The sequence below is a fragment of the Equus asinus genome, chromosome 14 (assembly GCF_041296235.1).
Source record: "Equus asinus isolate D_3611 breed Donkey chromosome 14, EquAss-T2T_v2, whole genome shotgun sequence".
NCBI classification, from domain to species: Eukaryota; Metazoa; Chordata; class Mammalia; order Perissodactyla; family Equidae; genus Equus; species Equus asinus.
In genome coordinates, this window is record NC_091803.1 from 8,571,429 (window position 1) to 8,643,517 (window position 72,089).

Below are 72,089 nucleotides of genomic sequence, written 5' to 3' on the forward strand. Positions count from 1 at the left end.
ATGGTTCAACATCCGCAAATCAATCAACGTGATAAACCACATCAACAAACTGAGGAATAAAAACCACATGATCATATCAATAGATGCAGAGAAGGCATTTGACAAGATCCAACAGCCATTTATGATAAAAACTCTGAACAAAATGGGCATAGAAGGAAACTACCTCAACATAATAAAAGCCATATATGACAAACCCATAGCCAACATCATACTCAATGGGCAAAAACTGAACCCCATCCCCCTGAAAACAGGAACAAGACAAGGGTGCCCTCTATCACCACTCTTATTTAACGTAGTACTGGAGGTCCTGGCCAGAGCAATCAGGCAAGAAAAAGGAATAAAAGGAACCCAAATAGGGAGCGAAGAAGTGAAACTCTCGCTGTTTGCAGACGACGTGATCTTATATATAGAAAACCCCAAAGAATCCATTGGAAAACTGTTAGAAGTAATCAACAACTACAGCAAAGTTGCAGGGTATAAAATCAATTTGCATAAATCAGTAGCATTTCTATACTCCAGTAATGAACCAACAGAAAAAGAACTCAAGAATACAATACCATTCACAATCGCAACAAAAAGAATAAAATACCTTGGGGTAAATTTAACCTAGGAAGTGAAGGACCTATATAATGAAAATTACAAGGCCTTTCCAGGACCAATTCTTTGATTTCAAAAGCCGTTATATTAGAGCTTCATCAGGAAGCATGCTTTTAGCCACACGTAACAAAGAGCTTTGATTCTTTCAGGTTACACAATAAGAACAGTTCGTTACTGCACATAAGGAGAAGTTTGGAAGGTAGGGTGGCACCAAGGTTGGATAATTCAGCAGCTCAATGATGTCACGGGTGATCTGGTTATTCTTGGCTTTCTCCTCTCCTGTTGTGATAGGTCAGTTTTCTGTACAAGCTAGCTTTTCTTCATGGTCGTGAAGTAGATTCAGCAATATTAGGCATCATACCCAGAATCAACACCATCCAAAAGAACAAGGACGTGAAAAACAAGATATGACACCACATTTCTGGTGCCTTTTTTTTTTTTTATCAGAGAGGAAACCTTTCTCAGAAGCCGCCCAGCTGATTTCTGCTCAAGTCTGTTCTCCAGAATTGGGTCACATAGCTCCCCTGCATGAATCACTGGCAAGAGAAATGGGATCATCATAATTGTTTTGGATTAATCAGATGTGTCCTCTAAGGCAGATGGGGAAATGGACACTGGTGCTCAAGCCATCAAAGAAGGAGCCACGAGAACCTGCTGCCACAGGGCAAAGGGGAGAGTAGATGTCGTTATGGGTCACTTAAATGATAAATGACAAACCTTTTTATGTGCATACGTCTGTGGGCTAAGCATTTAGAAAATATCCTGCGACACATGATAGAATCCTTACTCCTAAGTCATTGTCTTCCCTCCTCGTTCAAAGGGCCCCTGTTTATAAATTTCTACTGCCTGAGTCGCAACTATAGACCTTTGGAATATGAAAAAATACCCTTTTTAATTTCAGAAGTAAAATCTGTTTTACCTTTTCAAAAGTGAAAGTCAAACTCTGAGCTGGAGAATATCTGCATGCAGCCATGCCGACGGGGAACTATAGAGAGGTCCATTCTTAAGAGGTAGTGTGGCTTTCATTGGCCGGTAATTGAAACACTGCCTACTGAGTGCTTACTGTTCAGTCTAACAGCCCAGCTTAATATTTCCTCTTCCAAGAAGACTTCCTTAGTTCACCCAGTCTGAGGTCCTGTTTCCAGTTCTCCGTGAACATTGTCTTCTCTGTAGTCTAGTTATTTAGGTCCACATTTACCTCCTCCTTGCTGACTAGTCTGTGAGCTCCTCTGGATCTGGGCCTCAGTCTCATTCTGTTTCTCCAAACTGTGGTGCAGAGCTGGACATAGGACGTATGCAGCAATATTTCTATATGTTGATAAATGAATGAATACGTGACTGAACCAGCAGAGGAGTTAGCTGAGAACAACTTAATAACATTACTGCCAATCACGCCGCTACTAATGGTCAACACCCATGAAGCACGTTACCAATGTGCTGGGCGCTTAAGAGTCGCAACCTTATGAACTGGGCATTCCTTTATTACACGATGAAGAAACTGAGGCTTAGGAGAGGTTTGATACTCGCTCGAGTTGACACATCTGGTACCACGAGGGGCTGGGCCTAAACTCAGTTATGCCCGACTCCAGGGTCTTAAGCACTTTGCACATCTCAGGATGTGGTTGGATTATGTTCCATCACACGGGAAAGAAACGACCTGGATAACAGAGTCTTCTTAATTTTGGTCTAAATGGACTAAATAGGGTAAAAGAGTGAGTGGGTGTGAACTTGGGGTTCTGTTTTTAAACCGCCTTAAAAATTGTGATAATTGAATAGAAAACTCTGATGCCTTGAATGGATGTGTTTGGTTATCAAGGAGAGAAGCTTCTCGATCTGCTTGTTGAGTGCAGCGTGGAGGCCTGGTCCCTGGGATAGCCCAGGGATGAGGTGGCCTCGGCAGCAACAACAGTTTGTTAAGAAGTTCAGGCTACCCGGCGTCTCCACTTGGGTTTCCTCTCTAGGCTTTGGGAAGATGTTCATGGCACTGGATGGTTGTTGACATGTGTTGATTCCATCTCTTGGCAAAGCCTAACTGGTCCAGGCCCTTTTTACAATTCAGGCACAAAACCGTCTGAAGTCGGGATTAGACACAGAAGCCCTGAGCTGTGGGCAGGAGGCACAGTAGCAGACTGTGTAAGAACATGGGCTTTGGCGTCAGAGGATCTCAGCTTTGAGCCCCAGGACTCCACAAATGTTATGCATTAGTTGTCATTTCATTATTATTCTGATCTTGACATGGTTACTAATTCCGAGAACTTGATCAAGTCATTCTTGGCCTTACAGATTTAGTTTCCTCAGCTGGAACTTGGGCGTAACAATACTCAGTTCCCAGAATTGTCATGAAGAAAAAATGAGATAAGGGAGGTGACGTTGTAGCTCAGGGAGACCAGGGGCAGGCCTGGCTTTGTGGGCATGTGGCCTGTGCAGTTGCACAGGGCCCAGTGCTTAGGAGAGCTCCACGCTTGGTTTAATGATCTACTGTCGCCATCTTTAAATTCTTAATGATTTCTGAACAGGGGTCCTCACGTTTTCATTTTGCACTGGGCCCCACGAAGTCTGTAGCTGCTCTGCCTGGAGATCCCCTGGACATGTTACAGCACCAGTCCCAGGAGGAGAAAGATGCTCCCCAGAAGGAGCTGGCCAGGGAGGGGCTCTTCCTGGTTGGGAGAGCACCGTTTCCACATCTGGTGTCAAAAGGAGTGAGTGATCATCTGGCCCATTTTTTGGGGAACCAGGATGTGCTCTTCCTTACCCCTGGACCTTTGCACACCCTGTCCTCTTGCCAGTAACACTTTTCCCCTGCATGCCTGTCAAGACTGGACTCCTAGTCCTCCACATCTTTTGCTCTTTATGAGAAAAGACCTTTCAAACTTGCGAGCAAGTGGCATGATAGTATAGCCCTGGGGACGTTTGGGAATCTAGGCTTCCTTTAATGCAAGATCAATTTGTATCTCATCTTTGAGGAGTGAGTAGACATAGTGGGGAGGAATTGGACCCGGCACCAGCCAGCCTGGGTTCACATCCCAGCTCTGCCCCTTGCTAGCTCCATGACTTTGGGGGAGTTTCATAAACACTCAATCCTTCAGTCTCCTCATCTGTAAGAAGGAAATAATACTAAAATTACCTACATTCACAGGTCAGCTAGGAGGAGCAGATGAACCCATGCAGACACAGCAGCTGGAGCCATGCCTTTGCAGAGTGGGTACTCTTGTCCATAAGCTAGAATTATGATGCTTTTCCACGCTCTGTGACCTGATGAACTGAAAGACCTTTAGAATCAGTAAGAACCAGTTTGCAACTGCCCCTGGGAACTTGCTAGCTGTGCGAACCCAGGCACAAGCTGTTATATCTTGATCTTACCCCTTCAATCATAGGAATTCTGGGAGTAAGACCTGCGATCAGCTGCAAGAGGTAGGATGTGAGGGAAGGAGCATAGGTTCGGGTCTTAGAAGCCAGCGCTTACATTTCATCTCTTCTCTTTACCAGCTGTGTGAAATTCCAAGTTATGAAAACTCCCAGAACCTTATTTTTCTCTTTAAAATTGGGGGTAGCAGTATCATTTAGAGAGGTGCTCCTCCACAAAAGAACACGAGTTCCACAAGGAGAGGGGTTTGCTTGCTTTGTTCTTTGCTGCATCCCTCGGACAGTGCCTAGCACTCAGGAAATGCAAAATAAATATTTGAAGGAAGGGATTGTTGAGAGAATTAAATAGCATGATTTATGTAAAGTACCTAGCATGGAGACAGGCCCCTACATAGCAGACGCTCAGGAAAGCAATGGCTGTGGATATTTTCAAGTCAGGTGGGTGGGAACACTGTGGGTCTAGCCAAGGGCTCCATTCGGAGCAGGACTGCCTGTCCCTGCTCCTGCCCAGGCGTGCTGCTGGGATTGAGAAGAGGGATCTGCCACAGCAAGGATGAGCAGAGTTGCTGAAGTGAAAACCAGGTGCGTGGATCTCTCCAGCAGAACGAGGGGAAGGAGATGGCTGTAGGTCACGTGGCAGTTTCCACTTACGCAGCAGCAGGAAGAATGCCCCCCGACTCCCTCAGGCAGAGATGAGGCTCTCATCTCACTCTTTTCTATCAGAGTAAGCTTAGAATCGTGGTAGAGCTTAGCTTACCTGAGGAAGGTGTTTGTATTCCAGCCAGGGAGGGGCTGGGGAAGGCTGGCACCCACTGCAACACGCTGCACAAAAGCAAGCTCTGATTATCACTCCATTTGTTTTGACTAGGCAAGTGTTAGATCCTAATCAAGCAGAGAGGAGCAAATTGGTTCCAAATTTAAAAAATGAAAGAGAAGAATGATCATTTAGAAAGCGTGTCAACAAGGGGCGCTGGCCTGATTCACCGGCAGCATGGCCAAGCAGAAAGTAAGGTGTGGTTTGAGTTCTGATTTCGACTCTAAGCCAGAGTATCCTCATAATACGTTAGGAGAAAGTGGCTCTAGCTCAGGTGTTCTCTTTACACTCACTGGAGAGTGTGTATGAGGTGAGAGCCCCTCATCAAAACCTTGAAGAGAGGCTGTGAAGTTGAGTGGAATGAACACAGGCTGTGGAATTGGGCTGGTCTCGATTTGATGCATGCTCCACTGCTTGCAGGCTGGACAATCTGAGCCTCTCTGAGCCTCAGTTCCCTAAGCAAAAGTAATAAGAACGCCAGTGTGCAGTGAGAATTAAGTGGACATTACATATAGTCTTGCTTAATAAATGTTCCCTGGGTCCATACCCCCGCAATCCAGAATCCCAGGTTCCACAATCAGATTTCAGCTCTGGCTGATTCTAGGAAAGCCAATGAGAGCTGCAATAAATGATTGAGAGAGTCTCACCCCTGATCGCCTCTTCTCTAGGACCTTCCTGGAGTCTCTGGTGTCTGACTGAATTCTACAGGTTCTTGGGAGGAGGGTAGGGTGAGGGAGGGACGGCGGGAGGCAGGCCCATGGATATCTTGATATCAGGGGCAAGACTCTGCTGGGTTCTAAGTGCAGATGCCCAACCACCGAGGCAGCACTTAAGGGTAATATGTGCCAGGATGTCTGAATGACATCTTCAGCATCCTCAGCCAGGCCTCATCACTGCTCCGTATATTCATCATCTGCAGAGTTATTAACACACATTTATTGAAGCCCGCTTTGTAACAGGCCTGTCCTGGCCCAAGAACACAAGAGGTGTAAGTCATGGATCCTGCCCTTATTCTTGGGACCACATGGAATAAGTCAGATAATATCCCCAAGTTACCTTGCTCCCCATCCTGCATGGCTTCCAGCCTGCTCTCTGTGCTGGACCCTTGTCCACAGGACATAAACTAGTTCATCCATTCCTGTCCTAATGTGTAATCTCCCAAACTGGAGATGCTTCATGAAGTATGGAATAGGAGGTCTGGACGCATAGAGTACAGGGTTTCAGATCCCAGGTGCCTGGTGTCTCCATTTCAAGAACCAATAAAAGACAAAGTAGAATTAGCCTCATCATCTGCCCAGATCTCTTTTGCCATCTCTGTGCAAGGCATTGCTATGATCCTGCCATGAAAAATATTTAACAAAGTCAAAATACCATCTGCAGAAATTAGCAGGGGGGGAATATTGGGTTTAAGTAGGAAGAAGTCATGGGTGCGTGCATTTTGAGAGGTAGAAAAACCAAGAGCATAAATGTAAGATGGAAAGAGAGAGTTGTCGGAGGGAACACAGAGGGGCAGTTAGGTAGGTCTCTGGCTCACTCTTCTCCTCTCACTGATATAATGCACGTCTTTGGCTTTCTATGTGGACTGGCAAGTTAATATCTCCAACTCAGATACATCCTCAGTGTTCCATATTTGTATATCCAATTGCCTCTTAACACTTTCTCTTAGGTGTTTCAAAATACTCCAAACTGAAGCCATGCTCTTCATGACTCCCTTCCTCGACTCTGCTTCTCTTTCTGATTTCCCTCTATCGGTGAAGTCACCGTGGTCCATTCACTTGCACAAAGCGCAAACTTAGGAATCATTTGTGACATCTCTTTCTCCCTCCATCCCCCATATCCAATTCATCACCAGCCTGTTGACTTTAATTCCTAAAAGTCACTCGAGTCGATCTACTTCTCTTCCACCTCCTGCCAATATGCTAGTCCAAACTGCCATTTCTTTCCTCAAAACTGCCCGCAGTCTTCCAGCTGGTCTTCTTGCATGCAAGAAGTTTCTTCCTCACCCTGCACCCAGAGGGATTCTACCCAGATGCATCTCTGATCACATCATCCTGCCATTGACTCTGTCCTCATAGGGACATACTAAAACTCTTCAGTGGTGGCTCCTTGCTCATATGATAAAGATATGCTCTAGAGCTGGAGACAAAGTGAGCTCTCCCCAGCTGAGCACGGAAGTGGGAGTGGAGGAAGGGTACTTTATCAAGGCCAGGTACGAAGCTGTTACAGCACAAGGGGAAGTGGATGCTGGTCATGGAGAGACAGCAGACATCCACCACAAGGACAGGCTCTCAAGGGAGAGTTTTCTCAAGGAAGAACTTTGCAAGGGATTAACAGGATTTCAAGACCCTGTACAGATGGGCTGAGATAATGGTTTCAGCAAGAGACTAAGAGACCTTATAGGCTTAGGGAAAAGATGACTGAGTGGAATCAGGGCACATATGTCAAGTTTAGGGCAGCATTAGTAAGACCACACTAGTGGTGAGGCCAAGGCACCTAATATGCATCTGACTGCTGAAGACTTCCAGTTCATGGAGCTATACAGGAGCAGGCTGGGGCTGACAGGAGTCTGGCATGACTTGGTCATACTGAACCTCCGTTGGCTTCTCCCTGCTCAGAAACCATCTGTTCTATAATGTCTTCTAGAATTGAACTGGGATTTGATGTTGTACTGCCCGATCTCTAATTCCTGGGAGTCGGCCTTGAATCTTTGTTCTTGCCTGAAAATGAGCTCAATTGCTCATCGCCAGTCTCCTGGTGTCTCTCTCACCTACCTACCCTGAAGATTTCTTCTTTCTTTCTTGAAGTTGAACTTATATTTCATAATAGGTGCCTCTGTTTAATCCACCGTTTGAAGTGCTGGAGGAGCAAGGAAGGCCAGACGAGTTTCTTCCCTTTCAGCCCATCTTCTGTGTCTCTCTAGAGACATTAAAAAAAAAAAAGCCAGCTCTCTGTTTAAAAGCCTCCAATTTTCTGCAGACTAAAGTTCAGCCGCTCTAATGTGGCACATGGAATTCTTTGTAACACGGCCTGCATCTTGTAGGGTTTCTTGGTTACAGGCACAGTAACTATCTCTGAATGGTGCAAGCCTTAGAAAGCTCACGGAATGGAAGGCATAGCTGATCAAAGAAGCCTAAGAAAGGACTGGAACCAGGAGACCTCCAATAATCCAGAGAATAGGACTTAAGCGACAATCTCTTCAAGACGCTGTGGCTGGTACAAACCAGCTCCAAGACATTTCCCTCAGCCCCTCCGTTCATGATTTAAATTCCTAAGAACCACCTCCCACCACCATTGTGTGGCTTCTTAGAGGAAATGCCAACCAAGGTGTCCCACGTCCCTTGGGTAAGGAGCAGTGACCTAAGCTCAGCCGGCTTGACTGAGGAGGGCAGCGCCATTCTTAAGCCCATGCAGAAAACATCCCTGCACTGAGTCATCCGCCCTAGAAGTCTCCACTCTAGTCCTTCTCCCATCACGTCTTCCCAGGGGATAAGGAGGCCACAGGCCAAGGGCACTTGCCCACCTCAACCTGCACCCTCCCTTGTGGACCATTCTCTTGGTCACGGAGACCCTGGACTTCCCTCCCCAAGTTGGCTCTTCCCTGGATCTGTCCTCCTGAGGGCACATGGCACATGAAAGCCAGAGGGGATGTAAAGACTGCTGTCCACCCATTTTCACTGTGCAGGTTATGATATACTCACACACGTACAAAAAGCCACTACAGTGATGGGCAGAGCTGGGAGTAGGAAGAGAAGTGGGGAACAGGCTGAGGGTAGGGATCCGGGAGCCGTAAGCCAGGAGCCAGCTCTCCCCATGCTGCTATATTCTGGCAAGAAAATCTGAGAAGTCAGAGGATTCCAAATTTGAACTTGGCCTTCCAGGTCATTATGAAGATAGGAGGATAGTACATATTTTAAATGACACTTTAATAGATTGCTTTATAACTTTCAAATCCCTGGGCATGTGGTATATGGCCCTTCATTTGTACTCTCCCTCTGGGTCCTGCAAGGGTATAGGTAGGTCGGTCAAAGAGCATCAGGATGCTGCTACCCGAGGAAGAGGCCAGTGATGTCCACGTGCTGTTGAGATCCCGTGTTCCCACCCCTGTGTGTAGTGACCCAGCGCCCCGTGACTCAGCTGCCCAGGCCCTGAGCCGACCCTGCAAATGCCGGAGGCTCCCAACTGTCTCCCTGCCTCCACGTTCGCCCCCTGGAGTCTTCTCAGTCGAGCATCCAGAGGTATCTTTGAAACATATAATGAATCAAGCCACTTCCCAGCCTCCGGTGACCGCTCCCCACCCCCACCTACCCCGCCCAGAGGAAAAGTCAAAATCTTTTCCACATTTCACAAAGCTTTGCACGACACCTCCCAGCCTCCCTCCACCATCTCTCTGTCCTCTTGCTGACCCACTCCAGCCATGCTGTCCTTCTGGTGGTCGCTGGGACATGTCAAGCTCAGCCCTGCATGGGGTCCTCTGTACCTGCTGTCCTTGTGGCTGGAACATTCTTCCCTTGGTTGTCGCCATGGCTAGCTCTTTCACCTCCTTCAGCTCTCTGTTTATGCTACTTCCTAGCACAATCTTCTCTGGTGACTCCAACTAAAGTAGGGGACCCCGTTCCCACCGCAGCATCTCCCACCTCCTTTCCCTGCATTATTCTCCGCACAGCACTCCCCGTCACACTATGCGTCTTGATTGTTTCTTGCATGTTATCTATCTAGACAGACTAGAAGAGAAGCAACGTGCGGGCAGGGACCTTTGTCTGTCTGTTCCCTGCTGTCTCTCCAGCACCTGAAACACTCCTGAGCTCAGAGGTGACACTCCACAAATGTTTGTTGAGTGAAAAATGGGATGAATGAATGAAAGCATACATGCCATGCCTCTGAGCCCCTGCATATGGTCCCGTCTCTTTCTGGGATGCCACCATCATCTTCTCCTTCAAGGCCTAGCTCAGCATTACCCTATCTCTGCGGCACCTCCTCCTCTCCATCCCACCCCAGCAGCATTGTTTTTGGCTCCCCCATCATACTTTACACATACTTCTCTAACAATACTCACTACATTCAATTATTGTCTGGTGGTTTTTTTTCTTTTAAAAGATGTACATAAGCAGTACATGAATACATTCACTTTATTAAATATTCAAACAATATAGTAAGTGAAAGATCTCCTCTAGGCTACTCTCAAAATCTACCTTTCCTTTCCAGAAGTAATCTTGTCTGGGAATTTACATACACATACATGGATCAAAAAGTAAAGTTTTGTTTTGAGTGTGCATGTGTGTGCTTTATTATCCCTATGTTCTGGCATTTTCTATGATTTGCATCTTTGACACAGAGCACTTTGGGTGATTGTCCATTTTGTACCTGTATGCATTTAAATCACTTTAAAAAATACTTTAGCATTGAATTAGATAGAATGGAGGCATGAAGATTTAGTTGGCCATTCCCCATTTTATGGGTATTTAGATGGTTCACATTGCTGCAGCCATGCCACAGTGAAAGTTCCTACACAGGTCTGTTAGAGCATATGTGTTTCTCCAGACTACATACCTAGAAGGGAAATAGAGGATTTGAAAAGTGTGCAGATTTTAACCTGCCAATTCACCCTTTAAAAAGCCTGTAAAAATTATGCTTCTGTGAAGGTGGGATATTTTTAATATTTGCCTATTTGCGGGGAGAAAATGTCTCATTCGAGTTTTGTTTTTCATTTCCCTGATTATTGCTGAAGTTTACATGTTTGTCTATATTTATTAGAATTTAGTTTCTCTTTTGTGACTCGTTTTTCCATCTTCTTGGCCCGTTTTTCTTTTCTCTTGCTGTCACTATCTTACGTGCCTGTTTGTTTTACTTGACTGTGAGCTCCTTCAGGTGGTCATCACATCTTATTTATCAAGGTTTCCCCTTCCAGAGCACACAGACAGTGCTTAATGAATGTATATCCAATTGCATTATTGAAGCCGTAGGCATTACCCTCTATCATGGTTATCATCATTATCATCCTCCTCATCACTGCCAGTACCATTTATTTAGTCTCACAGGATGCTAAGCCCTGTCTCGGGAGGTGTGCGTATATTGTCTCTCATCTTCCTAATACCTCGCCCAACAAAGTGACTATTGGTAGCTCTGTTTTACAGATAAAGCAGTTGAGACTCACGCAAGTTACACGGGCTGCCCAAGGACATTCAGCCGGATTATGAAGGGAGGGATTATGGAGCAGAGTCTTTTCAGCCTGGTTCCAAAGTATGTGCAGTCTCCCTTAGAGCAATTGGCCTCTTCCTGGCCACGCATTAGAATCACCTGAACAGGCTTTTAAATGATAGCTATATCCAGTCCTACCCCAGGCCAGTTGATTCAGAAACTCTGGGACTAGGTCTGGGGAAGTGGTGTTATAAAAATCCCTACATGATTTTGATGTGCAGAAATGGTTGAAAACCTTTGGTCTACATTGGGAGTGAACGAGCTTTTTTTGTAAAGTGCCAGATAGTAAATATTTTAGACTTTGCCTGCCATACAGTCTCTGTGGCAACTATCCACCTTTGCTGTTGTAGGGTCAAAACAGCCAAAGACAAAAATGAACGAACATGACTGTGTTCCAATTAAAACCCATTTACAAAAACAAATGGCAGCCAAATTCGGTCCATGGGCTGTAGTTTGTGGACCCCTAGTCTATATCATAATACTTCGAAGATCTTGGAATTTCGGATTGTCCCAGTCAAACCACGACATCTGGTCACATTAATTACCTTGCTAAGTCTCAAGGACAGTGGCATGAGAATCCTTGCCCCACCTCAAGAGATTCTGCTTCAGTAGGTTGGGGCCTGGGCATCTGCATTTCAACAAGGGATGCAGCTGATTCTGATGTAAGCAGACTTCGTGGGTCCTTACTGCAAGAATCACTGGGCTACCGAAGCATAATGTTCTTGGCAAGTAGTGAAAGCTTGGCTGGAGAAGCAGAACTGGTTCTTATCCAAAATTCTTTAAGCTCACGGATAGACATTTTGTGCGTCCCTGCCTGCCTTATGTTCCAGCATCCTGCCTCCAAGGTTCTGGAACCTTTGGTGCCCCAGCATCAAATCTTCCCAGTCTGCACGTTGGCAGAGAAGGAAGCCGTCCTGCCTCTTCAACTCTGAAATTAGTAGAAGACCAAAGTCCTTGTATATTTCAAAATATTGAAGAAGAAAGTGACTGTTTAACCACCTACGTGATAAAACTGATATTGGCATTTATCAGTCTGTGTGTGTGTGTTTTAATAGTTCAGTAGTTAGAAAATGGAGCCTCCATTTTCCCCTCATCCGCTTTGAAGCTATGTGGTGGGTGAATGCCATCATTTCTGTTTCCGACCTCTTTAGGATCCATTATTTCTCTGTTGTCCACATCTAATAGTCTGGATCCTTTTAGTTGTTGATGGCGCAGCGATTACTGGGGCTGCTGCTTTAGGATGACATCCAAGTGCCTCTGAACAGTTGAATTTACTTACTGCTTCCCTCCTGAAAGCTTTTTAGCATGATCCAGCTGGGGTGGTTTCATCGGGAAAACCATTATTTGTGGCTCTCTTTTTTTGAGGGGTAGAAATAAATTTCCCAAAAGATGAAAGTGGATGCTGTTCATTGTGGATCTGCAATCTTACTTTTTCTTCTCTCTCCTTCTTACATTTCATTTGCACAGTTTTTCTCAGGAATGACTTCTTTCTGGGGAAATGGAATGTTCTAACTTGCACGATTGAGTCAAATCAATGTTTAGAGTGGTTTGGACTTTTAAGCCTTTTGCTGGATTTTGGCAGTATCATTTTATACTGTAAAACCCCTTTTTCCCAGGTAACCTATAGTATTCATATTGAACATTATTCACAGCTTTCTAACACCCCCTCATTTCACTTAGCTATCAGCTAAGCAAATAGTGCTCAAGAGTTAAACATATGCTATTCTTCCTCTACAGCACATGCACTTTTATGTGAAAGGGGAACCGCTCTGTGTTCCTAATCTCTATATACATATCTATCTGTGCATGTAGTAGCTTTCAACACTGTAATTAGACACAGAAACCACACCGTGCCAACACAGTGCACACATGCAGGTTTATAGAGCAGCTGTGACAAATATATAATATGGTAAAACACCTGTTCACTAGCTGGGACAAATTCTAGAGTATACAAGGAGAGTTTCAAATGAAAATTAGGTAGAAGAATCGGAACTATTTCATGCAGGAGGACTGCACAGATGAAAATATCTAGGACGCCTCTCTGGAAGAGTGTATTTGAGAGGCAGTGTGCAATACTGGAAGGCTGATAGCTCAAGGAGTCCAATCCTCTTGGATTTAAATCCCAGCCAAGGTGCTGTGTGATCTTGGGCAAGTTGCTTTACCTCTCTGAGACTCAAGTACCCTGTCACGTCACAGAGATAATAGCAGCACGTTTACCTCATGGGGCTCGTGTGAGGATTAAGTGAGGTAGCAAATGTCAGGCTGCAGACACACTTTCGTCATCTGAGGATCGGAACCACAGTGTGGTGATGAAAATGAAAGGAGATATGTCATCATTACAACAGAACTCTCTGGAATATGCCCCTCCCTGCCACACACACAGCAAATATGAGTCTCTTTTGTGAACTGTCAGTGTTAATTGCATCCACATTTACTCAGCTACCCTCATAAAAAAATTAGAAGCTACACTTAAATGGTTTCTCTCTCCTCCTACCTGTCCTCTTCTTCTCGTGCCTGATCCCCCACGGTCAGTTGGTACCAAATTGTGCCATTCAGCCTCCGAAATAACTTTCTAATTCGGTCTCCTCAGCTTCATCCTCCCTGTCACTGCCTCAGTTCAGACCCTTATTGTCTTTTGTCTGGATTAATGCAAGAACCTCTTAACCAATTTCAGTATCTTCGGCTTGGATCCTCCATGATCCATTAGTAGCCCCATTTTACAGATTAGAAAATTGAGACAGAGAGAGGTTCAATCAAGAGCCCCAAATCACACAGCTAGTAAGTGGTGTTATAGGGATTCCAACCTCAGCATCCTGGCTCTAGGATCTCTGCCGTTTCCTACCTTGCAGCTTGGTGCAGTGCATTATTTGGTTGTGGAAATCGGCAGTACCTCCTACGTCTGGTAATTGCCTCGAATGAGTCCTGTTTCCCCCTCACCAGATGTTTCCTTAGAGCTGCTCTAACTGATACATCGCTCCTGCAGGAGCCAAGGAGCAGCCAAGCCATTCTGCAGGAAGAGAGCGGGTGAAGGAGGAACAGGCAGAAATGTACAAATGAGTTCTGGTGGGAGACCATCAGTGCATCGTGGATGCTGTCCAGAGGCTGACGTGGGCCACGTATAAAAAGAGGAGGCTGAACTAGGGATGGAGAAAGTAGGGATTCAGGTCCATTTCAGCATTTCAGGAGTCTGGTCCAGTGGGTGGGGCCTGGCATGAAGAACTGCCAGCGGGGATGATGCTGGGATTCTGGCAGTAACAGAGGCTGCTGGTTTAGAGCAGGATCGCAGGCAGACGTGATGCTGTGGTACCACAGGGACAGATCATCCATGTTCCCGTGAAGCCACAGCCACTCTGAAGGCGGGGCCAGGGCTTTCCCACGCCCTGTGGTCATAGGCACTAGAGTGGCAGGAAAAGTAAACTGAGAAACTACAAGTTTCTCCTTGTAGAAACCTTACTCATTCTTTAAAGCTCACTTAAAAATTAATATTTATCTAAGGAATCCATACTTGTGCCTTTAAAATCAAATAGTACTGAAGGCTTTATAAGAACCGTGACAGGCCCTCCCCAACCTCACAACCCCAATCCTTTCTATCCCCCCAGTTCCATTCCCCATGGAAACCACTTGAGCCATTTCTATCATAGCTGTTCTTCTGTTTACCTCCATTTATATAACTAGTATGAATACTTGTATTTTAAAGTAATTTTCAAATATTAGATACTAACTTCTTGCCGTGGTAGATAAAATTTGAGTAGGTAAAATTGCAGGTGGATGAAATTTGGTCGACACCCCATTCCCCTCTTCACTCTTCTCAGTCTGTCCTCACTTAAATCTTTATTCGTGCAAAGTTCATCTTGGCATGGAAGGTGACCCCTTTCCTGGAACGTGTTCAGAGACTGGTCCTCCCCTGCTCCCACAGAGCTGTGTATCTCTCTTAGTGCACTGTTCCCCTTGCCCTTCCACGTTGGGGTTATCTATAGAACAGGTCACACAACTGTGGTCTTTACTGCTGTGTGCCCGATATTGGTAAACCCTGCTCTTCTTCCCTGTCCCTAGCCATCTCTATATCTCTCTGCTTTGCCAGTCTCTGGGTGGGGGGAAACCAAAGTGGGTACTTCATGTGTGCCCTGAAAGGCTGGGACGCTGGTCGTTCACTCTGCTCTCTCTTTCCCTGAAAGGAGAGCTCTTTCTAGCTGAGGAGTTCCCTCTTAGCACTGAGTAATGCCAGCTTAAAGGACGGGGTGATGCAGGCAAAATGAAGCTGTTCTTCTTTCTCTTTATGTGTGGTTATTCTCACATTTTTTGTTCTGCTACATTGCTAAAGTTTCTTAAGAGGGCTTGAGAGCTCTCCCAGAACTCTTTTTGATCATGGGTAGGTAGCAGTCTAATTGTTGATCTTTCTGGGAGGACAGAGGCTAACATCTCCTACTCCCCCATCTTGGTGACATCACTCACTAACACATCGTTGAGGATTTTTCATTTATATTCATGAGGGATAGTGGTCTTGTCTTTGCATGTGATGTCTTCACTTGCCATTGAAATCATGGTGACTCTGGCCTAATAGAATGATGTGAGACCAGCTCTCTCCTTCGATATTTTCTGAAATAGATGGTGGGAGATTGGGATTATTTTCTCCATTAATAGTCAATGGAATTCACCAGTTGAGTCATCCGAATCTGGGCTTTTCTTCCCTGAAAGGGTTTTAATTAGTAATTTAATTTTCTTGTTTGTTACAGATCTATGGAGATTTTCTGTTTCTCTTTGAGTCAGTTTTGGAAATTTGGATCTAAGAATTTGCCAATATCTTATAAATTGTCTAATTTGTGGCATAAAGTTGTTCATAATATTCTCTTATAATCCTTTAATTTCTCTGTGGGTGGCCCTTTCTAATTTCTGATTTTGGTAAATTCTGTCTTCTCTCTTCCTTGGGGATGCTAGCTAAGGGATTGTCAACTTTATCTGGTAAACAGCCAATTTCTGGTTTTATTGATCTTTGTGTTTTGTATTTCACAGACATGTGTTCTAATCTTTTGTATTTCCTTTCTTTTGCTTGTTTTCAGTTTGGTTTATTTTCCTTTCTTTCCTTTCTTAGGGTAGGAACTTAAATTATTGATTTGAGACTTTCCTCTCTTCCATTATAGGTGTTTAATAGTATAAATTTCTCTCTAAGTACTGCTTTAGGCACATCCCATAGACTTTGATATTCTATTTTTTAAATTTTCATTCACTTCAGAGTACTTTCAAATTTTGTTCCCAATTTATTCTTTGACTCATGTGTTATTCAGATGGGTGTCATTTAAGTTCCAAATGTTCGTGGATATCCCAGATATATTCCATTCTTGATAGCTCACATTCCATTGTGGTTGGAGAACATATTTTATATTATTTCATTCTTGCTAAATCTGTTGAATTTATTTTATGGCTGAGTACACGGTCTATCCTGGAGCATGTTCCATGTGCTATTGAAAAGAATGTGTATTTTGTAGTCATTGAGTGCAGTGATCTGTACACGTCACTTAATTTAGTTTGGTTGATAGTGCTGTTCAAGTCTTTTATAACCTTGCTGATTGTCTTTCCTCTTTTTAATCCATTATGGACAGGAGGCAGTTGACATTTCCAAGTATTGTTGTTGAATTGTCTCTTTCTCCTTTCATTTCTGTCAAATTTTACTTCACGTATCTTGAAGCTCTGTTTTTACGTTTGTAAGCATTGATAATTTTTATATCTTTCTGATGTATGGACATTTTGTCATTTGGATATATCCCTCTTTGCTTCTAATAATATTTCTTGTTTTAAAGTCTACATTGTCCAGTATTAATACAACCCTCTAGCAATCTTTTGGTAACTATTTGTATGATATCTCTTTCCCATCCCTCTAGTTTCAACTTCTGTTTGTCTTTGAATCTAAGTGTGTCTTTTGTAGATCACATATAGTTGGATCTTGCTTTATTATTCATTTTCCCAGTCTCTGTCTTCTAATTGTTTTTTTTAGACCATTCACATTTAGTGCAGTTGTTGATAGGATCAGAGTTACATTTGCCATTTTGCTATTTGTTTTCTGTGTCTTCAGGCTTTTTTGTTCTCTGTCCTTCCTTTATTAACTTCTTTTGTGCTAAATAAATCTTTCAGTATATCATTTTAATTCCTCTATTGAATATTTTTTACTGTTTTTGAGCTATTTTCCCAGTGTCTGTGCTAGGGATTCCAATATGCATTTTAACTGACTATGGTCTATTTCAAACGAATATTAACTTAATTCCTATGAAATATAGAATGTTTCCTCCAATGTAACTCTATTACTTTCCCCTCATGTGCTATTATTTTTATATATATCTATATATGTTACAAAACCAATACTACAATGTTACAATTATTTCTTTGTACAATCTCATGTCTTTTAAAGAATTTAACAGAAGAAATGAGAAAAATATATTTATAGATTCTTCTTTTTAAAACCCAGAAATTTATTACTTCTGGCTCTCTTAATTTCTTCCAGCTGATTCGAGGTACTGTCTGATGTCATTTTCTTCCAGCCCAAAGAATTTCCTTTAGTATTTCTCACAATTCAGTTCTGATATCAAGAAATTCTTCCAGTCTTTTTAAATTTAAGAATGTCCTTATTTTACCTTTATAATTAGTGGATAGTCTTGCTGGATAAAAAAATTCTTCGTTACCATTTTTTCTTTCAGTATTTTGAATATGCCATTTCTCTGCCTTCTAGGGTCTATTTTCTCTGATGAGCAGTTAGATATTATTTATGTTGATGCTCTCCTGTACATGTTCAGTTGTTTTTCTCTTTCTTCTTTTAAGATTTTCTCTTTGTTTGTGGCTTCCAACAGTTTGACTATGATGTGTCTAGGTAAAACTATATCTTTGTATTTATCCTACTTGGAGTTCAGTAAGCTTCTTGGATGTGTAAATTAACATTGTTTCATCAACTTTGGGAAGTTTTGGACATTATTTCTTCAAAAAATTACAATAACTATTACATCCACAATTTGAGGAGGTTGTATTAGATGAGATTTGGGACATTTACTGGGAAAGTCTAGGAACCTGGAAATTGGAATGATTACGTGTATTTGGATTCAGATATAGCTGAACTCATTGGGCACAATGAGTCTCCCTTGATTTCATAAGCAGTCATTTCTCCCTGTGTGAGGCTGTTCCTTCATTGCTGGTATTCAACTATAGGATGAATCTCAAAATCATTATCCTGAGTGAAAAAAAAGCCACACGAAAATACACTGTATGATTCCTTTTGCATGAAACCCTAAAAAGATAAAACTAATCTAATATTGACAGGCATAGAGAGAAACAGTTCCCAGATGGAGGTGTCTGAACAGTTTGAAGAGTGATCCAATATACTGGGGCTCTCAATAGATTGCCTCAATTACTCACTCAGATAAGGTTTGAATACAAGAATATCTTCAAGAGGGGCATTATGTTCCTCAATATTTTATAAAATGATCACTACCCATATGAGGGTGAATGCCAGGTAAGTACACCTCCCCCAGTTACTGCTAGGATGGACTCAGTGTGAGGTCAAGATTAAGGTGAAGAAATTGTATTCCTTCACTTACATGGATTTACCGAGCATCTAGGAAGCCCAAAGTTATTATCAGAGGAGAAGGATATGGTCAAACATATACTACTACTTGGTCGGAACAGATATTCTAAACTCTGTGCACTTTGCCTGGCAGGTGCACACTTGCCTCTGCACAGCTTTGAGGCTTATTAGACAGTTCAAGTTTGTTGTACCTGCCACACTCTCTGCAATTTTAAGGCCTTTAAGGTATACTAAAAGTCACTGCTTTGAGGAGCTTAGAAAAAAAAGTGAAGAGTAACTGAATTCTGACAGTGTCTCTCTCACTTCTCTCTCTCTCTTCAAATCCTAAGGGGTGATCCTAGTATAAGTTACCCCTGAAGGAGATACACACTATCCTCAGGCCCTGTCCGAACTTCCTTACTGGCTCCAGGCCCATAATGGGAATAAAAAACAAGCTATGTTCAGAGTAAAATTGCAAGAAATCCAGAAATTAAAAAACCAAAAACACAAAAGGAACTCAAGATCTTGCCCAATAAAGCAGAAACTAGGTAGCACATAAGGGGGTGGATCCTTACCATATTAGATTAGGAAGGATGAATTATGTTTGGATAGGCTCAAATTAGTCAATATGAGTATACTCCCTGTGGACTCAGGAGCAGCCCGTGTTGCATTTCAAAGCAATGAAATATGTATTTTCTCTAATGGGATACTGACAAATGTTTTTTTAAAACTCTTAGAGTGTTTCTCATGTGCAGCCATCTTTTGTGGTGACATGAAGGGATCAGTGGTGGTGGCTCTTTGATCATGAAGTTCATTGAAATGAAATAGATGGGTATTCTACTAAGATGCTTCTTGAGATATATATCTATATACATGTGAAATTCTGGATCTTGTGGGCAGAAAATGAACACAAATCACCACAACAGGGATTTAGATTCTCTTTCTAAATCCTTGATATATCCTACTTTATAGACAGGAGGCTTTGACTAAAGGGAAGGCTGGGTCCCTTTGACAAAATTCCTCATAACTTGGTCACAAGAATATACAATTAAACATTCCCCAAAAGTCCCCAAGGGAGACCTGTGGCCACATACCCATCAACTTTCCTTCAAAGTGGGTTTACAGTGTATGGTGGCATCATTGGAAATTATGGCTGCTACAATTACAGTCTCACTTGGGGTGGTTCTGAAACGTGTGGTGAAAAAAATCTTCCCAGTGGGTAGAGTTTGAGGTATATTTAGTTCACTTTGTGAAGAACTGACATGTACTTGAGTTTCGATTTATACTGATTTATGTCCAGTAGCTCAGTGAGTTGACAGGTAGTAGGGGGCTAAACAAGAATAAGACTGGAAAATTGGTGACAACAAGGTCTAGAAGAGACATATGTGGATGGAATTCTAAGAATAGGTATTGAATGGGGTTTATAAATGCTTAACAGAGGATAGGATATCAGAGGGAAGAGAACAAGTGAGGTGTTGGGTATTTATTCCTTTGGCTCTCCGTGCTGAGCCATGTAATGGGCATTCACAATGTTTCTCTTCCTAAGACCACAGCTCTCATAAGGGTGGCCTTTTGTGCTAAGTTCTGATAATGTTACCTACTCTCACTACAGCCCTGGGGGTGATAATAACTCTCTACCAACACTAGTTACAGGATGCTTCCCTAACCCTACCCACATTTTTAGAGCCCTATTTATTAGACTCTCCTCAAGTGTCCCATGGTTTCTTGACAACTCACACCTGTTTCTTGAGGGGACCCTGACTAATAGGCCCCACAACAACCCTGATCATGAACTCCATGGGGGTAGGGAATTTACTCTCTTTTATTTGATGTTGCTATCCCAGCACCTAGAATGATGTCGATTGTACAGTCAGTTTTCAATAAATGTTTGTTAAATGACATATGTTGTGACCACTTTCTCTCCTTTGTGATATTTATGTTAAAGTCTATTATGATTGATTTAATATAGTTTAACCAGCATTCTTGTGCTTTTATGTGTAATTTGCTAAAGAATGACAAAGAATTATAAACGTCAGCAAAAAGCAAGCAAACTTGTCGTTATGTGCATGGAAATCCAAGATATTTAACACAAGTATTTATGAAACAATAAGAGAATTCAGCAAGAAGCACTGTTAATGTATAAGACCCAACAGATTTCCTATAAACATCCACCCCTGGAGCACCTGTGCAGACCCTCAGTAGAATCTGCACACTGGGCCCCAGGCGCGCCAGGATGGAGCTCAGGGGTTGGTGGGTCCGGCGGCTGTAAAGGAACAGGGTGGAGGTCCCAGGTTGAAAAATTGTAAAATTATAATTTTACAGCTACGTAATTTAACTACTTCAGTCGTCATGTCTTTTTCTTTTTACAAAGTCAATTTTCCTACATAACTCCAAATTTTTTTCACACCATTTAAGTAACGATATTTTAATATTTTCCGTATCCAATCCGTATTCAAATTTCCCCACTTACCTCCAAGTGACTTATGAAAAAAATGCTATTTTAATCGGGAGCCAATAGCGGACTACCCTTTGCATTTGACAGCAGAGTTCAGGCTTAACCCTTAACCTCTTTGGGCTCAGAGGACCCTGGGCAGAAAAGGTTTAAGAACATCGTGATCCCGCTTTCGCGGAAAGGCCAAGAGTGACTTGAAATGTAGACGCAGAGGCCTATGGGAAATGTAGTTTTAAATAGGTGAGGTTCACCGCCTGGACTCTGGGAAGGGCACGCCACGCTCCTTCTGCGCATGTGCAGCCGTAGCCTCCTCGTTTGTCTTCTCAGGACTCCGGAGAACCGTTGGGGAACTTTGGGGTGTGCTCGGAAAATGCAGGGTGCGCACCGAGGGCGAGGGACTAGCTGGGAAGGGTGTGCCTGTGCTTGGGGATGGGAGCAGGAAGTGTCTGGGACCTCGTCGCCCCCCGCGGCGGTGTATAAACCCGGGCGGGCCGTCAGAGCGGGTAAGGCCGATGGGGGAGACCCCGGCCCTCGGGCTGCCGGGGGGCGCAGGTGTTCGGGGCGGTCCGGGATGCCCGAGGATCGTGTGACCAGCCTGCCTGCAGCCCGCCCGGAGAGAAGCCCGTGTCGGCGGCGGTGGGTGCGGGAGGGAGGAGTGCGTTTATCAGGCGGACGGTGACCGTGGGTCTGCGGTGGAGCCGAGCTCTGGAGCACTACAGGCCCGGTCAGTGCCAGCTCTGTCACCTGTAAGCAGGGGCGACAGAAGGAACCTGGGCGAGAGTCAGGGTTCTCATCTATAAATATTAATAATGATTGTTTCACGGCGACGTTTGGAAACATAGATCACTATTTTAGACAAGTGCCAGGTAGGAAGCCTTAAGTAAGTGACAACTGCTGTTATAGTTAGAGGACGCTTTGTTTTTTTACTGGATAGTTTAATGGACCCTGACAACCACTTCACCAGAAACCGAGGCTCGGGTCGGTGGCCCAATGTGCTCGAGTCAGGAGCTCCCAGCCAGGGAATTTGGATTCGAGGGCAGGTGTGCTTCGCTTCAGTCTCAGGCTTTGTCTGATGTCACACCTGCCCAAGACTGGCATTACAGCCTTCACAGCACTTAGGAACATGGCCTGTCCCTGCGTCCCCAGGGATGTAAAGGAAAGGATGTGGATGGAATCCCACCGTGTGTCACATGTATCCAGGGATTTCTAGTGTCTCTTCAGGTCCCTTGGGTCAGACAGAGGTGCCTGGCCCCCTCTGCATTGTCAGGCTTTCTGTCCTTGAAGTCTAATGTTATAATGAATTCCAAGAGTCAGGCTTTTTGCCCCTAAGATGAATTTATTTCTCAGATCCATGTCCCAGTTGCCTTGAAACAAACCAGCCCTTGTGAGGCAGGAAGCAGGGGGCCTCTGTGAGGGAGTACCTGGAAGAGAGCGCCCCTCTGACCTTAGACCTCTCCCCAGAGCTTCAGAGCAGAGACCAGAGCCCAGAAAGGAGCAGATGCTAGATTTGCAAGATCAGAAGCAGGTCTTGGTCCTCCTGCCCAGAATGAACCAGACTTGATGATGATGCCACCTTCAGGAGCCACCACACTGTGTGACAGTGGGGCATTTGGGCCGTCCCTGGGAAGTACAGGTGAGCTGCGGTGGCCCAGGGGCAGGCTGCTCAGGAAAGGCTGCTTTGTTGGAGAGCCGTGAGGGCAAGGTCTGGGGGTAAGGGACAACCAGGCAGAGGGAGGAAGTTCTGTCTCCAGTCCCCTTAAATGGCCCCCGCTATTTACAGATGTGCTGCTGTCACACATGTCCACCACCACATGTGACATTAGTGACGTTATCCTGATGTCACAGGATCCAAGAATGATGATCTGTGAAGAGTTTTCCAAGGTCACCTACTTCTAACTCTTTTGAAAGATTTAAAGACATTGGGCCTGAAAATTTCAGTGACTTGTCCAGGGAAACGCAGTTTGTGACAGTTCACTCTCTCACAGGTAAGTTACCAAAAGCATCTATCAAAAGGGCCTTTTGAGAAATACTTCCCAGCTGAAATGAACAATTAAAAATTCCTGCCTTAAATCCTCCCATCTCTTTTACTAGGCTTTCCGTGGATTGTGTATACCAGGGGTTAAATAATATTACTGAGAAAAATAGATAAATGATGCATACTGAGTATTTTTCTGCTAAGTTAACTTTAATGAAGGAATAGTGTCTTGTCGTTTGGCGTACTTTAATTCAACGGATCGGTTGTTTTTATTTCTTTCTGTTATTCAGAAGGACGCATGCGTTATTGTTAAATCAATCGAGTAAAGTTTATGTTCACTCAGTAAAAAAATGCAGATTTCAGCTCCGTGGTCATTTCAGAATCACACAAAGACAGGTGTTGCTGCCTGTCCATGATCCTTCTTGTGCCTTTTCAAGGCCCAGAGGGCCCTGTGCCTATGGGGAGGATGATCCCCAACTGGGGTGCTGAGATTTGAGGAGGTGAATCTAAGATCTGTAAGGCAGCTAAATCTCAGGACCCCTGTCTTCTTTCTGTCCCCTCAGCTGAACCACAGTCCTCTGTACTCGCCCAGGAGCCACAGAAAGTGAACATCCCTCAGGTGAGCTCTTTATTCATTCCCCACTTTATATTGTAATGGATTTATAAGGTTTAGCAGGATCCATGCATTAAAGGAAAAGGAGAAGTAGAAATAGTAGAAATCAAGTCAGTCTTGAGGAAAAATACACCGTGTTTTACTATTAATTGTGATGTTGGCTGTTAGCTTTGAGTGGGTAACCTTGTCAGGGTAAGTAGTTTCCCACTAAGCTACCTGTTTCAATCTCTTTACTTGTGATTGGGCTATTCACATTTTCTGTTTCTTCTTGATTCACTTTTGGGAAGTTGTATGAGTCTTAGAATTTATCTGTTTCTTCTAGATTGTACAGTTTGTTGCTATATAGTTTTTCATAGTATTCTCTTATAATCCTTTATATTTCTGTGGTATCTGTTGTAATTTCTCCTCTTTCATTTCTAATTTTATTTATTTGAGCCTTCTCTCTTTTTTTCTTAGAGAGTCAGGCTAAGGGTTTGTCAATTTTGCATATCTTCTCAAAGAACCAGCTCTTTGTTTCACTGATCTTTTCTACTGTTCTTTTTTCTTTTTTGGTTTCAATTTCATTTATTTCTGCTCTGATTTTTATTATTTCCCTCCTTCGGCTGACTTTGGGCTTTGTTGGTTCTTCATTTTCTAACTGTATTTTAAGATTGCTTATTTGAGATCTTTCTTGTTTTTTAAGCTGGGCCTATATTGCTATGAATTTCCCTCATAGGACCACTTTTTTCTGCATCCCATATGAGTTGGTGTGGTGTATTTTCATTTTCATTTGTCTCCAGATATTTTTTGATTTCTCTTTTAATTTCTTGAATGATCCATTGGTTGTTCAGTAGCATGTTGTTTAGTGTCCACATATTTGTCACTTTCCCAGCTTTTTTCCTGTAGCTGATTTCTAGTCTCATAGCATTTTGGTCAGAAAAGATGCTTGATGTGATTTCAATCTTCTTAAATTTATTGAGGCCTATCTTGTTTCGAAACATATGGTCTGTCCTTTGAATGCTCCATGTGCACTTGAGAAGAATGTGTATTCTGCTATTTTTGGACAGAATGTTCCATATATATCTATTAAGTCCATCTTGTCTAGTTTTTCATTTAATTCCACTATTTCCTTGTTAACTTTATGTCTGGATGATCTATCCATCGATGTAAGTAGACTATTGGGGCCCCCTGCTATTATTATGTTGTTGTTAATATCTCTTTTTAGGTCTGTTAATAGTTGCTTTATGTACTTTGGTACTCCTTTGTTGGGTACACATATATTTATAAGTGTTATGTCTTCTTGTTAGAGTGTCCCTTTTACCATTATATACTGCCCCTCTTTGTCTCTCGTTGCCTTTTTTATCTTGAGGTCTACTGTGTCTGATATAAGTATTGCAATAACTGCTTTCTTTTGTTTGCCATTAGCTCAGAGTATCATCTTCCATCCCTTCACTCTGAGCCTGTGTTTGTCTTTAGAGCTAAGAGTGTTTCCTGGAGTCAGCATATTGATGAGTCTTGTTTTCCAATCCATCCCACCACTCTGTCTTTTGATTGGAGAATTCAATCCATTTACATTTAGAGTGATTATTTATATATAAGGGCTTAATGCTGCCATTTTATCACTTGTTTTCCAGCTCTGTATTTCCCTTGTTTCTCGTCTTGTGTATTTTGGACTGCCAGTTCAGTTTGGGAGTTCTCTATGATGGTTTTCTCAGTTTTCTCTCTTTTGTGTGTGAGGAAGACTGGCCCTGAGCTAACATCTGTAAGCAATCTTCCTCTCTTTTAGCTTGAGGGAGATTGCCACAGATGTTAGCTCAGCAACAATCTTCCTCTGTTTTTTGTATGTGGGATGCCAGCACAGCAGGGCTTGATGAGAGATGCATAGGTCTGTGCCTGGGACCTGAAGCTGCAAACCCTGGGTGGCTGAAGCAGAGCATGCGAACTTAACCATTATGCCACTGGGACAGCCCCTCAGTTTTCTTTTTTTGGTATCATTTGTGTCTCTGTTCTGATTATTTGTTTAGTGGTTACCATCAGGTTTGTATAAAAAATCTCGTAGATGAGATATACCATTTTCTGATAGCCTCTTATTTCCTTGGTCTAAGCCAGTTCCATCCCTTTCCTCTTCCTCTGATTTGTTGGTCATAACACATTCTGTTTTGTGTTGTGATTTTGTGGTTAAAATCACAAGAGTATAGTTATTTTTGATGTTTTCCTTCCTTTTATCTTTCATGTCATAATTAAGTTTTTGCTAACTTCTTCTGGTAGAGAGCTGCAATTTTCTGACTTTGCCTGCCTATTTATCTCCTTGCTCAAGGCTTTGTGAACTCTTTTTTTTCTTTTTCAGGTATGAAGGTCTTCTTGAGCATTTCCTGTTTGGGGTGTCTTGTGGCGATGAACTACCTCAGCTTTTGTTTATGTGGGAAAGTTTTTATTTCTCCACCATATCTGTAGGATATTTTTCCCTGGATAGAGTATTCTCGGCTGAAGGTTTTTGTCTTTCAGAATTTTGAATATCTCATTCTACCTTCTCGTAGCCTGTAAAGATTCTGCTGAGAAATCTCCTGAAAGTTTGATATGGTCTTTGTAAGTTATTTTCTTCTGCCTTGCTGCCTTTAAAAATATTTCTTCTTTGTCACTGACTTTTGCCAGTTTTACTACTCTATGCCTTGGAGTAGGTCTTTTTACATGGATGTAATCAGAAGTTCTGTTAGCATCTTTTACTTGTTATTCCAGCTCCTTTCCCAGGTTTGAACACTTTCTGCTCCTTTCTCCCTCCCTTCTCCCTCTATAATACGCATAGTTTTTATGTTGCATTTCCTAATTGAATCAGATATTTCTCAGAGAATTTCTTCATTTCTTTTTAGTCTTAATTCTCTCTCCTCCTCCATCTGAAGCCTTTCTATATTTCGGTCCTCCAGATTGCTAATTCCGTCTTCCATAACGTCAGCTCTGTAATTCAGTGTGTTCAGATTTTTCTATATCTCATTGTGTTTTTCATCTCCAACATTTCTGATTGGTTTCTCTTTATAGGGTCAATCTCTTTTGTGAAGTATTCCCTCTGTTTATTAATTTTATTCCTGATTTAATTGAACTATCTGAATTTTCTTGTAACTCGTTGAGTTTTTTAATGTTAGCTATTTTGAATTCTCTGTCGTTTACATTGTAAATTTGTGTGCCTTCAGGATTGATTTCTAGGTGCTTTTCATTTTCCTTCTGGTCTGGACTATTAATATATTTCTTCATACTATTTGATGGGGTTGGTTTGTGCCTTCACATAGATAGTATCTGGTTGCAGATTCCACCTGCCGCCAATGGAGGAGGTTCAGGAGCCGTGTATTCTGAGCCTGCTGTGATCCCTGGTGTCTGTGCTTGTCCTTTGGAATCTATGCTGACAGGACCCATCTGCGATTGCCTGCTTGTAGCTGCTGCTTTGCTAACGTACGCATGGGCACTCTAGACGGGGTCCCTTGCTCTGGCTGACTGGCTGAGCTTGTGAGCCCAGCAGGGGGAGGGGCACTTCTTTTGCATGTGCCATCCCGTGGGTGTTCTCTGTTTGCCCTCGCTGTCTGTCCTCCTGGCGTGCTGGCTTCATGAAGACAACCCCACAATAGCTTAGCCTCCTCTGTGGAGCTTTCCTATGGGATGTGAGGGAACTTGGAGAGCGAAGGCTTTCCCACAGAGTCTCCCCCCAGGCCCCTCTTTTCTCAGAGCTGTGCATGGTCCTGTGCCCTGGGTCATTGCTGGGGAGGGAGAGGAGATCCCCTTACTTCCTCCTCCTTCCTCCTGGGGGGGTCCAGCACGTCCACCTTCAGACATATGGCTGCATGGGTCTCTCAGATGTCTTTTGTGTTGTGTGCCTGTCCTCTGTTGGTTTATGAATGTCCTTTTCATTGTTTCTTAGGGAGGAGAGTCTAAGGGAAGAGCTCACTCCGCCGTGAAGCTGATGTCATGCCTGGTCATTCTATTTTTAAGTTTCTGAGGAATCTCTGTACTGTTTTCCACAGTGGCTGCACCAATTTACATTCCCACCAGCAGTGTATGAGGGCTCCCTTTTCTCCACATCCTCTCCAACACTTCTGTTTTCTTTGTAAAGATTGGCACCTGAGCTAACATCTGTTGTCTATCTTATTTTCCTTCTTGTTCTCCCCAAACCCTCCCAGTACATAGTTGTATATTCTAGTTGTATGTCCTTCTGGCTGTGCTGTGTGGGATGCCACCTCAGCATGACTTGATGAGTGGTGCCGTGTCCAGGCCCAGGATCCAAACCGGCAAAACCCTGGGCTGCTGAAGTGAGTAGCGCACACGAACTTAACCACTCGGCCATGGCACTGGCCCCTCTCCAACACTTCTTATTTCTTGTCTTTTTAATAATAGCCATTCTGATGGGCATGAGGTGATATCTCATTGTGGTTTTGATTTGTATTTCTCTAATTATTAGTGATGTTGAACATCTTTTCATGTGCCTGTTGGCCATCTGTATATCTTTGGGAAAATGTCTGTTCAAATCCTCTGACCATTTCTTGACTAAGTTTGTTCTTTTGTTGTTGAGTTCTTCATATATTTTGGATAGCAACCCCTTATTGGATAAATGATTTGCAGATATCTTCTTCCAGTTGCTAGGTTGTCTTTTCATTTTATTGATGTTTCCTTTGCCATACAGACGCTTTTTAGTTTGATGTAGTCCCATTAGCTTATTTTTTCTTTTGTTTCCCTTTCCTGAGGAGACATATTCAAAAAGATACTGCTAAGAATGATAGCAAAGAGCTTACTGCCTACGTTTTCTTCTTTGGAGTTTTATGGTTTCAGGTCTTACATTCAAGTGTTTCATCCATTTTGAGTTAATTTTTGTGCATGGTGTAAGATAATGTTCTGCTTTCATTCTTTTGTGTGCGGCTGTCCGTTTTCCCAACAGTGTTTATTGAAGAGACTTTCCCTTCTCCATTGTATGTTCTTAGCTCCTTTGTTGAAAATTGGCTGTTCCTAAATGTATGGGTTTATTTCTTGGCTATCAATTCTGTTCCATTGATCTGTGTCTGCTTTTCTGCCAGTATCGTGCTGTTTTCATTAATACAGCTTTGTAGTATACTTTGAAATTAGGGAATGTGATGCCTTCAGCTTTGTTCTTTTTTCTCTGGAGTGCTGTGGCTCTTTGGGGACTTTTGTTTCCAATAAATTTTAGAATTCTTCTTTCTATTTCTGTGAAAAATGTCATTGGGGTTTTGATAGGGATTACATTGAATCTGTAGATTGCTTTAGGTAATATGGACTTTTTCACTATGTTAATTCTTCTAATCCATGAGCACAGAATATCCTTCTATTTCTTTATGTCTTCTTTAATTTCTTTCAACAATGTCTTATAGTCTTCAGTGTATAGGTCTTTCACCTCATTGGTTAAATTTATTCCTACCCACTTAATTCTTTTTGTTGTGATTGTAAATAGGATTGTATTCTTGATTTTTTATTTCTGCTCGTTTGTTTTTAGTTTTTTGATGGATTCTTTAGCGTTTTCTATATGTAAAATCTCATCATCCACAAGTAGTGACAGTTTTACTTCTTCCTTTCCAGTTTGAATATGTTTTATTTATTTTTTTTATTTGATTGCTCTGGCTAGGACTAAGAAGTGAGCGTGGGCATCCTTGTCTTGTTCCTGCTCTTAGAGGGATAGCTATCAGTTTACACCATTGAGTATAATGTTAGCTGTTGGTTTGTCATATATGGCCTTTAGTATGTTGAGGTACTTTCCTTCTATAATTATTTTATTGAGAGTTATTATCATAAATATGTGGTGAATCTTGTCAAATGCTTTCTCTGCATCTGTTGAGATGATCATGTGATTTTTATTCTTCATTTTGTTAATGTAGTTTATAACATTGATAAAGAATACTGTTGTAATCCTTTGTATTTCTGTTATATTGCTTGTGATTTCTTCTCTTTCTGATTTTATTTGAGGCTTCTCTCTTTTTGTCTTATTCTACCTAAAGGTTTGTCAATTTTGTTTATATTTTCAAAGAACTAGCTCTTAGTTTCGCTGATCTTTTCTATTTTCTTTTTACTCTCCATGTCATTTATTTCAGCTCTGATTTCTAGTAGTTCCTTTGTTCTCCTGAGTTTGGGCACTTCATTTTTCTTCTTTTCTGATTCTTTTGGATGTATTGTTAGATTGTTTATTTGAGATTTTTCCTGTTTCTCAAGGTAGGCCTGTGTTGCTAGGAACTTCCCTCTTAGTACTGCTTTTGCTGTATCCAATAGATTTTGGTACACTGTATTTTCCTTTTCATTTGTCTCCAGATGTTTTTCCATTTCTCCTTTAATTTTGTTGTTGTTCCAATAGTTAATGAATAGCACGTTGTTTAGGCTCCACCTATTTGTGACTTTTCCAGCTTTCTCCTTGTGGTTGATTTCTAGTTTCATACCATTGTGGTTGGAAAAGATGCTTGATATCTTTTCAGTCTTCTTAAGTTTATTGGGAGTTGTTTTGTTTCCCAACAAACAGTGTATCTTTGAGAATGTTTCATGTGTACTGGAGAGAAAATGTATATCCTGCTGCTTTTGGATTGAATATTATATATGTATCTGTTCAATTCATCTGGTCTAGTGTTTCATTTAAGATCAACGTCTCTTTGTTGATTTTTCTCTCTAGAAGACCTATCCGTTGATGTAAGTGGGTTATTAAAGTTCCCTACTCTTATGGTGTTGCTGTCAGTTTCTCCCTTTAGATCTGTTAATAGTTGTTTTATAGACTTTGGTGCTTCTACGTTAGGTGCATATATATTAATAAATGTTATGTCTTCTTGATGGATTATCCCCTTTATCATTATATAATGCCCATCTTTGTCTCTTGTCTTTTTTGGCTTACAGTCTATTTCGTCTGATAGAATTATGGCTACACTCACTTTCTTTTGGTTGTCATTTGGTTGGAGTATCATCTTCCACCCCTTCACTCTGAGCCTATGTTTTTCTTTAGGGCTGAGATGGGTCTCCTGGAGGCAGCACATTTTTGGGTCTTTTTCTTAACCTGTCCAGCCTCTCTGTCTTTTCATTGGTGCATTCAATCCATTTACATTTAGGATGATTATGGATATATAGGGACTTACTATTGCCATTTTATCTTTTGTTTTATGGTTGCTCTATATTTCCTTTGTTTCTTTTTCCTTGTGTTTCTCACTACAATTTCAGCTTGACGGTTTTTGGTGGTGTGTTTTTCAATTTCCTCTTTTTTTATGTTTCGTGACTCTGCCTTAATTTTTGTTTTGTGGTTACCATGAGGTTTGTATAAAAGGTCTCACAGATGAGATAGTTCTTTTTCTGCTGATAGCATTTTTGCTTCATTTGACTAGGCAAGTTCTGTCCTTTTCTTCTTACCTTGCTATTTTTGTTGTTAAAATTATTTCTTTCTGTATTGTGAATTTGTTACCAAATTGGAATGGTTAATGTTATTTTTAATGCTTTCTTTCCCTTTAACCTTTGCATCATAATTGTTTACTACCATGTTCTGATACAGAGTTGCAGTTTTCTGATTTTATCTATTTATTAACTTTTTTAAAGCTTTGTATCCTTTGCCTTTTCATTTCAGACAGGAGAGCTCTTTTTGACATTTCTTATAAGGCAGGTCTAGTGGTGATGGACTCCCTCAGTTTTTGTTTCTTCCTCACACTTTATTTCTCAGCTGCAGCAGTGGACCCCCAGCTGTCGCAGCACCCAAGGACACAGAGCTGATTATTACAGTGTTGATTAATACAGTCCCTAAGTAGCTCTCAAATACTTGTACTTTTCTGCATCCTTTCTGAAACCACCCTAGTCGAAGTAAGCAACTAAGTAACTGGATGACTTTAATGACCTCATGTCTCTGATCCTCAATTTCTTGGTTTGTGAGATGAGGCAGTTAGAAGGAACACCAAGTTTCTTCCTTCTCTATATTCTGTGATTATCAGAATCTACAACTATGGAGAGACTCAGGGAAAAATCAATTCCAATGTTTTCGGAAACCATCTCACTTTCTCCGTTTAAATTAACTCTTGGGGTGACTGAGATTGTGCCTCATATCCTCTCATAGCACTGCTCTTAAGGACAGTCTCAGAATCTTCAAGACAACTTAAAAGAAGGCCCTTTCTCTTAAATAGGAATCTGCCTTATGCCATGTTTTGAGCTGTAGAAAATATTTTAGAATGAGATTCTAGTGTTGGTAACAAATTTATCTACATTGTTAATTCATCTGAAAGCTCCTATTCTTGAAAATGTCCCATGTGGGGGTAAAGAAGTTCCATGTAAAGATTTAGTCCATTTTTGTTGACAATCTCTTGAGTGTATGTTAAAAACCTGGATAACAGGATACTGTTCATGAAGATTGGGGGGAGGGACAGTGATGAATGAGTTTGGTTGACTTTCAGCAGTAGTAAGGTCAAAATGAAAGCATTATAAAAGAAGAGTAGAGATTTAGGTCAGGGCTTTCTATGAAAAACAAGTAAAAACCATAAGCAGATGGAAAAAGTTTAAGTGACACAGTATGGCAGATTCCTCTGATGAGTTTAATAGGCAGCCATTTTAGTGGCAGAGAGAGTAGACTGATTCAAGGGACAAGAACCAAAAAGCAAGGGGTCCCATCCTGCCCTGAGGATTCTTTTGTTCTGAAGTGTGTTAGCCCAGCTGAGTGAAGACCTGGGGAGGATGTTGTAGATCCTCTAAAAGGGGCATCCATCAGCTGCAGGAAGATGTGCCATCTCTCCCCAAAGCTCATTAGCAGATTGGAAGTGGGATGCTACATTACTCTGATTAGCGTTAATTTTATAATTCTAGGCATAGAACTTTCCTCCACATGAGTCAGCCTTCACACAAAAACACAGACTCACATGGTGTGGATAAAACACAAGTAACCTTACTGCTGCTTCCCATCTTCCAAGGACCCAGTGGGAAGGAAAACGTGGTTCCCTAGCAAAGGGGAGTTAAGGGCTGGAGTTTCCCAGCTCTCCAAGCTGGGTGCAGGTCCCACAAATCGGGAAGAAGTGCAATGCCATCTTTCTGGCAGACCAAGACTTTGGGAAAACTGGGTCCTTCTGATCTGGTTAGGGAAGACGCAGTACTTCCAACAGCCACTGCAGCAGGGCAACAGCAGCATTACAAGTGAGATGAGGAACGTTACCTCAGAGCCTCCCAGGGAGAGAGCATTTAGGCCCCTACCGTTTATTGGGATAACTGGTTCCTGGCCCTTTGGAAAATACCCAGTCATCCCAGGGCTAGACTTCTCAGGAAAAGTAACTTGCCAATCCCTTTAAAATTTGCAGCTAAAACCTATCTACACTTTTTTTTGTTACATATATTGTTGGGGCTTCATTTCAAACTGCTATATTACAAAACTGTGTTTCAGATAACTTTAAATCCATGGCAGTGACTTTCAAATTCTTTTGATGGCAACTCACAAAATAAATCTATAAATTATGTTTTATCATAAATCAGTATATACGCACACACACCAAAAGAATATAAAAATTTTATGAAACTCTTCTTACCTTTTTACGTGTAATACACTCTAATATTATCTATTCCATTTTGTTTCATTGTTTTTTAAGTGCTTGTCACACCCTCTAGAATTATTTCATAATCCACTAGTGGGTCAGGAGCGACGGTTTGAAAAGCACTATTTTAAAATTATTGCTTCCAGGTACCCTAGCCGGTAGTCTGGTATCCAGATTTTTAAAAGGCTTATTAAAATGCATCATCAAAAAGCAATATTTGCTAAAGGACCCTCAGTCTCTATAAAGAGCACTCTCTTGGGGATTCCAACCACAAGTTACCAGATAAATAACCAGCTTTCCTTTGCAGAACTGAGATGTGAGCTCAACACCAAGTAAAAATGACATAAAATCAGAACAAAGTTGGAAAAGGAGGACCACCTCCAAATGCAATATGTGGTCCTTCTGGGAAACATGATGCAGCCTAGAGTGAGGTGAGGGGGACAAAACAGAAAAAAAACATTAATGGAGAAAAAATCAAGCTTGTAACTTCTGTCTCCAGGCTTCACAAGGTGGACTTGTACTTCCAACCCTAAGAGACAGAGTGATGTTCAGCATGACTCCATAATCCTGTGGCCTTGAGCACCTCAGCAGACATCAATTAAGTCATTTAAGGATAACTGCAAATTAAATTAGTTCATCCTAACTCTATATGACTTCACTCATAGGTGGAAGTTAGTATATTGATAAGGAGATCTGATCGGTGGTTACCAGGGAAAAGGGGGGGTGGGGGGAGGGCACAGAGGGGGAAGTGGTGTACCCACAACGTGACTAACAAAAATGTACAACTGAAATCTCACAAGGTTGTAATCTATCATAAGAGTAATAAAAAAAAATTAGTTCATCCTAATTACGCAAAAATGATAAATTCAAATAAGCAAGGTAATTCAATTCTGAATTAAAAATTTTTTCAATCACTTGACATCTCAAATCAAAGCAAATGGGTAATGTTACCAATTATATCAATTCGACTCTATATTTCAATACATAAACATATGATGAACAATTAAAATTCTTATGTGATATGCATTTAACTTGTTAACATTTATGCTACAGTAGGGAACCACACTCGAGAAACGGGGTCATGTCCTTGAAAACCAAAGAAGGTTATCACAAAAGAGTCTTTGTAAGAATCCAGCAACAGGATGAGTCCCCAAAATCTATTAAGTAAACTATCCCACAGGAAAAGTGAGGCAGATCACACTAGTAAAGGCAACACTATGGAAGCTTATGAAATAGTTATCAAGGGAAACCTTTGATACATAATAAAAATATTTAGTTTTAGGAAGCAATATGATAGGCTCTGATATGGTTGCACTTATGAGTACAGGACTTTCATAGGAAGGAAAGAAATGGAAATTCACTGAATGTCTGTGTTTTGTCATGCATCACTAAATACCTTCGATTACATTATAGCATTGGAAACTAGGAAGCAGAAATGTTAAATAACTTGTTGTAGGCCACACAGTAATAAATGACAGAACTAGGACTTAAACTCCATCTTCTAATTACGCATCCATTATTCTTGTCACATCAATACCACTTTATCCTGAACTAGTACTCAAAATATGATAGTGCTTAAAATATTTGCTTAAGCATTTCTTAGGATTTCTGATCAAGGTCAATTGAAATTCCAATTTCAAGGCTAATGAATAAGAAAGTGACCTTTAAAAGGAAAAAAATACGTAAAAAATATACATGCATTCTGGGTGGCATTATGAATCTTCAAACTTTCGATATTCTTTGTGTCTCGTGTAAGGATGAAAAAAGTTATCTATTGCTGTATAACAAACCACAACAAAGTAGAGTAGCTTGAAACAGTAACTTATTCTTGTCTCTTATTGTTCTGTGGATTGGCTGGGATTCGCTGGGCAGTTCTTGCTTGGGGTCTCCTAGGAAGTACAGTCAGATGTCAGCTTGGGCTGAAATCCTCTTTGCCTCTATTGTGCTGGATGTCAAGATGGTTCATTTCTGTGTTTGCTGAGGATGCTGGCTGTTATCTTATTCGGGGCTGCCAACTGGAGGGCCTGCATGTGGCCTCTTCATGTGACTTGGGCATCTCTCAAAGTGGTGGCTGGGTTCCAAAAGAAAGCATCTCAAGAGGATATATTCCAAAAGACCAGGCTTCTTACAGCCTAGCCTCAGAAGTCCCAGAAAGTCACCTCCACAGCATCCTATTGGTTGAGCCAGTCACTGAGGCCTAGGGGGAGGGATGTAGACTCCATCTTTTGATATGAGAAGCAGCAGGCAATAAGGGAGGGAGGGAGACTGCCCATCTCACCTTAGTCTTTAGCCTCCCATCTGGCATCTCTACTTTACCCAACTGAGTTAGAAGGGGAAATAGATGATACAACTACAATAACACAAATTATTGTGTGGTGTTTTCTCTATCTCTTTGGCACTCTCTCTTTCTCTGGAAACACAGCACTTCTTGAATGAATGGATAAATGAGTCTCTCCCTTTTCCTCTCTACTCCTTTTTTGCCTCCTCACCTTTCTTTTCTTCTTTTTAACTGCAGATGAAAGGTTAAAAAAAAATGTGTTAAGCAGCAACATGCTCTAATTAGTAAATCTTATAGTTAGTTTCTACTCAGATCTCCCATTTCATGTCTACCTGCCTGATTCAGTCATCGTCCTGTCAGGGAAGATGATAAGAATGCAAGCAAAGGAGAGAAGAGAGGGAAAAATGGGAAAGCAAAAGTAGATTATCGAGGGAAGAAGGAAAATATAAATGGGAAGGGAAATAAATCAGGAGCACTGAACACCGTTAAGCCCAAATGGCTGAAAAGACAAAGGGAAAGAAGCAAATTTTTCCCTTATGATGCTGCATCCATCCTTCCTTCCTTTCCAATCCATGGCCGCCATCGCCAGCCTAGTCTAACCTTATTTCTTAATGCCTGAATTTTTGCTATATCATCTTACCTAATCTCCCTGCCTAGTTTTTACCCCTTAGAAATCATCAAAAATGGGGCCAGCCCGGTGGTGTAGTGGTTAAGTTTGTGTGCTCCTCTTTGGCGGCCTGGGGTTTGTAGGTTCCCATTCTGGCACAGACCTATACACTGCTTATCAGGCCATGCTGTGGCAGGCGAGCCCCGGATGAAATGGAGGAAGATGGGCACGGATGTTAGCTTAGGGCCAATCTTCCTCCAAGAAAAGAGAAAGAAATAAAATAAAATAGATCATCAAAAACACTCCTTTCCTCATGGTGCTCTCAATTACAAAAAAAGAAAAGAGAACACTAAATGACTTCTGAAGGATTAAGTCCAATATAAACATTTTAAGAATTTTCATAATCTGACCTAACTTTCCTTGCCACTCTTGTTTCTCAAGTCTCCCATATGTGAAACTCTTTACTCAGCCAGAGCACTCTACTCAATGTATCCAAATACACAGAAAAATGAGACTAGATCTCACTATTACATCATGAAAAATACAAAACCTGAATCAAGGAAAATAACAGACAACAAAAATATTACATTACAGAAAGCAGTGTGGTGACATTATAAGCTTCTAATTATAGCGCTTATGGTCCAGCTCACTTCTCACGAATACAGCCTTCTCCTTTTGTCTTCTGTCCTTTGCTCTAAGGATCCTATCACCAGGAGCATTCCCCGCCGCTCTCTGCCTTCCTAAATCCTGTCTCATCAGGACCCACAACATTAACTGACTAATTTGGAAGACGTGTGATTAACAGAATCATTCTGGACCTGAAGTCCCTTGTTAACACTACAGCATCAGATTTGATTCTCGATGGACACCAAGTCACTCAAATTCCATCTCAGTTTTTACTCTGTAGATTTGTTCAGTATACGGTTGATTAAAAGACCATTCACCCCAGTTTGGTAGATAATTCAACCAGCCTCCAATCCAAAGTTTGTACAACTTTGATTTGTAGTAATTAAAAACAGTAATTACAGAAACAGTTAAAACATTCATTGCTAATATTGTAACTCTTTGGGAACCTGATATAAATGCAGTTTTAAAAAAACAGGATATTTGAAGATAGTAACGTACACCGTGATTAACAAGATTTTGTGGTGAGAGTAGTTTATTGTCAGGTATAATTAAAGCTGTAGATGCTATTCTGAAAGTACAGACTTTAGGGGGCAAGGGAAGAGAGTTTTTGAAGCAAAGTACAAATTAGGAATAATTACAGTGATGGTTATGGAATGTCAACATCCATTTCATCATGATGAGCTCAGTCTCCTTCAAAATTCACTTGAGTCCGGGAAAGCATTAGTGTAAGACAAAAGGCAGCTTTGGGAAAAATACCTTTGAAGTATTAAGGAGTAGAGTGATTGGCAGTCAGCAAACATAAAAATGGACGAAAGAGTAAATGTCTTGATCACCTACGGAAAGTGTACACTTCAAGTATCTTATTAAAAAACCAGTTTTCTTTTTCATGTCCAATGTTGAATGCACCTGCAATTGTTGTTTTTTAATCTATTTTGATCCCCAAACTGGATATAACTAAATGTTTTATGGGAGTCTATAAAGGTGATGAAATTATAAAGAAAAGTAAGTGAAAGATTATCAGACAGGAGAGTGGAGGCTTCTGGGGTGATATCAGCATTGTATGATTTGACATGAGTGGTGGGTCTGTGGGTGCTCACTTCATTCTCCTTGTTTATGGTTTATGCGTGTTGCTGTTTACAACGCAGTTATGTAGAGAATCCGCTGACACTAATACCTTCGACAGTTCATTAGCCCAAGGGTGTCTGTTATGCTTTAACCAGGGCTTTGCTCACGTTCCCTTTTGCCCACATGAAGCCAGTTGTGCATTAAGAGATGACACAAACATCTCTTGAAACAAGAGATTTCTTCTTGTTTTCTAGAAGAAATAGCGAAGCTGGTCTAGCGCTTGGTGATATTTCCAAACAGTCCTTTTGTGAATGGCCGTGAGAAGATGTCCTTCTTCAGCCAAGGATGAAGCCTTGTACTTTGTATTATTTAAAGTACCTGATGCCATGCTACACAACTAGTGTGTGTGCATCCATCCATCTGACAGATATTTATTGACTCACCTACCAGCTGACTCCCTGGGAAGCCAGAGCAGTTTGCCAACTAATATGGTTAATTGGGATTTGATAAGTGCTATAAAGACACCAGAGATTCAGCAGTTTCTCCCAGCTATCGAACTTATTTTGGCTAATGGATATCACTCCCACTGCCATTTCAATCTTACAAAGAAGAGGATTGAGCAGTCAGAAGGTGGAAACTTAATAAAAATTGAAAGTCAGAGATGGGAGGGAATGAAAGCAGCAGAGGAAGGAGGAGGCAGAGACTGGATGGCCAGCAAGGCCTCAGTGCCCTGCACAGTTTAAGCTGAGCCAGGTATTCTTCCTGTTTCCTTGCTTGATCTTTGCTTGATCCTCCCTCTTGCCGACGCCCTCACCTGGAGGAGTCAAGCCCAGCACAGATGCCACTGAGACAGGTCAAAGCCAGGGAAAGGTCCTGGGATCAAAACTTGGCTAAGTATGATCCAAACTTCCAAGCAGTCAGAAGTAGAAAGAGCCAGAAGATAAACCTAACCCATTTTTGAAGGGGTGCCAAAGGTGAAAAGCAGGAAAACCAAAATTACTCATCAAGTCTAAAGGGGGAGCACAGAGCCAGAAGCTGAGAGGAGAAGAGGAGTCAAGCAAGTCAGTGCCAGGTAAAAACAGAAATAGAGAGTTGAAAAAAAAAAAAAAAAAACAAAGCAAAGCGAAATGAAGGGTCCAAGACAATAATTGGGAGCATTCCTTGGGGTTTGATAATGGATTTTATGGGTTAGCTTAAGTTAAAAGCAAAAGATGTGAGCGGGTACCTTCCTTCCTTCTGACATTATCTCCCACCTTGTCAACAGTCCATTGTTACCAAGGCATTAACAACACTTACCAAACAAAGTCTAGAAGCCCTTTGGGCAGTCTTGCTAAGAACCAGCTTAGTCTAGACTGATTTGGCCTTGAGGATGACCACATCTCCTCAGGACAGTTCTCCCTGGATTCCTCCATTGGCTATTTTGGGAAATGACGCACTTGGACAAATGGTCTACCTAAATGAATGGTTCAGGTCTGAGCAGCATGAGACACTGGCAGATAGGAATGCCTCCCTTAGCAGCAGGAAATTCAGCACTTACCATGTCCCATGCGGCATGCTCTCCCAGAATACTTTTAATATGATATCCCAGTGTATTTAACATTTTAAAATTACTCCATTTGGTTAAAATCAATCAGATTTTTTTGAGGATCTTGGTCTTTCTCCAGCCCAGTTTAAACCATAATTTCCTGAAGACTAGGATTATCTCGCCATGTTCTTTTTCACGTCCCCGTCGTTTCTAGTCAAGCCTCAAAACGTGAAGTCTGCACTGTGGGTTCATAGCACCTCACAGATCATCTCGATTCTCCCCATCCCACAGTGGGAAAGTGACCTCAGTCAACGTGGAGTAGAGTGTTTAGTATCAGCCTTAAAATAAGTGTTTTCTTTTTTATTGTCTTTTCTTCCTGTCTGCTTTTCAGAGTAGAAGCAACAGTAATTTAAACTTTTCTACTATGTGACCTACACTCCACAGGTACCTTATAATAGCTGAGCCAGGGCTTAACAAAGGAATTGGGTGTGTGTGGTATTTGTGTGAGCATGTGCTTGTGTGTGTGTGTCACAATCTGATTGCCGATGTGGGATGGGAGATGGGAAAGAATGTTTAGGCACTTGTGTATTTATATCAAAGAGATGGTAGGACCCACAAAAGAGAATTCATTTTTTGTGATGTTAATGTTATATTTTGGGGGGAGGTTTTGGGGGAGGAAGATTTGCTTGTAAGGGGTGGACTCATATCTCTGTGTGGGGAGGCTCAGTTATAACGACAACTGAAGTCTCTCCTGGCGTTGGGATATTTCATTCTCGTAGGGAGAAATGCAATGCTCATCCCTCCTCCCTCACACCCCCCACCACTTCCTTGGTGCCCTTCCAAGGTAGGGCCCTTGGTGCTGGCTGCTCATTCCTCCCCCAGGGGTGGCTTTCCAAGGCCAAGAGGGCCAGAGAGGGCTGCTGCCAGAGATGCTTCTGTTCTGGCTCCTTCTCACTCCCCTTCCTGTCTGCTGGGGCTTTTGGTGGCAGCACCTAGTCCTGACGGGGTGAGAGTACCACCCTGGAGCGGATGGTGTGTGCACCAGCAAGCATCCAGTCAATTCATGAGTTATCCTCTGCGTGAGCTGGGCTGTGATGTGCCGTTATCTTCCTGCTCCCATTTTACACTTCACACACCAGCTTTCTCTCCAGACAGTTGTTTGATCACTAACTACTTCGAATATCATGACCATAGGCTCATTTATTTTTTTCTGTTTTAAAGGATGGTGCTGGTGTGCACAGGGAGCAGCCACGTCAATTTACACATTTGCCAAGGTATCCGATTGTGAGCTGCCTATCAAGGTGCTGACTTTAATAAAAGCTTATTACCATGAGCATTATTTAGCATTTATGTGGCTCCTCACAATTGTTTACCCATTATTTCTCAGCGCTCCCCTGTCCAGGTGATCAGTGTTAGCAACCCGCATTGTAGAGGCAATAAATCCGGGGTCCTGGAGAGGTTTTAGTAATATCCCCAAAAGGACACAAAGTGAATAACCACAGAACAGTGACTTTCCTGGAACCCCTTGAAACTGGCCTGGACCCCTCTCCCTCTAGCATACTTGGCGAGTTCACTCATTCCATCATCTGGTTTGCAGACCTGCACAGGGTGGGCTCTTCTCACAGATTGCAGCTCCGATACCCTGAGGCCTTCCCTGGCAACCTTATCTACAACAGCATCCCTTCCCCAAGGCTCTATCACATTCCTGTGTTTATGGACTCCACAGAGCTTAGTGCCACCTGAAGTTCTCGTTTATGTGAAGTTGTGTGTCTTTGTGTTTGTTGTCTGTCTGCACCATTCAGGAAGGTCATCACTATGAAAATAGCAGTCTTGCCTGGGTTGTTCATGCTGTGTCCATCCTCTTTGTTGAAAGCACCTGTCATTACAGTAGGCACTCAGTAATGCTTGTTGAGAGAATGACAAAGACAGACCCTGTAAATACTGTTACTCACACGTCATTTTCTTTGCCTTTTCATCTCTTTCTGGATTTTCTGGCCATAGTCACACATACAGTCAGTTATTCTCAATTACGCTGGAGCTAATGATCCAGGCTGTGGATGGCCCAGGTCCTTGGCTTCCTTCCCTCTCTGGCTTCCTCTCCTCTGGAGATTCCTCCAGATCTTTCGGTCTTTTCTGGCCTTAGTTGAGAGGGGTCGAGAGGAGAGTAGGGCAATGAAAGTCCTATTAGACAATCTTGCAAGTTCTAATAGCTTTTGACAGGTACAAAGTTGAAATTATTGATCTGAAGGTTTATTTTTTACCTTATTTGTGGATTTAAAAAAATGCATCTGTTTTATATATGCAGTACAGTGAAAAGTGCTTTGAAGAAGTTAAAAGCACTGGATAAATGTAAGAGAGAATTATGTATGCATGTAGTCCCATTAACCTTGGTAATTGAGACTTGGTTGTAGATTTAAAATATAATTAGTTTTGATAGAACAGTAGCTCACACTTTTCTAATGGGTAGAGCCAGACGAGGCTTAGAAAACGTACCTTTGGTAGATTTTATTTTTGAGCCATCAAATCAAGACAAAGCTTACAATCCCTTCAGAGGCTAAAAGGGTGGCAGTAGTGGTGATTTCTCATCAACAAGTAAGAATAGGCAAATGGTCTTAAATGATTGAGTTTTCTTGCTTCAAATTTCAGGACAATGAGAATACAGTTTCCTCCGAAAAAATCTTAGGCTGATCTTGGGAGAAAGACCCCCTGGATCATCTAAAAATAAAGTTTTCTATTTAAAGGTTGGTTTTAATGTTCATTATAGCCCTATGTGCTACCAGAAAATGGTTTGCCTTTTTGTTTTAAACATAAGGAATCAATATAACGCCTTATACCTGATAACCTGTGCTGTTGTATTTGGTCCTCCCTACAACTCTGTCCATAGATATTATTGTTGCCACTTTATAGATGAAAAAATGGAAGCAAAACCATTAAGTGCCTTCCCCAAGGTCATAAAAGAAGTCACCAAGAAGGTGGTGTGGCTCAAGTCTCCTGACTCCAGTTTACTATTCCCCACAATAATGTTGGAAAACCACATTGGAAGGGGAAGACTCATTCCAAGTACTGCTGTCACACCAGCAAGCTTCAAAGGTCAGGCAGATATTTTACTTTACGGTTAAATTGGCCACGTTTGCTCAGTGTGTACTATATCACAGGCCCTGTGCTTTGCCCTGGGAGGATTCAGAGAAAGTAAAAGACGGATTAGACTTTCCTGGCTCTTACAAGCTGGTGGGAATGGGAGACACATACATACAAACGTGGAAGGGCAAGGGGGACAGTGCACTAAGAGAGATACACAGCTCTGTGGGAGCAGGGGAGGAGCAGTCTCTGAACACGTTCCAGGAAAGGGGTCACCTTCCATGCCAAGATGAACTTTGCATGAATAAAGATTTAAGTGAGGACAGATTGAGAAGAGTGAAGAGGGGAATGGGGTATCGACCAAATTTCATCCACCTGCAATTTTACCTACTCAAATTTTATCTACCACGGCAAGAAGTTAGTGTCTAATATTTTAAAATTACTTTTAAATACAAGTATTTGCGTATTAGTTATATAAATAGAGGTAAACACCAGAACAACTATGATAGAAACGGCTCAAGTGGTTTCCATGGGGAATGGAACTGGGGGGATAGGAAGGATTGGGGTTGTGAGGTGGGGGAGGGCCTGCCATGGTTCTTTATAAAGCCTTCAGTACTATTTGGTTTTAAAGGCACAGGTATGGATTCCTTAGGTAAATATTAATTTTTAAGTGAGCCTTAAAGAATGAGTAAGGTTTCTCCAAGGAGAGGGAGGAGGGTGGGTATTTATAGCAGAAGACCCAACATTAACAGAGAGAGGCGGCAGGAGAGCAGAGGGAAGAGCAGGTAACCCATTAGGATGACTGTGGAACACACCTCCCTGCGTGGGGACACATGAGCTGGTGCTTGATTGCACAAGGCCTTGGATAGAAGGGCGTGCACAGACACACACAAACACACACACACACACACTCATGTGGTTGTCGGCAGGAAAGCAATAAAGGGTATTGGGCAAAGGGGTGATATGCTCAGAACTGAGCTTTACGTACAGCAGTGGTTCTCACCTTGGAGATTACCTTGCTTGTTAAAATTGCTGGGCCCCACATCAAAGTTTCTTCTTGAGTAGGTCCAGAGTGAGGCCCGAGAATCTGCATTTCTAATAAGTTCCCAGGCAACGCTAATGCTGCTGGTCTGGGAACCACAATTTGAGAAGCAATAATAGAGTAATCTGGCAACAAGGAGAAGTCGAGACTAGAGTAGTGGGAGAATGAAGGTCAAGGGACTGTTCCACTAGGACAGAGCAGAAGGAAGGGGGCCCTGATGGGGAGTGACGGTGAGACAGTCCAGAACAGCAATCAAGAGAACAGACTGACTGCTTCAAAGGATAGAGGACCATTGGGCCATGTTCTGGGTCACACCAAATCACAAATCACTGTGAAATCTCCAGTGCTTGGGCCAAGTATGCCAAGAAGCACCTGAAATTCATTTTTAAAGCAACAATCCTGTCTAGAAATTAAGCTGTCAGTTTTACCTTACTTTCCCTTTCTTCCCCATCTCTAACCTCATTCTAGTGCAATTTAGGTTACAACAGCATCTTCCAGGGAGAGCATTCACATCTGCACGTGGTCAGAAAGTGTATCTGTCTGTATATATAAAATCGTATTAAAGCTGGTTTCCTTATTATTCCATTTTAGAACATCCCTGTAGCTAAATGGTGTTCAAAGTAAACATGGAGAACAGAAAGCATCCATCTCTACCTAGTGGGGCAAAAAATGACTGAATTCCCATACCATATAAATACCCCATGAAAACACAGAGGAATCCTTGATCCACCCAACATTCACTGAGTATCTGCCTCGTGGCAAGCACTGCAGATGTGCTTGGATACAAAGATAAATAAAACGTGGGCTCCACTCCCAGCAGTTCAACATCTAGCAGTCTTTGTCCCATGCTCTTAAATCTTGCTAAGGATTGGGTTTTGTTTGTAATAGAAATTCTAAAGCAGGGACAGAAGAAGTTATCTTTTCTAAATTGCCCACCTCTGTTGTCTAATTATTCCACTGAGGAAAACACTTGGTCCTGGGTTACTTCGCTGAGCTCAGATATGTTTTGCTGACACACAGAGTCTGGGCAGCATCCAGCCCCCCGTTTACTCCCTGGTCTTTAAGTCTAGTAAGTATTTTATCATTTACACCTTTCGATGTCCAAAGAGAGTGCCGCTCGGGGTTTAACACATGTAATTTCCTTTACTACCTCCCCAAATAACGGGGTCATTTCAGGACCAGGACAGTTTGGCACTGGGACGTGTTTCCCAGAAGTACTAATAGCTCGAGAGAGGAGCAAGTGTCTTCACAGCTGCAGGTCTGGGTGCCGAACTTTCTACTGTCGGTGAGAATCATGTCCCAGTGAAAATGTAGAAGTGAACCAACCCTGAAAGGGATAAGGTGACAGGGAGTGGTGTTTACTTGAGTCAGAGAGTAACTGAAAATGACTTCTGCAGCTGGAATCAAACAAAGGGTTGAAGGTCAACTTCCTCTTTGATTTTGGCTAGTCAGCAGTTCAAGCAGCCTTTTCAAATGTTTCGTGTCTGCTGACTTGTCCAACTCTATAAAAGACCCCACATCTTGCACCGACCTGCACCTCTTGGGCACTGGAGCGAAACAAAAGGAAAAATGTTCCGTCTTATTAGAATTAATGAAGTCATGCCACTCACATCTGTCCACGTTACTCCACTTTGGTCACCACCATTGTGGTCCATGCTGACATCATTTCTCTCGTAGATTACTGCAGTGGCCTTCTCACTGGTCTCTCACATCCTGTTTACCCCATCCAAAGCATTCTTCACATTAAATCACTGTAATTCATTAATTCACAGTATTAATTCACAGTAATCTTTTGGAAACTCAAATAATACAACTAAACTCTGAATACCCTACACATATAAAGAAATCCTAACTTAAAAATTTCCCCTGGCTCCCCATTGCTCCAAAGACTTAACTAGTTGATTTGGCCCAGAGAACTCTGCTTAATCTGTGCCTCCCACGCTTTTCCCTCTTCTTGCTGCATCACGTTCCTCCCTCCTCACTCTCTCTGCTCTCATCACCCAGATTCCTCTGCCTGGAACACTTCTCCCTCCCTGCTTTGCCAAGTTGTCTCCTACTCACCTTTTACCTCTTAAGCCTTATCAGCTCCTGAGGGGTGGGTGAGGAAGACCCTCTTCTCCTTGGTTAGGCCAAATCCCCATGTTTTGAACTCCCTTGGCACCGACAACCAGCTCATGAACCCTTCATAGAATGTAACATGGGACATTTACACAATCTTGTATGATTAATTTCTGCCTGATCTCCCCTCTAGACTGTAAGATCCATGAAGGCAGAGACTCTACCTTTTTGCTTACCATTGTATTCCAGACCCTGGCATAGTGTCTGGCACATGTTAGGTACTAAATAAATTCATTCTGAAGGAAGGAAGAATGAATGAGTGGTAAATTGATACTTCTACAATAATAAAGAGGAGGCCTAGCATTTTAAATGAGTGATAATAATGGGTAGCACATATTAAACTTCTAGTGTTAGGTAAACACTGTTCAAAACTCTTTACTCATTCATTCCAGTTCCGAGGACCAACCCTATCAGTACACGTCAGTATCTGCACATAATAGATGAGATCTGAGACTCAGGCTACTTGTGCAAGGCCAGGCAGCCAGTGTAAGGTGAAGCCTTAACAGTTGTCAATGTTGTTACTCTATTTATTACTATTCTCACCTTGGTGGAGTTCCTAAGAGTGCCATCGTCAAAGGGGGTGGTGTTGGGCAGGCACAGCCCTGCCCCCAGGCCTCTGAGCGCCTGCTAAGGCTGGGCCTGGAGTGAGAGTTTGGGGGCCCAGGGGCTGTGAGGGCCTGCCCACCGTAATGGAAATGGCAGATGGAGGAAAGGATCCTTCAGGCTGGGCAGTGGGGAAGATCACTCAGGCATCCAGAAACCTTCCTCAGAACCTGTCTTTGAAGTAAATCTCAACTCATATCTTCCAGAAGCCTGAGGTGAGATGTCTGGCCGTGTTGCTAGTGCCGTCGCCCTCAAGAAGCCAAACAGGCTCTCAGTCTCTCAGGCCCTGCCCCCGGACGTGGCCCCGCCCCAGAGCATGCTGGGCAGGACCTCCCCATAGATCCCTCCCATTGCCAATGTATTCCTCCAGAGGATTCTGAGCTCTGCTTGGTGTTTCCAGCTGTGATGAGGTAAATGTAGTCTTGGTCCTCTGGAAAAGTAGATAATTAAGGCAGATAGTCCACACATGTGAAAGTGTTGTGACTTGGAAAGGGCGGGCAGATCCCAGGTTGGGAGGATTAAGGAAAGCATTGAGGGAAACCTTTCAGTATGGTGGGAAGGAAGGAGGAAAGAAGAGATGGAGGATCTCGTTTTGGTTTTGGTTTTGTTTTGTGTTGAAGTGTTTATGAAGAAAAGTTCCCATCTGATGACTTCTCTGTTTCCCTCTGGGGGTCCAGCACATATGATCAATGAGCGAGGAGTGTGGACAAGGTGTAGGAAAGTGGAATTGTTTTGAGAACTTAGGCAAGCGAGTTGACTGAGAAAACAATCACAGAAGCTCCCCCGAGACAGGGCCTCTGTTTGTTGCCTCCACTGGGTGTCCCAAGTGCTTGGAAGAGCGTCTGGCACATGGTAACACAGGAGGAATGACTGGATTCGGAGGCAGTGGTGGAGCTGAGCAACAGATGTAGAACAGAAGTTTATGGGGCACAAACACACTTGTGTGATTTTATCCAAGAGGAAGCAGGCCCTTATTTGAAGGCAGTTCTAAAACAGGCAGAGTTGGATTTTGCTAGACAGGACGAATGAAAGAAGGGGGTAGGCTGTTTAGAGCAGAGCAGTATATTTAGGTTTAGGATTAGGTGATGCCCCATGAAGTTTTCCTTGGAGAGGGAGGAAATGAAGACAAAGGTTGTCAGGTGAGCAGGGGAAAGTATAGAGTGGCTTGTAGTTCCTGAATAGGTTGAGGCATTAGCATGCTGAGGGCATAAGCTGAGAGGATAAAGGGAGGAATGTCAGACTATATTTTTTCAGAACACACAAGTGTTGCTGGTGATAAGTTCTAGGATATGGCCATAACTGAACTGGAATGAAGGTAAAGGACTCTAAGATGAGAAGGAGCAGTGAGAGATCAGATCATTGGATGGTCTATCTGCATGGATGTTGGGGCCTCTGATTGATTCCTTCCACTTTGAGTTCCTTTCCTGTCCACAGAATTGGCATTTCCTCTAACTCTAACCTTCAGTCCATGGCATGACTCTGGACAAGAAGGCAGAAATGGGGTGGTGAGAGAGAGAGCTGAAGTAGACATCCGTTTTGTTTTTGTTTTTATTTTGACACTCAGCATTCACTCACCTTCCAAAAATAGTCCTTCTTTTGCCCTCTGGGGATCTAACCCCGTTGTCAGTTTCAGTCCATGTCAAGTGGAGTTGTTTATCACTAACGCTCTTACTTTAAAGGAGGGCATTGAAGTCAGGCTTGGCCAAAAAGATTGGTCCATGCTTTTGGCAACAGTGATTGGTCAGGGATGGGCATGTGACCCAACAGGAAACAATAAGGCACAGTGGGACTTTTGAAGGGACTAGTGGGAGAAACAACCCATTTTTAGCTGTGCTTTTAGTTTGGAAGATGTAGCTATGAACTTGCCAGACAGACTTACAAGGTAGCCAGTCCAGAATCTAGAGCAGAGAAATGGATAGAAACTGAAACTTGATGACATCAGCTGAGCCCCAATATGAATCCTCCTGCGTGAGGGCAGTCTTACTCCCAGAGCTTTTTCAGGTGCCTGAGTCAACGGATCCTGTTTTTAAAGTCAGTTGAATTGTACTTGCCATCATTTACATCCAAAGAATTCCTCACAGCGTAAGGGGGCTCTCCATCCCTGGCTCCCTCTTCTGTGCTAGAACTCTGAATATATATTACCTTCTCTGTCCTTCAGGTCGTGACCTTCTATAAAAGAGGGTAAAGAAACCTACTTCAAAGCATTGTAAAGTTTAAATGGGATAATATACATAAAAAGCATAAATTTGTTTCACAACATTGAAGTACAATAAGCAGTACTTAATTTTTCTAAATTAAATCTGGCTCAAAGACCCCATTTTCAAGGGTAGGAAGATATACAATAGTAGTCATTAATGGGAACTTTTTGCCTATTTAGTTAAGTATTCACCATGAAATATGTAGGTAAGAGCCTGTGATCTTGAGTCCATCTTGGTTGCCCCTGGGATTTTCATTGCCCAAGCCCTTCAGGCCCATTGAAAGGCCAGTGGCTGCACAGCCTCTGTGCTAAGTGTGAGCAATGCCGTGTCTTGCGACAGCTCTCAAGATGATGGGGCTTGATGATTAGTCATCTCAGCATCATCACTTCATCCCTTAAAACATTGTGCTGTCTCCTAGAGGACTTCCACACAGAACCCGTCCACCTAAGGGACTCGTCTCTACATCCTGATTCTCAGGGTCTTGGAGCCACTGCTACCTTTAGGCAACTCTCCTTCTCTCACCCCAGCACTTGTGTCAACCCATATCTCCTCACTCCTTGGAGCAGCCAGCTAAAGTCTCCTCCCACATGAGGGTCTGGACAGGACTGTACAACAGGTATCTCACAACTTCTGTTTGGGTTCGGCAAACATGAAAGCCATTAATAACTCCTGAACCCAGAAGCCCAGAACTTCCTGTAAGACAAATGAGGAAAGGTAACTTTTATTCCTTCTGGAGTCCCCTCAGGTGGAGGGTAGAAACAGCATTATCCTGCTTCAAATGAAGCTTGCCTCAAGCTGGGCAAGAATCCCTGCAAAGGAAAATTACCTACTCTTGTCAGCCCAACCCCCTCCCACAGTGAAGCATTGCTAAACTTGCATAATACTCAGTTCCTTCTCTACCTCCTGGCCCCCATAGAAGGAAGGAACAGACCCCGAGTCTCCTGGGAGAGATAGGGAGGCAGCCTCCACAAATCTCTGAGCTTCCACTTGGCCTCCCTAAGGAATACCAAACGTGTCCTTGTGACCCCAGGAAAATAGCCTAAATTAGGCTCTGATCCAGGGCCAATGGAAGTTCCAGAGGAAAGGCCTCAAGAGGAGCCCCGGGGCCAGCCCCGTGGCCAAGTGGTTAAGTTCGCACGCTCCTCATTGGCTGCCCAGGGTTTCACTGGTTCGGATCCTGGGTGTGGACGTGGCACTGCTCCTCAGGCCACATTGAGGCGGCGTCCCACATGCCACAACTAGAGGGACCCACAACTGAAATATACAACTATGTACTGAGGGGATTTGGGGAGAAAAAAGAGAAAAAAAGAAGGAGAAGATTGGCAACAGTTGTTAGCTCAGGTGCCAATCTTTAAAAAAAAAAAAAAAGAGAGAGAAGAGCCCCTTCTCATAGCCTGGGCCCCTTCATTGTGGCTGCAGATTACGGCACAGTTCTGAGTGTTAATCCATGTGAAGGCTGCCTCAAGAAAGCTGATTCCCTTAGGCAGCACCTGGTACCAGAGAAATTCACAGTGCCTGAAGCTGAGATCTGGGGTTCCCATACCCAAGCCACATCAAGGTACCAGTCAATTCATGCATTTTATTCGCCCTGACATTAGGTTTGGAGTGTGGGCTTGAGGGTATAAAAATTCAGGTAACCCATTCCCATCACATTCTATGTCACTGAAAATTCTTCGGGTGCCACAGAGTACCATGTAAATGAGACCCCCACCCCCACCCCCATGCCCCCCAAGCTGCACAGCACTGATCTCTGGGTATAAGCAGCAAGCCCATGAAATCTGTTTCTGGAGAAATTCCTCCTCATCTCTCCAGTCACTGTTCAGCTAATACGTTTTCCTTCTTTTGGTAAGAGTCCTGCTTTCCCATAGGAACTGGAATCTGGGAAAAAGGAAAACAGTACTAGAAGCAGAACAAGAGTGTGGGATCACTCCTGGGTGGTACTGTCACCTCATTTGGACAGTTGACTGCCTAGATGTGCTGAGTGTGCAAATTCTGTCTCGTTGCCTCATCCAGTGTTTCTCTGAATAGAAGCAAATATCTGGGCACCAGGTATGACTTGTTTTGTGACCCCAGCCAGTAAGTCAGCCCTTTTGAGCCACCACCTCTCCCTTGGTTAGAAGCTCTTTGGCAATGGGTTCATGGAAAACATCCCAGAATGGGAGCTACATGCTGAATTCCCTAGTACTGGCTTTGCCAGCGATTGTGTGATTCATTCTCTGATGTTCAAGCTGTGAGAAGCAAATTTGAAATGATGGATGTGCTATATTAACTATATCAATAAGAGCAGAAGTTAAACCTTGCAAGCTGTAGGGTTTGCTTCCTCTATAAGCCTGGCTATCTCTATGGGAACTGAAGGTTGCTTCTTTAGGCCTATAGTCGGGGAGCTAGAGCAGAGTGGAGATACGGTGGCGGAGCGAGGATGAGCCTTCTTGCACCTAATTTTTCCTCCCCTCTAAGTCTGAATACTGGCAGTGGTGAGGCAGGTGGTTCTAAGGGCTCCTTTCACTTTACCGTTCATGATGACCCCACACCGCCTTTACCTCCATGCCACCTTTCCCTCCTTCTTTGGATGCTTCAATCTCTTTGATGTTTTTCTTACCAGACGTTACTCCGCTTAGCCATTAAACAGCTTTAACTTTGATGACGTGGATATGGATGAGCACAAGGATCCACTTGGTCCCTTTGGTCACTTTTGCTTCAGTGAACTCAGTGGGATGTCCAAGAAGAAACCCTTGTGTTAGGAAGAGTTCTAAGAAGGTTCCAAAGATCCCTTCTTTTGCTAGTCACACCCTTGTATAAACTGCTCCCCTTGAGTGTAAGCTGGACCTCGTGATTTGCTTCTGACTAATAGAATAAGGGAAAGGTGATGGGATATCATTTCCCTCATTAGTTTCCAAGATTGTGACTTCTGTCTTGCTAGCAGACTCTCTCCTGGCTTTGATGAAGCAAGCTGCCATGTTGGAGAGGCCTACATGACAAGGAACTGAAGGTTGCCTCCAGCCAACTCCAGCCAACAGCCATCCAGGTATTGAGGCTCTCAGTCCAACAGGCCTTGAGGAACTGCATCCAGCCAGCAACTATAGAAGTGAGCAAAGAAGTGTGTATTTCCCCAGTCAAGCCTTCAGCTGAGACCCCAGCCCCAGCTGCCACCTTAATTGCAGCCTTGTGAGAGACCTTGGAGCAGAGAACCCAGGTAGGCCTTGCCTAGATTCCTCACCAACAGAAACTATGAATTAATAAATACTTGTTTTTTTAAGCCACTAACTTTTGGGGTATTTGTTATATAGTAACTAACACACCCCTAAATTACTGTAACCTTGGTGTAAGATGTAGCATGGATGGGAAGGCAGGCACCAAATGAGAGGACAACCTCCTTGACAACATTCCTGGAGATACTGTCTTTAATCTCGAAGACTATCCCAAGTTCTCTTAGCTGCAGTGGTATCATTGTGCTCCCCCCAGCCCTGATTAGTCTCCAGGAGGTGAGGCCTAGGTAAGGTAGTGCTGGGTGGAGTGGATGGCCAGGATGTGGGGTGTTAATCTGTCTGGAAGGGACATTTCGAGCTCAAAGTGACCCTCAGGGACCATGAGGAGTGATGATGAGGTCATTCTTCCTTTCCTCATCTTTTCCTTGCTTTTTCACTCACTCCACCATTCCTTTTTCCCTACTTGTTGTCTCCTTTTGCCCCAAGTTCTGGGTGGCTGCCCGACGACCATTCCTACAAATGATAGCCAGGTGATCTCTTGGTCTTGCAATAATTCTACCAAGCTGGGCATCCTGAGGAAGTTTCCCTCGGGAGCGGCTCTTCCCATTCCTTGAGGTGTCCTCACATGCAGGGAGACCTCATTGTTGAGCTCAGAATGTGCCTTCCAGACAGATTACCACCCCACATATAACAGATTCTTCGGCGGGACCCACCCAGTTCCTGGACCCTGCCCTGGCCACTCTAGTGTCCACAATCGCAAAACCCATCCATACACACACCTGAACTGACTGCTCACCTGTGAGATACTCAGGAATCAGCAACTTTTTCTAAATGAAGGTAAGTTACCGTTTTCAGGAAAAGATTCATATCTCTGGTCCTTTTCAGAGCTGCAAGGTCTCTCCTCCCGTCTGCTCCAGGAAGGGTAGAGGAAGGGCAAGGGTGAACTGCCCCCCATTTTCGTTAGGGTCAGCTGAGGCGTGGGGACGCGGCCCACCACCCAGACCTCCTGAGGGAGAGAAAGGCTCTTAGGAGCAGGTGACATTCATTTCTCACCAAGAGATCCAAGAGCAACATTTCCCCCTGCCACCCACCTCAGGGCCTAAACACCCCCACACTTCCAATTCCAAAACTTTCTGAGGCAACAAGGGGAAATTCTGGCTGTATCCTTCTAGAGGAACGCATCCCACCCTGCAGCTGTGTATAGTTCAGGATAGTGAGGGAGCAGATGGAAAGACAAGTTGAGCCAAATTCTGAACTTGAAGGGTTTTTCTCATTTTGAAAAGGCCCGGAAGTTTTTAGAGTAAACTTTTTGTACTTTTTATGAATAAGTAAAGTGTTTTAAGTACAGGACATCTGAGTAAGGTCAAATACAGGACCCAAGATAAAACTGAGAAAGCCACTGTCAGGCCCTCTACAAGGGACTAGTCATCTTGCAGAAACCAAAAGAGGAGATCAGTCAGAGCTGACTTCCCTCCTTCCTTTCCCTGAGCATAAGTGCTGGGAACCCCAAACCCACTCCCCCAAAGCACCACACAGAGAACACTACTCTCTCTTGGCAGAAACATTTATTGAGGATGATCAGTATCCTTGGTTGTGCTAACTATGGTTCTCATCAGAGGATGTGTTCTCGTGAAAACGGCAATGCTTTCTCCACAAGGACTGAATGATTTCTTTGGGGACATTTTTCCTCCCTGGAAGTGTTGGAGAAGCATTTCCTGTTTGAATAGAAGAGTCAGATCTCTGAACACAGTGCTTTCATTAGAGGTGAGGGTGGCCGGAGGGACGTGGGATACATCATGCATGCAGGTGGGTCTTGGATGGGGCACAGACTCCCTGTAGGGTGGGGAAGGGGGTTGACTCTGGCATAAATGCTGGTCCTTGAAGGCCACAACTTTCCAGGGCTGTCTGATCCTGTCTCTTTTCTGTCTAACCCTTGTACGAAAACTCTTGTCAGGAGGGACAGCATCTTGGCTGCAGGATGTGGTCCTTGCCCATTCCCCTGGCTGTGGGTCAGAGAGAGCCCCGTAGTTGGAGGGATGTCCCTCGTCAGGCTCTACCTGGGCCTGCAGTTCCCCCTTCTGCTGACTTAACTCTGCAGCCTCAGGTTCGTATCTCCATGCCAGTTTCTCCTCTAGGATCTTCCCGATGGCTGCCATGAGCTCATGAGCTTCAGGAGGCCCACAGCTCACGAGAGCTGCACTTTGAGCTGGGTCTCGGAGCGGTGCAAAGGTTGACGTGAACTTGGCTTTTTGCTGGGGACTTTCCTGCCCTGTGATTTTTTTCTTGGAATTAATCCACTGAAAAAACTGCCTCATTTTTTTTCTGAAGTAACTTTCAGGAGGAAACTGTTCATTCTGTGACAGATACGGGGAAGTGACCTCTAATTCTCTGTCCTCAATAGAGTGGCTCTTCTTTCTGGCTTTAGATGTCCCAACTCCTGAATCCTCGCTTCCACATTCTCCTGTTCTGGAGTCCAGAGGTCTCACTGTCTTTGCAGCTGGTGGGAAATTCCTATCCTGGCATTTCCATGAGACATGCTTAGAGGCCCAGGGTTCCCGCCAATCCCCATTGTCCTCCAAGTGGACTTGCAGTACCTGGGAAACTCCCATGTCCCCACTGGAGACGCTCTGGGACTGAGTCAGTGAGGAGTCGGAAGGCAAGCTATCTGAAGTAAGGGATATGTCAGCGGGAGAGCCTTTAGGCTGGCTATGTTCCTTGCTCTTCAATTGCAACTTCAACTCGGTAAGGAGCTGTTTTTTAATGTCTGATGGCTTGGAATCTTGGGGAACTGGTATTTTTGGTGAGGGACATTCACTGGTCAGGGTAGTTTCTACTTTGCTCACATTGATATTTACCATTTGGGAGCTTCCCAAGTTGTTGGTTGTCAAGATGTCACAAGATTGTGATGTAAGAACGCACAGCTCCTCAGCCTTGAATATCTCCCTGAAGTTCATGGTGGACGTGGAAAAATGTTTTCAATTCTTCTCCACCATCTTTTGGCCCTGAATCATGTCATGTCTATCACTGGAACTTACATTCTCATCCCTTGGCACATGTCCAGCCCCAGCTTGCCTTGTGGGCACCTCTCGGCTGCATCTGTTATTGTCTAGTGCAGTCTTACTCTGACTCACTTTGTCTATAAAGCTGTGTGTGAGGATCTCTGAAGTCTGTCTGCCATGCTGGATTGCCTGGATGTCCTTGGCAAGCTCCTGGTCGATATCAGAGTGGGATGGTTTTAGGGCCCCCTGTCCTTCGTTGCCCACAGATGAGGTAGCAGGGAGTGGAAGATCCAGGATGGGGACTGAATTCGTTGTTTTCACCTTATTTCCCTGAAAACTTTTAGAGCTTCCCTCAAGGGGCTTGGAAACCTCAGCTTTTGGAATCCACCCCAGAAATATAGGTGGCTGAGGAGAGAAAGTCAAATTGGGGAAGAGGCCATGTTTTGGCTTCTCTCAACTTATAGGATTTTATGGATTCAAGAACTTTGAGGGGTAGGCCCCACCTCTGACTCACGTGAAACCTTATAATATGGGCTTCTAGCACCCGTCGGGTGTTGGGATCCAGAAAAGAAAGCTCTGGAGTGGTCATCTGGGGGTGGACCCCACCTACTGTTATGTTTTTCAAATTTCTGTTTTCCATATTGTTCTGGGAACTCCCAGAAGGAGGGGATGGGTTGTCCTCAGCCAGCCATGAATGACACACCCCGAGGGGGATCCTCCCCACAGTGATCTGCCAAAACTACTGGCTTACATGTAATCTAAGAATGGTTTTCATTTCATTCTGGTCTGTGTCCTTCCTTGAGACATTTAAGAGTTGATTCCCTGAGTAATTCCTTGAGTGACACACACAGCTACTTTTTGTCTCTGAGGCAGCCCTCAGACTCTTTAGTAGGTAGCATTCTGAGACCCTTGGAGGACTATCTTCTGGGCTCTTCTCTAGGATATGTCCAAGATTCCTCTTCATGTCCTGCCTTAGTTGAAACTTTGTTGAGATCGTCTCATGGAAGCTTCCTGGGAAACTCAATTCAGTCTCTGCTAGATCCTTGCTACTCTGGCCCTGAAGCTGACGGAGCTGTGAGTGAGTGTGTCTGCCTTTTTGCTGAGATGTTTCTGTACATTTACACAGAGACTCTAGATTCCTACTGGCATGGAGGCAGCAGTGTGAGAATAGCCTCCTTGGAATGTGGAGCTCCATTTTATCCTGGGGTTCACTGGTGATATGAAAATGGCCAGGAAGGACAGAGACTGGTACATAGGCATGGGAGGACTGGCTGACCAAAGGAGGGGTGAGAGCTTGAGGACAAGTGGCTTCTTGAGATTTTTGGAATGCAGGGACTAAACCCCACAGACTTTCTTGTTGCTTCTGCAACATATGCCATTTCAGGTGTTGATTTTCAGTTGAGATATGAGAGTCTGACTCAATCTGGGATCTATGGAAAGACACTCCATGGTCCCTAATCTGGGATGGAGAAGAAGATGGTAGGATTGAGAGTGGGGATTGAAGGTGGGCATGGGGCTGGACCTGAGTGAAGGGTGGGTGCTGGGATTGGGGGTTGGTCTGAGAGAAGGGTTGCGGATGTACATCGGAGAGGGGAGGAGGGTGAGAATGGGGAAGTGGTGGAGATTCTGGATCCCACATCTTGACTGCAGAAGCATTACAGATTCCATTGAATAAGACAAAATGAGACCCTAGTGGGGCACTACTACTAGAAACCAGGAGAGTGGCCACCAGGGACTCACTGTGCAGAGAGGGAAGACCCCAAAAGAGCTGGGTATATTTCTGCTGCAAGTTTTCTCCCAAAGTCTTGACATACAGTAGCTGTTGACGAATGCTCAGCTGCTCTGGTTTGCCTGTGATGTCCCAGCCAGTTTTGGGGGCTGTGGTGTCTTGTACGTCAAGTGGCTGCAATGAATTCCCTGAAGACATCCGTTGGTTTTCTGAGCACATTTGTTTTGAAAATAGTCCTTCCTCCTTTTCTTTCTTCTCTAAAATCTGGAAATCCATTCTCTTTTTTATTTGTCTTGCCAAGAATGCCTGACCGTTAAGGCCAAGGAAAGAATGGCTGCTGGCCTCCATGTGATTGGTAGCGTCTCCCCAGAGACAGGTCTCTAGTAGACAGAGGGAAACTTGCTCTCGTTGAAAATCAGAGTGTGATAATGTGGGGAGGAACATGTTCCTGGCAGGAGCCTGACAACAAGAGAATTCTGAAATTGACAGACTTGAATGGTCAGTGCCTCTGACTGTTGGGACATAAGTGGACAACCCACCAGGGCTATCTGGAGATGAGTTCTCTGGAAGAGACTTCAATAAGATGGAAACCGATTTAGACTGAGTCACAGTTAAAGGGTGGTCTGTCGGTGGTGAGACAGACAGGCTTGGTGGTCCGTGATGACAAGCTAGTGAATCAAGCTAGTGGATTCATTATCTGGGACAAATTTGGTAAGGCGTTAATATCTTGGGAAAGGGTGCGGTCAAGAGAGAAGATCGTATTCAGAGACAGAGTGGCCTCTGGTTGGAGAATAGGATCCATTGCCTGGGTGTCATGTGGTGGGAGAGGGGGAAGGGCAAGGGGTTGGGGTGGGGAATGGTCTGCTGGGAATTTGGACTCCAAGGGAGGAAAAGGCTCTGGTGGCATAGAGTGACCCGGTGGTGAGGGTGAAAGAAAGTCAGCTAAGGGTGTCATTGGGTTAGGTGAGAGAACGGAGGGGGGCGGTGGGGAAGGGTCAGGTGGTGGGGATGGTGTTAGGTCTCCTGGAGGGACTTCTGAGAAGGCGGAGGACAGAGTAAATGATGACTCAGTCCCAGAAGCTATGGAAGCCAGAGAGGACACAGAGGCAGTATCATCTTCCAGGTCCTCCAGGAACAGCAGCCAATTGACCTCCACGGTTGTGCTATTACACACCTCCCAGGAGGGGTCTGGACATAGCAGTTGACGAAAGCAGATGGTATCGCGATGCTGGCCCCGGGGACTGAAGGAGACAGGATATACACAGCTGCAGCCAGGACCAGAACAAATATATGGGGCCCTGGCAGGTCTGACAGAGGTAGGGGCACCCATTGCATACTGTCCTTTCACATCCCCCCACTTCCTTGAGCTCACAATCTATGTTGTTTCCTTCTCCCCAAGACTTTCACAATCTGGATTTCAAAATCTGAGGATTTTCCCTCCCTTAGCAATCTCACGTTTCACTGAGGCCCTAGAAATTCTTAGACCCTACTAAGAAGCAGGATACAGGAAAGAAGGATTGTGTTTAGTCACCTTTGCAGCAGAGAAAGCACCTTCCTTGCCTCCTCTGCTTCGCGCTGGCAAGCTCTCCCACCTGGGAAACCAGAAAAGTGATGAAGACAGAAGCAAAGAGATCTTTTAGGAGGCAGAGTAGAATGTCCTTTATGGTACCCTTGGTAGATTGGACTTGGAGAGCTCCAAGAATTAGGATTCAAGATCGCACGGTTAATGATAATAATAAAGCTCACGTATGTATGTTGCTTTATCATTCACAAAGGGCTTTCATTCATATATGTATGTCATCCCATGTGAGGCTCAAAAACACCATGTGAGGAACATAGGTCACTGGTTACTCCAAGGAAGAATCTGATCATCCAGGAAGTCAAAGTACTTTCACAAGGTCAGGAGACAGAAGTTCTGACTCTTGACATCTCATATGGCCACTTATTGGGCAACGCCCATTGCCCAGGTCCATCACTGCTTCATGCCCAGAGCTGGGCAGAGCAGGAATCTGAGAAATGTTTCAGGTTCTGACTGCTTTCCCATGAGCCTCTCCTCTGAGGGCTCTGTTTTCTGAGAGGGACTGTATCTAGTGACTGACATCCTCAGAGACCATGGACCTGGGACCTCATGGAAAAGACAGGAAGGGTCACCCTTGGAGAGCTCAGGTGGGATAGGTGGAACCTTACCACTTGGTGTTCCACCTTTTCTTCTCCTCTTGGCTCTGTCCTGACACTGAGAACAATAAGAAAAGAATGAGGGGCTGGGACTCATTGGTCTCACTTCTCTGTTTAGGAAAGTCAGATATTTGTTATCCAAGAATAATATGACTCTCTATTTTAATTCCTATAATTTTGCGTTCCTTCCTTTTATTAATTTTTAAAGGTGATAAAATTCTTTCAGTTTTTCCTTCTTTGAAAACCTCGAAGGAGGATTTTCGGCTATGAGGTCCACACTTGATATTCTCAGTCAGAAGTCCTCTGCTCAAGGAGGGCATAGACTCTGAGGCCCACAGTCACATCTGTGCTTCCTCAGATAGGCCCCTGTATCCTGGGACAGAGCTCTTGCTCCAGCATCTGCTCAGAGACTCAGCTCTGTTCTCCTGATCTGCCCAACACGAAGGAAGGCTTGGCAAGTGGCGCCTGACATGGCAAGATGACTCATGATCAAGTGCTGGGAACGGTGTTCTCCTACACAGATCTGAACTGCTAAATAACTGAATCAAGGACTACAGAATCACTGTTTCGGATTTTATTTGGGAACCTACCAGCACACCCAGACAGTCTGTGAGCTTTAAATGGAATCCTTAGTCCTCCCTGAAGCCCTAGTTCTGCCTGTTCTCTTCCCCTAAGAGAGCAATGGTCTGTCCTCTCCTCAGACTTCCCATTTTAGGTGTCTCTCTGGCCCAGCCAAACTCATTTAAAAATGTGAGAAAGGGAACAGGAAAATAAAGAATTATTCTTTGAGGAGTGACTTTTGGTTCCAGCTCCAACACTTAAAGAGCTTGGGAGTCTTTACTACGGTCCTTAGGAGAAGCAAAAGCTGAGCAAACTGAAAATCAGTGGCTTTTCTTGAAGTCACCAGAGAATTGAGGTTGCAGGGCAAACTACTACCCAAAATCTTCAGAGAGGGTGAATGCAGAGAATCACAGTTAAGATCAGCTTACCTGGAGCAGAAGCCACTAGAGCCATAAACTGGTAGAAACACGTAAAAGACACTGACAAACTGCTGAGGATGCATGTGGGCTAGCATGAAAGTGAGAAACTCCTGGAGGACCGTTTAAGGGGAGGCCCCACCTACTCGTGAGTTTTACTTCCAGGAACCCTACTAAGTTCTCACAGTGAAGAACCATGAAGAAACTCTGATGTTTCTGGCACGGGAGGGTGGGGGAGAAAGGTTACCATTTTGAAAGGATTTTGAAATATCCCGAATGTGCTCCGTAATAGAAGCCTCCTCAGCAGGGGAAAAGACTACCAAGCCTTATCCCACGTGGGTGAAGGGCAGTTACCCAACTGCAGCCCCCTGTAGCCTTCCCGTCTCATCTAAAGAGTTGAAAGAAAAGAAAAAAAAAGCTTAGAAACACTTGTGAACGTCACAACCCAGGGACACAGGCCCACTAAAAGATTTAATTATATCCCCTCCCTTAACACCTTCCCACCGCGTCCCCAGGGCTGCAGTATAGTGATGGGATCATAGCTGAAAGAGTTGCAAGGCATGGGCTCTGTTTAAGGAGGAGATTTAGGGGAACCTAAAGACACAAGAAACACAAAAACAAGGACACTAGAGGAAATGGAAGCCTCTGATACGCACAGCTACGGTAAATATTAAACACAGCCCAACACCTAGCCAGATGAGCATAAAACTTCACACTAAAGGTTTATTTATTTCAGTTCCTATTTCCTAATACAGCGTGTCTGGCTTTCAACCAAAAATTACAAGGCATCCTAAAAGGCAAGAAAAAACAGTCTAAACAGACAAAGCAAGCATCAGATCCACATTCACATTGACACAGGTTTTGGAATTATCACACATAGAATCCAAAATAACCATGATTAGTATGTTAAGGGCTCTGATGGAAAAAATAGATGGCACACAAGAACAGATGAGGAATGTCAACAGACAGAGGGAAATTCTAAGAAAGAATCAAAAGGGAATGTTAGAAACCAAAAACACTACAAGAAATGGAGAAGGCCTGTGATTGGCTCATCTGTAGATTGCATACGGCCAAGGAAGGAATATGTGAGTTTGAATATATGTCAATAGAAACTTTGCAAACTGAAATGCACAGAGAGAAAGAAAAAAAGTTTTAAAGCCCAGAATATCCAAGAACTGTGAGACAGTTTCAAAATATGTAGCATGTGTAATTGGCATACCAGAAGGAGAAAAGAGAAAGAACAGAGTAGAAAAATATTTGAAGTAATGATGGCCAAGGATTTTCCAAAATTAATGACAGGTTAACCATAGATTGTAGAAGCTCAGAAAAGACCCCAACAAGATAAATACTAAAAAAGTCTATACTTGGACATATCGTCTTCAAACTGTAGGAAACCAAAAGATAAATCTTGAAAGAATCCAGAGGAAAATAAACACCCTACATCTAGAGGAACAAGGATGAGAATTGTGGGATTCTCATCATAAACCACGCAAGCAAGAAGAGAGTGAAGTGAAATATTTAAAGTGTTGAAAGAAGAAAAAACACCACCCACCTAGAATTTTCTATCTAGTGAGATTATCATTCAAAAGTGAAGGAGAAATAAAACCTTTCTCAGACAAACAAAAACTGAGGGAATTCATCAGCAGCAGACCTGCTCTGCAATAAATATTTTTTAAAAGTTCCTCAGGGAGAAGGAAAATGATAACTTGGATCCTCATTAAAAAGAGGAAGAGAAGGAATAAATTAAGGTAAAATGAAACTTTTTTTTTTCTTATTCTCAATTGAGCTAATAATAATAGTGACAATGTATTGGGTGATTATAGTATATGGATAAGTGAAAGGAATGAAAACACTGATACAGAGGACTTACATTAGTTATAAATGTATATTACAAACTCTACAGCAACCACTGAAATCTTTTTTAAAGAACAATTGATATAGTAAGAGATGAGAGAAAATGGAATCATATAAAATGCTTATGTAAAACCAGAAAACGCAGAAAAAGAGAAGAAAAAAGAATAGATATAATGAATAGTAAACAGTTATAGACATTGTAGATATGAGTCCTACCGTATTTTTAAAAAATCACTAAATATAAATTGTGTAAATTCACCAGTTAAAAAACAGAGACTGTCAGTGCATAAAAAAACAACACCCAATTAAATATTGTATACAAAATGCCCGCTTTAAAAATAAAGATACAGATAGATTACAAATAAAGACAGAGAAAAATGTACCATGCTAACACTAACCAAAAGAAAACAGGAGTAGCTATATTAATTTCAGACAAAGCAGACTTCAGAACAAGGAAAACTATCAGGGATAAAGAGGGGTATTACATAACCATAAAGGGTCCATGCTCCAACAAGACACACAGTCCTCAACATGTATACATCTAACAACATAGTGTCAAAATATGAGGCAAAAACTGGTAGAACTGCAAAGAGAAATAGTTGAATCCATTGTTATGTTTGGAGATTTCACCCTCTCCCTCAGAAATGGACAGATTCAGCAGGCAGAAAATCAGTATAGATGCAGTTGACCTGAACAGCACCATCAGTCAACGTGATCTAATTGACATTTTTTAGAGTACTTCATCCGATAATACACATTCTTCTCAAACTCTCATGGAACATTCACCAAGATAGACCACGTTCTTGGCCACAAAACACACTTTAACAAAAATAAATAGAGATTGTACAAAGTATGTTTTCAGACCATAATGGAATTAAACTAGGAATCAATTACAGAAGGATAGCTGGAAATCCTAAAATGTTTGGAGATTAAACAACACGCTACTAAACACATTGGTCAAGGAAGAAGTCTCAAAGTATTTTAAACAAAATGAAAATTAAAATAGAACTTAGTAAAATTTATAAGGTATAGCAAAAGCAGTACTTAGTGGGAAATTGATAGCATTGAATGCATCTATTTGAAAAGAAAGATTTGATATTTCTGAGGGACCTGATTTACTTACCTGATTGATGTCTCTCTCTGTCCGAAATATTGGGAAACATGGACTCCTCTTTAGGTAGCAGAGTGACAGAAGAAGGAGCCCCACCCCACACAGGAAGGCAGGGATGGGAATACCTAGGAACTGAAGCTGGAGCTCAGCCATGGTGCATTAACATTCCTCAGACAAAGAGGGTGATCTGCATCACCAGAAGTGCACTGCCACCTCAGGCAGCTGGGCATTAAGAGTGCACATTCTAGACTAGAGTTCCAGGCCCGCATCACAGAGCTTTAGCATAGACACCAAAGGTCCTTGAAGGTCGGGGAGGGGAAAACACAGAAGTGATGAACCCACAACCCTTCCCCCACCATCCAGGCCAGCAAATCAGTCCACCCCTCTGAGGCCCTTTAGATACTTCCAACTTACCTTCCAACTCCACATATTCACCATAGCATATATTTCACCTTGGTGAAATTTTCTATTTATTCTGTTACCCAGCTATTACCTAAGAGCCTTTTATTGCTTGGCGATCTCCTTTTGGACCCCCACGTCATCTTTGAAAGTCGGTCCTGTGCCCAGGGATTTACATCCCCAAGATCTACTCGGCCTTCAACTAAAACTTCCCCTCATACATAATGTGTTTTTACCTGTATGAAACCAGAAATACACTCAGCAGCAGCCCCACCTCCCATTATCTCCTCAAAAGAATCCACTATCACCAAAAAGCATGAGAGAACAGAGTAGCCTGTATCAACCAACAGAAAGCATGAGAAAGAGGGCCACAAGGGCGTGGCGCATCCGTGGACCCAGGGCAAACAACTTGAAAATGTTTGGTAGTTCTTCTTTTCCCCGAATCCCTCTTAGGCTAGTCAGCCTCTAAAGGTTCTCAAATCTGGCCTCCTCCACCCATACGGTGTCTCACCCTGCTGCTCCCTCTTTTTCTCTGCCAAATCCCCTCCTCCCAGCAAAATTTTAAACTTTTCCATTATTTTACAGAGCAATTGTGCTGGACCATGACCTGCAGAGTCAAACTCATCTTGATTTAGGGACTAGGCTTCTCTTTAGCATAACTTCTAGTGAGCACAGTTGTAATCATATTTGACAGTACCTTTAGATTTTGTTTGAATCACACCTATGGTTAATTCTTCCATGAAAGGTTTTATGATTTTTTCCCCATCTACTTTCTATCTTTTCCCCAAAATTCCCATTGACATCTCTGTACCTTTTTAAACAATAATGTCATTATTGTTGATGGTGTATATATATTTATTTCATCTCCCCCACGCTAGCTAGTCATTTAATAGTTATAACTTTTACAGCTTCATTGTTTAGTGCTAAACTGCTGGAATGAAGCCCTGTGTCATGTCCTCCCTTTGCGTGCCCACATTCCCTCGCTGAGTCTGATGAACCTATCTTGGCCGCAGACACCCAATCCTTTCCCTCCCATGTGAGAGGGTTTACCAGTAATGACAGCTCCTTTCTTTCCCTGTCTTCTCCCTCATCCACAGCTTCACCATCGTCTCTACCCAAAAGGAAGGTACACTTCAAGCCCACCCCTCTCATGTACCCTCCCTCGACTGCAGAAGGTCTCTGTTCAGACAAATCCCTCTATGTATCTTTTCTTCTCTGGCATTGCTTTTTTATAGCAAGTCTGGTCCTGACTGCCCCTAAGGTCCCCAGGACTGATGATTGTAAAATCATCCTTTAAAGTCTGAGCAAGATAAGCTCCACCAACAATAGTTTCAGGTCGGGCCGGCCCCATGGTCGAGTGGTTAAGTTTGCACACTCTGCTTTGGTGGCCCAGCGTTTCGCCGGTTTGGATCCTGGGCGCGGACATGGCACATTCATGGACATTCGTGTGTGTGTGTGTGTGTGTGTGTGTGTGTGTGTGCGCGTGTGCTGATAGAGAAAGAGGAGGGAGGGAGCGGAGACAGAGACAAAGTGGAGAGATATCGAAAATGGGTCAAAATACTAATGGGTACACCTGGATAAAGGGTATATGGTTGTTTACCATCCATGCAACTTTTCCACAAGTTTATCTTTAAATAAATACATTTTAAAAATGGACCGTTGGCTGTTGTCCCAAATTTTGCCTAACCTTTGAGATTTCTGGCTTTGATTCCCACAGCTGCCATCACTAGCGTACCCAAACCCCAGAAGTGTGCAATGGTGACTTTAAAACAGTTGTCGCAGGTTCTGTCCCAGGCAAGAAACCCTGGATCCTCTTCGCACATTTAAAGTGTGCTAACATTCCAACAGGGTTTCACAAAATACTGGAAAAGAGCATCCCCCCAAAAATTTTTTTTAAAAAAATTATGCATAATATAAAACAAAAACCAAAGCAAAGAACAAAATATTCAACATGTGTACAGCATGAAACCCTTAATTTCTTCCTTATCTGGTGCCACTGGGTCGTCCGTCTTCTGGGGTTTTGTGGTGTGAGTTGGTTTGCCGGCACTTCCTCTGCTCTGCTAGTCAGTTACCACTCCTGCACCGGATTTCCGTCTTCAAAAAATGTGTTGACATCTTTTGTCATATCTTCTCCCCTTCTTGTCATCCTCAAGGGCCTTATTCTTTTTAAATCCTTTACTTGTTTTAGCAGCTTTATTGAAATAGAGTTCACATACTATACAACTTACCCATTTAAACTGTATAATTCCATGATTTTTAGTATATTCACAGATGGGTAACCATCACCACAGTCAATTTTAAAGCATTTTCATGACTTCAAAAAGAAACTTCATAACCTTTAGCTGTCATGCCCCTGTCCTCTCATCCCCCCAGCCCTAAGCGACCACTAGTCTACTTCCTCTCTCTCTAGATTTCCCTGTTCTGGACAATTTCGTATGAATGGAATCATATGAGGTTCTTTGTGACTGGCCTCTTTCACTTCTGCGTAATGTTGTCAGGGTTTGTGCATATTGTAGCATGTATCAGTACTTTTTATTGCCAAAAAATATTACATTGTGTGGATATACCGTAATTTATTTACCCATTCGTCAGTTGATGGACGTTTAGGTTGTTTCTGTCTTTTGACCGTTATGAATAATACTGCTATGGACATTTGTGTACAAGTTTTTGTGTGGACGTATGTTTTCATTTCTCTTGAGTGTATAGCTAGAAGTGGAATTTCTAGGTAATATGGTAATTCTGTGTTTAACTTTTGAGGAACTGCCAGACGGTTTTCCAAAACAGCTGCACCATTTTTCATACCCACCAGCAGCGTAGAAGGGTTTCAGTTGCTCGGCCTTCTAACACTTGCTATTATCTAACTTTTTGATTCTAGCCATCCTGTGTGTGAAGTGCTATCTCACAGTGGTTTTGATTTGCATTTCCCTGGTGACTAATGATGTGGAGCATCTTTTCATGTAATATTTTACTTTTGGGGAAGGAGAGGAGATAAAAAAGTGTTTGATCTCCTGTGTTTAACTCATCATACAGTAGCTTGTTTTAAATGTATTACAGGAAAAAAACTTTCTTCTAAATCTTTGAAAACACTTGCATGGTGATGTGAAGTCCTTATCACATGTACCGTTTTCTCCTTCTGTGCTCTCTACGTGCTGCAGTCACTGTGTGACTGAGGGACTGCAACACCGTGCACTGCATTTGCTTAGGAAGATTCCTTTCTGCGTGGGGTGGAGGGAGGAGTTAACTCAGTGACTTCTCAGGCTTGACTACAGGGCTGAGCAGAACTGATGGCCAGAGCATCTAAAGCTCAGTGCGTTTCCTCCCCATGGCTCTGTCCATCTGTTTTGGGTCAGTGAGCTCCACAGGTAGTAAATGTCAAAGAAACATGAGAGCTGTGACATGGGCACAAAGCATACACCTGAGAGACGGACGGCAGGATGTTCCCATGGGCTTTTGCCCCTTAACCGTAGTGTAGGAGACGGGCCGTATCACACGTGCCAGATGATAACAGTGAAAGTGGGGTCAGGGGTACATGGGAAGTTCCACTGCTCTTGTGCGTGTTTAAACATTTCTGTAATAGAAGCTTAAAATAATGAAAGAAGCTGGGTGCCTCCTAAAGAGAGGGAGGGGACGAGAGGATACCTGGCAAGGGGGCTCAGTCCATCAAGATGAGGGTTCAGCTCTCTCAATAAGGACATTTCAGGAAGTGTAATCATTGAGGTTAGGAAGGAAACCTCTTTTCATATAACAGGAAAGAAGGAAAGGAGGAACGGGAAAAGGTTTTTGTGAAGCTTTATTGACGGAAAGTTCCTGTCTCCTGACTTCTAGTTCCTCTGTGATCAGTGGTCCAGCACATCTACTGAGCAAATGGAGACAGCCTAAATTTGAGGAAAGTGAAGGAGATTTGAAATAAATTTGAGTGTCCCTGGAGAGAGAATGGAGTAAGGAAACAGCGACCTAAGCTCCATTTGTTTTGTTCTCATGTTAGTAAGCATGGGATAATTCTTTGTGGAATGAGTGAGTGATTTCCAGCTAGTGTTGGGGCTGAATTTACTGTGGCATCGGTAGACTCCATTGTGAGATTTAATCCAATAGTGATCAATTAGATATAGGAAGGCATTTCTGGGAAAGGCAGAGAGATGGGATTTTGCCAGACAGGAAGGATTAAAAGGGATTGGATGGGGCCCATTAGTAGCGGAGCTTTTTAAATGTTGGTTACCTGACAGACCATCAAGTCTACCCCGGAGAGGGAGGAAATGTAAACAAGAGCTTGACGGACAGACAAGGAGTAAGTGGAAAAATGAATGGCCTGGAGTTGAAAAGTTAACAAGGGGCATGTGAATCAGAAGAATGAGAGACGAGGCCAAAGGGTGGAATGTCCGACTGTAATAATCTGGATGGCTGAAGTGTTCCTGGTGATAAGCTCTGGAGTGTGGCAGTAACTACACTGGAATGGAAGGAAAGGACCCTAAGATGAGATGATGTAGAAACTGAGAGGCTGGTCTTTGGCTGGTCTATCCACATCGATGGTAGAGCCCTCCGTGGCCTCCTCACCTCTTCAAGTCTCCTGCCCTGGGCCCCATCCCCTTCCCAGGACCTCCACAGAATCTGCATTCTTTCTTTGACCTCAAGTTTCAGACATTGTGGGGTCAATGGCATAACTCTGGACAAGAAGATACAAGTGTGGAGTGAGAGAGGCTGTAGTGGACACCGGTTTTGTTTTTGGTTTTTGTTTTAACACCTAGCGTTCACAAGTCTTTCTGGGAAAACTACCTCCAGTGCCCTCTGGGATACTCACCCCATTTGTGTAGAGTGTGCCTGCGTGCGTGTGCGGTTTTGTTACAATAGTTACCATTATACTTGTATCTTTTCTAATGTCCTCAAATTCCTTTCCCTTACTTGGAGTCTTATTTCGTTTGTCACCTATATCTTGACCCCCTCTTTTTACTTACAGAACAATCATTTTATTCTATTTTTCCCTTTTTCTCCTCCCTTCCATTTTTAAAATCATGTTGTTTTTAGAAAACAAAATTGGTATTTTATTTTTCCACCCTTGTAACCATCTTTATTTTACTTAGACATCTACAACTTAATGTATTTAACGCTCACCATCATAATGCTTTTTGAATTTTGCCCCAGTTGACACTCAGCCAATTTTTGAGTCCCAGTCTAAGTGGAGTTGCCTTTCCTCCCAACCCCTATTGTAAGGGTGGGTATGTGTGCAGTCCATGGTGAGACCCCCATATATCTGTAACCTGGTGCATAGTCTGGGACTCATCTCTGGTTCATGAGCTGCAGGTGTTCTGGGGGAGACCAATTCAAGGCCGTGAATATCAGAGGCAGCACTTCCATCCCGACAGGTGAACTGTACACACTAAGGGCAAGATCTTGTATATTCTTATTAAGCATAGATGGAAGGAAGGCAGCAAGATCACCTTCCCCAAAGAGGGGGATGCCATGCCTCATGACCTCCCTGCAGATATTGTTTAGTATTCAAAGAACAGCCCAGTGCCTTTTTGGAATAAGGCATCAGTGTGCTGTGCAGTGCCTGGATCAGCCTCAAGGTGGTGATGCCTGGATCAGATTGAGGAGGGGGCGGGGGGAACAGGAAACAGGACAGGGTCACCATATGGATGATGAGGCATAAAGCTTTGTTCTACCAGCAAGGTCCTTCTTTCCCCTCTTCATTTTTTCTTCCCTCCTCGCTTACTCCAAGTCATCTTTTCCTTACTCTCAGCTTTATTTTATCCTGGGAGGTAGGTGGCTACCTGGTCAACATTGTTACTACTGGCAGCTGAGTGATGCTTTTGCTCTGCAACAAAATGTCATTGGGCAGTCTGAAGAAATACCTACAGAGGGGAACCACTTCCCCCAGGTGCCTTTCCAGTAGGGAAACCTCAATGTAAAGTTTAAAGTATTCTTCCCTAACACTTTAATATGACTCACATGACAGATTCTTAAGGAGTGTCTGTGCTGTTCCTAGCCCCTCCCCCACCAGCCCAGGATCCACTGCAGCAATACCCTCCCCCACCCCCCAAATCCCATTCAGGGTTCACCCACCTGTGGGGTCCTCTGGTCACTGACCTCTAAATCATGATGAAGCCACTGTTTTCTCTTCATTGTTGTTTTATGAACTGCATACCTATTCTTGACCCTCTTCGGATAGAGAAGACCTGTCTTCCCTACTCTCTGAAGGATGTAAAACATTCAGTGAGCGGAAGGTGTGGGCTGCTCTACACTTTCGTTAAGGCTAAGCGAAGAGGCAGGAGGCAGAACCCACCTCCTCAAACTTCATCAGGGAGGAAATGGGCTTTTGGGGGCACGTGATATCTCTTTTGTCAACAAGAGCTCCAGAGCACTGGTGACCTTTCAGAAGCCAGAGGAAGCAATCAGTAAGAGCTGAACTCACTCCTCCTTTTCCCTAAGCACAAGCCCTGAGTTACCTGAAACCCATGCCCCCAACACAGGACGCAGAAAAGACATCACTATTATTAGAGAATCATTTATTGGGGAGAATTAATATTCTCCACAAGAAGGAATTATTTTGCGGTGGGAAATTTTCCGCTCTCGAAACGCTGGAAAAGCGTTTTCTGTTGACATAGAGACGGATCCCTAAACATAGTGCCTTTAGCAGTGGTGAGAACAGCTGGAGGCCCCTGGGCCGGCTTGACGCCTGCAGCTGGAGCTTGGATGGGGCACATGCTCCCTGCGGGGCACAGATAAGGGACGCTTCTGATCCAATAGCTGATCTTTAAGCGCCACGACTTTCTGAGGGTGTCTGTTCTGGTCTCTGATCCGTCTAGAACATGTAGGATAATTCTGGCCAGCAAAGACAACTTCTTGGTGGCAGGACTTGGCCTTTGGCACTTTACAGGAGGGAGCCCTGTAGTTGGAAGGATGCCCCTGGAGGGGCTCTGCCTGGGCCTGCTCTTCTGCCTTCTGCTCAGTTTTCACAAACTTCCTCAGGGAAGGAAGGGGCTCTTGAGGGCAGGTGACCTCTGTTGCACACCGCTGCCCCAGTTTCTCCACTGGGAACTTCCCAGGGACCGTCCTGGTCTTCTGAGCCGTGGTGGTCCCAGTAACGGCAGCTCTCCCTTTAACCAGGCCTCTGCTCTGTGCAGATGATATGGGGCGGCCCTTTTCCTGGGGATGTTCTTGCTTTTTGCCTTTTGTCCCAGGACGAAGCCATTGAAAAATGTGGTTCATCTTTTTTCTGAACAGACTTTCAGGAGGAGGCTGTGCCTTCTGTGATGAGGTCTGGGAAGACTTGCTCCCAAGCGTCTCCTCTGATGCTGTGATCTGAGTAGGGAAACTCTTTCTTGTAGGCTGGGATGTCCCCAACCCTGCATCCCCTCCACCAAGCTCTTCTTTCTTGGGGCCCGGAGGGCTCAGTCTCATTGTAGCTGGTGGGAATTTCTTATCCTCGGACCTCTTTAGGTCTTTCTTAGGGACCCAAGGCTCCATCCGCTGCTGCCTGCTGATCCCACTGTCCTCCAGATGGACATGCAGCACCTGGGAAGCTCCCATGTCCCCACTGGAGACACCGTGGGCATGAGTCAGTGAGGCCTTGTAAGTCAAGCTCTCTGAGGCAGGGGCCCTGTCAGTGTGTTGGCCTTGGACCTGGCTCTGATTCCTCTTCTCTAGTTTCGACTTTAATTCCCCAAACAGATGTTCCTTAAGATCCGATGACTTTGGGTCTTGGGGAACTTGTCTTTTTGGTGCAGGGCTTTCAATGGTCCCAATAATTTCTATTTTACTGTGATTCTCACATATCATTTGGGAGCTTCCTGGCTTGCTGGTTGTCAGTTTTTGACTGCACAGCGTTGAGCTCCTTGGCCCTGAATATGTCCCTGGTCGTGTTGTGCCCGGAAAAGGGTTCCGACTTCATCTTTTTGTCCTGTCGCCCTTCTCTTCTATCACTGGAACTCACTCTCTCATCTTTTGTCTCATGTTTGGCACCAGCTTGCCTTGCAGGCAGCTCTGGGGGGCATCTGTTGCCTAGCTGAGTAAATTTCTGACTCGCTTTGCCTGTGATACCACATGTGACAGGCAGATGAGTCTGCCTGGCACCCTTACTCCTCTGAACAACCTCTGCAATCTCTTGCTTGATACCAGAGGGTGATTGTCTCGGCACCCCTTGTCCTTCCCTGCCCATAGGTGAAGTAGCAGGGCAAAGACGATCCAGGACCAGGGCTGAATTTGTTGTTTCCGCTTTTTCTTGAAGAACAGATTTAGAGCTTCCTCTATGGGGCTCGAAGCCCTCGGATTTGGAGTCGACTTCCAAAGTTGGGTTATTTGAGGGGGGACAGTAGAAATAGGGCAAGGACTGGGATGCAGCATCTTCCAATTTAAACGCCTGTATGGATTCAAGGACCCTGCAGGGAAGGCCCCACTCCATCCTCATACGGAAACTTTTAATATGGGTTTCCATCATCTGTTGTGCACTGGAATCAATGAAGCAAAGCTCCTGGAAGGTATTCAGGGAGGAGTCCCCACCCACTGAAGGTGGCAAACTCCTCTGTATTATTTGGGTGCGGGATTTGTCAGAAAGCAGCAATGTCTGCTTGCTAGCATGCCATGAACTGCGCACCGTCCCAGGGAGCCGAGCCTCACTGATTTCCTCAAACTTCTTGCTCAAATGTGCTTTCAGGACATTTTCAAGTTGTTTCTGATCTAGACTTTCCTCCAAGGCCCTTGAAGTTTTCCCTGACAGACTTGCCTTGTGACTATTTAGGTCTTTCTCAGAGTCATCTGCCGGATCTTTATCTGAAGAGCTCTCTGGGTCACTCAACAGATGAGCTTTTGGGCCGTTCTCTGGGCTGTGCCCCTGATCCTTCCCCATCTCCTTCTCTACCTGAAGCAGTTCTGAACCCCTCTCATGGAAGCTTTTGGATTGGCTCAATCCAAAATTTAGATCTTTGTTCACCGAGATCCATGAGAGTCCACGATTGCTCTCTGACTTAGCTATCTCTGAGAAATCTCTTGGAGGCATCATCAGTGACAGACACTCACAGATCCTGCGGGGCAGGCCCCACCGGTGTTGGATGAGCCTCTTTCGAAGGTGATGTTCCAGTTTCTTCCTCAGCTCATCACTGAGAGGAAACTCTACGGGAAGGGTGGAGATGGAGGCATGGGCCTGGGAGGCCTGATGGTAAGGAAAGTTGGGAGCTGAAGAACAAAATTCTTCCTGAGATCTTTGGACTACAGAGGGGGAACCCCACAAACTTTCCTGTTGCTTCTGCAACACTTTCCATTCCAGTTGTTGAATTTCAGATGAGGTGAGAGACTCTGATTCATCCTGGGGTCTATGGTAACACACTCCACAGATCCTTATCTGGGGTAGAGGACCAGATGGTAGGATTGGGAGTGGGGATTTAAGGTGGGCCTGGGACTTGACCTGAGTGAGAGGTAGGGGCTGGGATTGGGGCAGGGTTTGAGGCAAGGGTTGGGGCTGGATC